General features: G+C 41.5%; 1 long non-coding RNA gene across 1 annotated transcript; it reads right to left on the bottom strand.

Moving 5' to 3' along the window:
* Window positions 1-25410: 25410 nt before the first annotated feature.
* LOC310635815 lies at window positions 25411-37172 on the bottom strand. The gene is made up of 3 exons (XR_014491530.1): window positions 37108-37172; window positions 34114-34183; window positions 25411-25519 (listed from the first exon to the last, which is right to left on the bottom strand). It is a non-coding gene; the product is annotated as an uncharacterized lncRNA (long non-coding RNA).
* Window positions 37173-72089: the final 34917 nt, after the last annotated feature.

Below are 72089 nucleotides of genomic sequence, written 5' to 3'. Positions count from 1 at the left end.
ACTCTCCAATTCTTTTTGAATTTTCCCCCATAGTTTTTCATAATTATTTTTATATAGCTTTGTATTAGAGGGCGACAAAATCACCCCCAAATATTTAACCCTTTTAACAATCTCAAATCCAGTTAATCCTTCTAAGAGGGCCTTTTGCGGTGTTGTCATATTTTTAGCCAAAATTTTTGTTTTTTGTACATTAACCTTAAATCCAGAAACCTTCCCATATTGTGTTATTATCTCCATCAGGTCCACAACAGAGTTCTCTGGCTGGGTCACTGTAACAACCAGATCGTCTGCGAATGCTCTCAATCTGTAGTCCTGATCTCCAATTTGAATCCCCTTAATTTTTTCCGAATTCCAAATTTTAACCAATAATATCTCTAATGTTAACACAAATAACAAGGGCGATAACGGACACCCTTGCCTTGTGCCCTTCTCAATATTACATGCTTCTGTCAAGCTATTATTAACTATAATTCGGGCAGTTTGTTTTTGATATAATGCCCTAATCGGTTGTAAAAATTTTTCCCCAAAATCCATTTTGTCTAAAACTTTCAACAAAAATTTCCAATTCAATTGATCAAAAGCTTTTTCAGCATCTAAAAAGATTAGCACCGCAGCAATCTGGTTGTTCCTTTCCAAAAACTCTAACACATCAACTATATGCCTCACATTATTTTTCATTTGCCTACCACTAATAAACCCCGTTTGATCCCCATGAATCACCTGTTGCAGAACCCTCATCAGTCTATTAGCCAAAACCTTAGCAAATATCTTGTAATCTGTGTTTAAAAGCGATATCGGTCTATAATTTTTAACTTGAGTAGCATCTTGGTCTTCCTTCGGAATCAAGGAAATAAAAGCTGTTCTCCAAGACGGTGGCACCTTTCCCCCCCTCTGGATTGTCTGGAACAGTTCCTTTAACGGTTTTATCATTTCTAATTGTAAATTTTTGTAATAGGCCGCAGTCAAGCCATCCGTACCTGGTGCTTTATCCACCTTCAATTCCTTAATTGCTGTAAAAATTTCTTCTTCTGTAATCAATTGATTAATCCCTTCTTTTTGTACTTGCGTAAGAACCGGGATGCTAGCATTTTCCAAATATATATCAATGTCTTTTTCATTAATTTTCTCCTTAGCATATAATTTAGAATAAAAATCCACAAAAGCGTCCTTGATAAGGTCCTGTTGAAACACAACCCTTCCTTTATGCTCAATCTTGTCTATATTAGAAGCCCTTTGTTTTTTCCTCAATCTATAAGCTAACCATCTACCTGGTTTATTAGCGTTGCAAAAAGTATTATGCCTGGCAAACCGCAGATTGGTTGCCACTTGGTCAGCCATTAATTTATCAAATTGTCCTCTTAACAATTTAATAGCCTCCTTAGTCTTCACATCCTCTGAGTTCAAAATCAAAGCCTTTTCTTTTTCCTTTATTTCGTTCTCCAGTTCTTTCCTCCTAGCTTCCACAACACGTCTATGTTTGTTATTCATATATATCAACACCCCTCTCATGTATGCCTTGCTAGCATCCCACACCATATCCATAGAGGTACCTTTGTTCATATTAGTTTCAAAAAAATCCTTCATCCGCTGTTTGCATTCTTCCACATTTCTCTGATTTCTAAACAAATTCTCATTTACGCGCCACGAGCACCTATCTCTTTTCTCCTTATCAATCTCTAACCAAACTGGACTATGATCAGAGATAGTTCTTGCACAAATCTTCACCTTTTTAGTCCTCAAAAAAAGTCATTAGTCACCAAAATAAAATCAATCCTCGAAAAAGATTGATGTCTATCAGAATAAAAAGTATAATCCTTTTCCTGCAAGTGTCTCTCACGCCAAATATCTCGCAGTTCCAAGTCATCCTTCATTTCAAAAAAAGATTTAGGCAGTCTAGCATGACTTGGAATGCGCTTAAAAGCTCCAGCCTTATCCATCTGTACATTCAAAACACCATTCCAGTCCCCCATAAAAATAAAAGATTTATAATCCAACTGGGTAAGCTTTGTATGAAGTAAACTAAAAAAGTCAGCCTGTTGTTGTTGTTGATTAGGGGCATACAGTCCAACTAAAAGCGTCTTTTTGCCTTCTAGCAACAAGTCTATCAATACGTATCTTCCATGCTTGTCTGCTTCAATTAAGTCCGCTGTTATGGCACTTTTAATATAAACAACCACTCCATTTTTCTTATTCATTGCAGAGGCAACAAAATGCGTGCCCAGTCTTGAGTTCAATAAAAACTTTTGGTCCATAGCCCTAATATGCGTTTCTTGCAAACATATAACATCTATCTTGAATTGTTTTAAATATTGAAAAACTTTCTTTCTCTTCTGTGGTGAATTTAGTCCATTAACGTTCCAAGTCAAAAATTTAGTTGCCATGCTTATCCTCCCAAAGCTATTGAAGCACTGCTTTGATAGGACTATCTTCTTTAGGCCGTGCTCCTCCCACTGCTTGGCTATGAGTACGTTGTGAAGATTCTGAAGACTTTTGCTGGTCTTGTTCTTTTATTTTCTTTGCTCTTTTTAAAGCAGCACGCGTTACCCTTTGCTCTCTAGGATCATCCAAAGAAGTTATAGCTTGATCTCCTCCAGCACCATTTTCCTCTGTTTCCTCCTCTTGATGTTCTCCTTCTCCTTCTCCAGATCCCTTTGCAGCTTCCAGAAGTGTTAATGGGGTTGCTTTTAAAACAGTATTGTAGAAATCACGCGCTTGCTTCACAGTAATCAACCGATACCTTTTGCCTTCATACATCACCATCAGCCCGTCTGGAATCTCCCATCTGAACCTTATGTCTCGTTGCTTGAGCTCTTGAACAAGAAATGTGAAGTCTTTCCTTCTCCTTAAAATCTTTGGAGGGATTTCTTTTAAAACCAAGACTTCTTGATCAGCAATCACAACTTTAGCATCATAGGCAGCTTGTATAACTTCATCTCTAATTTCTCTTTTTGCAAAGTAAACCACCACATCTCTAGGCAACTTTCTCTGTCTGGCAATCCATGAGTTAACACGGAACACTTTATCCATAGCTGCTCTTATTTCAGATGCTGGCTGGTTCAACACCACTTCGAAAGCCTCAGAAACCAGCTGCTTTAAATCTTCCTTAATGTTCTCTTTTAAACCTCTGATTCTAACAGCAAACTGCATCTGGTAATATTGAGCAAGGCTTAACTCCCTTTCCATTTTGTCTCTTAAATTTTCATTCTCCCGTACTTTAACTTCTAATATTGCATTCTTTTGAGTCAGATCATCCACTTTTTCCTCTAAATCTTCCACACATTCCGCCACTTTATGCACTGAAGACAAAATGTCTACCTTCATCACGCTAAACTTCTGTTCCATCCTCTCTTCCATTCTCTCCTCCAGTTTCTCCAATTTCTCCTCCATCTGTGCAAATTTATCACCCATTGATTGATTAATTGATTCCAAAAGTACCTGGGCATGTTTGTCCAAAGCATCTCGTAAGTCCTTCGATGTCAGTACATCAGGAGGGTGCAACGCCTGTAATGATGATTGTTGCACCGGAGAAGATCCACCACTCCGAAGAGTTTTAGGGGGAGGTTTAGCCGCCATCTTTTACTTTTCAATTGTGACGCACTTTCACTTAAAGTTTAAAAAGTCCATCAAGCTCGAGAGTATAATAAAATAATCCTCTTCACCTTTCCCTCTTGTACCGCTCTGCCTGCTCCTTTAATCCATAGTCCTTTCTTCAGGCAGGGGTGGTCGCAGACGCCTGGCTCTGCTCCAAGAAATCCGGAGCAGAGACGCTGGCCAGCTGGGAGCAACCCAGGCTTCGGGGGAGTTCAATCCTTCAGCCGCCCAAGCTCCAAGCTCAGGCGGCCCCGGAGAACTCGACCCCTACCTGGGGCCTCACCCCCTCCTCTTCTCCCGAGGAGGGGGCTTCAAATTCGCCCGAACAGCTGATCGGCGCTGTTTCGGGCGAAAAAACACACAGCTGAGCCGCGGGCAGCCCGGAAAGGCTGTCTCCGTCGCCGCGGAGCCACCGGAAGTCCATGAGTCACTTGTTAAAGTGCCATTGCAAACTTAAAAAGTCACTAAACTAATGGTGGGTGGTAAGTCAAGGATTGCCTGCAACAGAAGAAACAACAGAGAAGATAAGAAACAAAGAAAAAGGAACACTTGTTCAGTAAGAAATTGAACATTTGCACAACAAATGATCCATAGTTTCAACTTCTGTAACGGCTGCATAAAGCACACATTTTATCAGGTTGATCTCAGAGGGGTTTACAGCCTAACCCTTTTAATGGCATCATGAATACATGACAGATTTGAACATCACTCATAAGAATTTGCACAATATGTGGATTGTCTGGAATTTTTCCAGTCCTCATGAGAATTATGAATAATATTTTTCACATGTCAAGTTTTTTAATTGTTTATTTGAATGACTTCCTCTGAAGATCTTGCAAATTCTTTTTATGGCTTGGCAAACATAACCTTTAAGCTAAATGAGAAATCTACGTGTGATTTGCCTGTCTGGGATTCTTTGGGTTCCTCCATTTCCTTGGAAAGAATCCAGATGGATTTTACTAATGCTTGGTAATAATTATAAAAAGGTTATTTACAGTCATAAACAAAAAAAATGAAGACACAATGCCATCAGTATAAACATTCAGCTAACTCCAAGAGTGATTTGTTATTGGACTTAATGTTTACTTTTTTCTTATATTGTACACTTAATAAAATGCAAATAAAAATAGGCATTTAAACATTTGAAACAAAGGAAGAAATAGCAGTCGTGTTTTTAATTCAATAAATTTGAACTGCTACTCTGACAGATCTCAGTAGCTATTTAAACAACTGAAGCAGTATGTCTTGAAAAATCCAGTGTAGGATGCAATTAGGAAAACATGAAACTGGCAAAGGGATCAAAAACCCACTAAAGTTAATAAGTGCTGATGTTGTTTTACCTTGTGTATCATATATTTCAATCAAATTAATCCGACTTGCCCTTATAGAACCACCATCCCCCAAATGTCAAAAACAATAACAACACTTAATGGGATAAGCGCTAATACTGTACTGATAACAGATAAAATTAGAAGCAAGTTTTAACTAATGCTTTAATCGGTCTGTTATTTTACCTATTCAAAGGCATAATTCCAAATAATTAGCGGCTTATTTCAAGATAATATAGGATACAAAACATACTGTATATGCAATGCAGTGGTTTCCAGCACTGGCAGAGTGATGTGGCTTTAAAGGTTAAATTACGTATCAAATGCAAGCGAACAAAAATCCCCTAGAGACACAGACACAGATACAACCAGAAGGAAATCTGGAATATTTTGTTAACTTTATATTTATATATCATTTTTAAACATAGTGCTGTCACAGTGGTAAATAGAGAAAAAAATCCTTACAAAGCATAAAGACAAATCAAAACAACCAATAAATAAGATCTTTTTTTTAAATGTTCTTTAAAAATATTTATTTCGAAATGCTCAGGCATATTAAAAAATCTTTGCCCTTTGAGTAAGAGCATGATGCTAGACCAGAGGCCCCCAACTTTTTGGGCATCAGGGACTGGATCTATGGAGAAAGATTTTTCTGTGGACCACAGGGTACGTGGTTTTGTGTGCTGTATGCATCTCACGGATGAGGCTTCACTTGTTTGCACAGCCTGGTTGTTGGCATGCCATGGCCTAGTACCAGTCCACAGACCGAGGTTTGGGCACCCCTGTCCTAGACCATTCTAAATGGAATATGTTAGTATTTACCCTGAAGGCTATTCATATAGCTTGATGTCAGAGAGTTTTAGACATTGTAGGGTGGCTTTCCTTTCCCTAAAAAGAACTTTGTTGGGACTCCATATTTATATCAATCTTGAAATCACTAGGAAATAAAAAAATGGAATCATCCCCCAATACATTTTGATGTCTAGATGTTACATTACCTATAGAGAATTCCATTGGGCCAACCCAGCATTCCTCTGTTAATGACAACCCATGTATATGTCTTTCGGGAGGGTAGTCCGTAGATGCGTAGGAATTAATACTGAAAAACAATTTAGGAAAGCTACTTTCGAAACTATGGTAGGCTCTCTTTAAGTTTCACAGATAGCCCACCAAGAGAAGCAATGCAAAAATATTCTGGTACAATTCTAGCAACCCAGTTTTATTACAGTACATCATTGTTCTTAGACATGGCAGCTAAGGGAATACCATTGAAGGACACTAATTGAATTCTGCAATACCATTATTCCTGTGACTTCTCTTCCTATGACCAAGCAAGCAGTGTCTTCACAACTATATTCTATTAAACATAAAACACACTTATGCTCAGGCTGCATCTATAACCTTCACTGAAGGTATTACATAATAAATTGTTTCCATAAATGACAACCATAAATATGCTTAAGGCCACATTTTCTTTACATTTTATTGGCTCCGATCAGCAACCTTGTTTTTTTCCCCTTTAATTCTGCTTCTGTTGATCATTTCGAGCACTTTTTCTGATTTCTGATGCACATACTAATGACCCAATGTTGCCACAATTACTTAAAAATATTTGAACTCTGAATAAACCATATGCACAATTAATGTATTGTCAGAAAGGTCTTGAAGCAATCCTGGAAAACTCAAAGAAGACTCCTTTTGGATTCCTTGTGCCCTACTTATAATTTTTCCTTTTGTTGTACCCAGAATAACATTTTCAGACACAAACAGAGCTGAAATTGGAAGAAGACTTTGTAAGCATGGTTGTGAGAACATGTGCAGTGAGCCACTTTGACGGAATGTGCACAGTGGTGGGATTCAGCCATTTCGCATCACTTCGGCAGAACCGATAGCTAATTTTTTGTTGCCCAGGCCCAGAATGGACTTCCGGAAGCAGCATCCACACAGAGAACCGGTTGTTCACATATTTGAATCCCACCACTGAATGTGCACCTGCAGAAGGAGTGGGGGGAGGGGAATTCAGGGAAGAGGGAGTAAGTTCCAGAGATAAACCCAAACTAAGAGACTGCACAGTCCTGAGCTGGATGAAATGGGAGAGAGGAAGAAATTCAGGATAACCACATTCTAGAATCTTTCAGGATATATCCATTAGCTTAGAAGGTTGCAGCTTTAGTCTAGCAAGATTCTGTTTATTAGGTGTTAAGCAGATAAACAATTAGCTTTCACTGTGTCTCCTCTGGACATGGACCCGATAGCTACTCCATTCAGAAGGGTATAACTGGGACTTTCTTTGTATACCCCAGCAAGTATGTAAATTGAGATAGAACTTGCCACCGTGGTGGCTTCTTTCAAGACTGAGATACAGTTTCTCCATGATTTATATAATTCCAGATAGTCTTTGCGGTTAGGCAGAAGACAGTAAATTTCCAGTTGAGCCACCATGGAGAATTTGATAGAGCTCTAATTTTGCAGCTAAAACACTAGATTCCATTGATTGGAATTTTTGTCTTTTTCCATCTTCAGTCCCCTTGACTTTCCCACTCTTCCACTGGAATTAATGTGTAATGATGCCTCAGGTACCATTCTCATCTTTAAAAAAAGTGAGATGAGAGATACCTTTTCTCTCCTCTCCCCTCTGTTCCCTGCGTCTTTCTCTCTCTCCTCTCTCTCTCCGTCTACCTATGTATGGAACTATCTTAGAGAAAACATTGAGTGAAAGTCGAAGAAAAAAGTGACTGTAACTCTCTCTGGGGGCCAAATTCCTCACACATAGAAGAAGAGGAAAGCAGAGTTGATAGTATCAAGAGTCACTGGGAAACCAAGCAGTACAAGATAGATGCGCTCCATCACCTGTCATTGATAAGCTTGACCAAGGCTGCATCTATAATGATCCCAGCCTGAAATCCAAATGAAAATGATCCAAGATAATCCACTCTTTACAGAGTTCTCAGAAGCTGCAGTCTGACCACCTTCTCAAACACTTCCCTAAAAGGGGGAGATTAGTAAATGGGATAATAGTTACTCAAGATCACTGAGTTCAAGGATGGTGATTTACTAAAATGTGAATGCAGGGCCTGGTTGTAACTGTTTCAAATGACAATTACAAAAAGGGAGGGAAACCCTTCATAGAAAATTACTAGTAGCTACCAAAGCTTCATAATGGTCATCTTTTGTTCTAAAGTGTTCCCAGTTGCTACATGACTGCCAAGTCACTTGAATCGCTTTTAATGTAGTAAAATATTAAAATAAACTGAAAAGCAAAGGGACCTATGTCTGTATAATTAACAGTCTTTCTTCATATTGTTTTCCACACGACTTATGAATTTGTGTGCTGCAGATAAACTCAATTAACTCAACACTATCAGACCAAAATTGTCAACTAAAGTTATCAGAGGTGAGACCTCTGCATCTTTGTCAGCTAAGTAACAGGGTCAAACTGTTAAATGTTCTTTTATTTTGCGCTCGCTCTCTCTCTCTCTCTCTCTCTCTCCCTCCCTCCCTCCCTCCCTCCCTCCCTCTGTGTGGGTGTGGGTGTGAATATATATAAAAACAAAAGCAATCAGGACACAATACATATTATATATTATTATTTATTCAGTAAGCCAAGTCAGTATTTGGGTTTTGGATATTAGTACTTGTGAAGGTAAATCACATCTGGTACTTGTAAATGGGGACAATAATAACTTTGCAACCATTGTTATGAATATATTTCTTAAACACAATTCTTCCTCAGTTTGATATATGGCAAAGAATAAAGTATTGTCTCTGCTATGCTTCATTCTCTCCTCCTCCCTCCCTCCCTTCTTCCCTCCCTCCCCATCCCCCTTCACAAACATATCAGATTCATTTAAAAAAACCCTATAATCAGTTTTGAATGCCACATTTTAAGAAAGGTACAGAAAAATAAGATGTAGTAATGTAGATGTTACCCAAGAACCAGGGTGATTTGCACTGACGTCCAACTTCAGTCACGGAAGTTCAGAAATCCAACTTACTTCACAGGGGTCTTATTGTGCATAAAAAGGGGAGAACAGCATGTTATGTACTATGTAAATAAATAAGGAAAAGTTGGGGGATACCCAGACATAAACAAAAAAGATGAGGAGCTGGAAAGTATTCCTGTTAGGAACTGTTGAATGAGCTTTATGCATTTTAGTCAGGAGGAAAGAAAATGCCTAAATATGACTGATGTCTTAGTATTATTGGAGGGCCGCCATGAAAAAAAAAGATGAAGACCCAAAAGATAGCTATGTCTGACCAAATTCTTTCATTGACCTTGTCTTCTTTGTTGCCTTTGTTGTTGTTTTTGTCACTCCAGAGGAAAAAGAATGCACTCAAACATTAAAAGAAGCTTCCCATTTGTGATAAAAACTTGGAAGTGTTGACTGACGACTGTAATTGAGCTCAATTAATTGAGTGATATGATCACAGGGAGGTAGCCATCATACCTTCAAAAATCAGGTCACAAGTAGCTTCTGGGATGGTCTCTCGTAACTTCAAACAGTTGCTTAAATGTCTGGTTTTAAGTTGAGGACTACTTGTGAAAGAACTTAAGATTCTTTTCCAGTAGCCATGTTTGTCTCAAAAACATTTTTTTTCTGCAGCCCTGCAAAGAACAGACACAATCCTGCGATCCTTAGTGCCAAAAACGGTTAATGAAGCTTCTTTCACATGAAAACACATGAAAAGCACAAGTGTAAGCCTTAAAGAAGCACTACGAGTAGCTTGTAATGGATGGAAATTCGTCAGAGGAAGATTGGCCCTGGAAATAAGAGTGAATTTCCTGGTAGTAAGAACTATTAATCAATGGAACAGCTTGCCTCCTAGAGTTATGAGCATCCATCTCTAGAAGTTTTAAAGAAAAGATTGGACTATTTGTCCAGGATGGTATAAAGACTCCTGTTTGGACTAGAAAACTTTCCAAGGCCATTTCAAAGCTATGATTCTATGAGTCTCAGTGGCTATAGTGTAAAAACAATGAAAACTCCCCAAATGTTTCAATTTTTTTTTAAAAAAATCTGAAAATCTCTACCCTGCCCACATTTCTAACAACCTAGCTTACTTTGTGACTGTCCACTCAAGTTCTCCTCCTCCATTTTAAATGACCTCCCCAAAGGTTACATGTTATGTATTGAGCTTTTGGGAAGACCTTATCACGTGTACGCTGGAAAGCTAACGGAACTCCAGCAACACAGATGGGACTTTCCAGTCCAGGCTGCAGGCAACTTGCCAGGAATGATGGGTTGAATCTGATTGGTTGTTCAGAGTATGGGAAACTATATAAAGACTGCATGGATACCCCTAACCCTCAGTACAGTTAAAGTTATGAATAAAGCAACTATTCTTCTGTACTCATCTGCCTGGCGTCTTTCCTGCTCATTTGAACCCGAAACATAACATTACCCATCTCTGCTTTCAAATCAGCGACTGCTGCAATATTTTTAAATATTGAAATGGCTGCTGTTTTCTGCCCAAAGATGACAGCTCAGCATTAAGATATGTATTTGCTCTTTAAAATGTTGTAATCAGAGTTTCCTTGCTTATATAAATATTCTCCAGTACAGTACTTATGTCAGTTCCAAAGCAGTGAAACATGCCCCCCCGGTACTGAAGGTCCATTCTCGTAACTAGAGAACCCCCCCAAGAGAAATTTTTGATACAAACATTATACGTACAATGAAGAGGAAATACCCTATGCTGCAATTTTATACGGTCACAATCCAAAACCATTCATGAATATTTCTTATAAGCGGCTACCTCTTTGCTTCTCCAGATTGAAAACATCGGCATGCTCCATTCAATGATACGTCACCTAGGGAAAAATGATTGCTTTGGGGAAAATGACATGCAGCGGGGAAAAAGTTTCCCATATACCATGCTAGTCTTGCAATAGCAGGCCGCGTACAGGTAGACCTTACAACTGACATACAACAGGTCATTTAGTGACCGTTTGAAGTTGCAAAGGCCCTGGAAAAAGTGGCATAAGACCATTTTTACACTTCCAACCATTGCAGCATCTCCACGGTTATGTGATCAAAATTCAGATGTTTGGCAACTGACTCATATTTATGACAACTGTAGTGCCGTGGGGTCATGTGATCTTCTGAGAAGCAAAATCAATGGGGGAATCCAGATTCACCTAACAATCGTGTTACTAACTTAAGAACTGCATTGGTTCACTTAACAAGAATGGCAAGACAGGTTGCAAAATTCACTTAACATCTGTCTCTCTCTTAGCAACAGATAATAGTTTGGGCTCAATTGTGGTCATATGTCGAGGGCTACCTATACTAGAGAAGGCAAGGGGAGTTGTAGCTCTTTAGATCGTGGTGTATGATTTTAATCATCCCGTAATGCCATAAGGTCTCTTGTTTAACAGGTGCTCATCTGCACGTGTAAACATAATAAGGATCATGGCTAAAACCATGATTATGCTAATTTGCTCATACTTAGGCAGTTCCATTGTATGCCCTGCTATATATTTAGCTTCCCCTTCTCCCAAAATTAAAAAAGAGCCCTGTATTGAATAGCCAAACCAAATCTCCAATATTTAATAGCCAAACCATCTCATTGCTATGCATATAATATAAGCTTGTCCGTGTATGTTTTCCCATTCCAAATGAAAGGTTCATACATTTTTAAAAACCATTTCTGCATCTTCAATCCCTTTTGCCTCTGTGCTGTGTCCTACAATGTACTTATGACAACCTAACCCCTCTTCACCTATTGACTTGCTAGTTTTTTTTACAGGGATTTTTTTTAAAAAAAACATAGTTTTCACTTTGAGAAAGTGCTGATCTATTTCAGGGAATGCCTTGATAGGTTGGTGTACAGCATCCCACTTTTTCTTTTTTCTTTTTTAATCTTCACATTTTTTTTAGTACTTTCCTGTACTTAGTTTATCAAAGCAGGTGAAAGTTCAGCAGCTAACTGGAACCTTCTGAGTCTGTGAAATTTGGAGTTTGTGTGAAGGGATGCAGTGGCTCAGTGGGTTAGGACGCTGAGCTTGTCGATCAGAAGGTCGGCAGTTTGGCGGGTTGAATCCCGAGTGCCGTGTAACAGAGTGAGTGCCTGTTACTCATCCCAGCTTCTGCCAACCTAGCAGTTGGAAAGCACGTAAAAATGCAAGTAGAAAAATAGGGACCACTACGGTGGGAAGGTAACAGCGTTCCGTGCGCCTTTGGCGTTTAGTCATGCTGGCCATATGAGCACGGAGATGTCCTCAGACAAGCGCTGGCTCTTTGGCTTTGAAACAGAGATGAGCACCGGCCCCTAGAGTTGGAAAACGACTAGCACGCATGTGCGGGGGAACCTTTACCTTTACCTTTTTCCTTGCCACAGCTGCCATGGCTATTCAAGCAAGAGTTGTGAATCCAGGAAGATCCCAAATTATGTACCACAGAACCTAACACTTTCTCTTATTCTGCTCAGCATCTATAGTACATGAGGGCACTGGTTGAGGTAATCCATCAGAGAGTAACCCTGGTTTGCCAAGGTACGCCATTAAATTCTTGTCCCAGGGACAAGAGGCTGTGACGTCTGGATGAAGAGGAACAGGCTTAGCTTAACCTGTGAGCAAGTTGCTCCCAGATACCATCCTCTACCTGTCACAAACAGATGTCAGCATCTGCCTTAACTCCCCTAGCTTTCATGTCTGTGGAGATTCTCAGTCCTGCCGGAACTGATGAAGCTTCTTGCATGAGAAGCAAAATGTTTTCTTCTTCTTCCTCAGGAAAAAAAACAACAACAGTCCAGTTGCCATTTGAAAAAGCACCTTTGAGTCCCCTGCCTTTCATTCCCCCCCTTTAAAAAAATAAAAGCTCTTAGAGTTATCATTGTCATCAGCATCATAGCTACACTAATGAATATCATAGAATTTCTTAATATTGCTTCTCTGTGTGTGTGTGTGTTCAAATTCATTTACAGGTAAAACATTTTTCCACCTGACACTGCATGCCTATTGCACTATTGCACTGCATGCCTATTGCACTCTGGTGGAAAGTCTTTGGTTCCATATCTTACAATTCCCCAGCACGAAACCTCAACCACCAGTAGTGAATTGTCTATTGCGCAATTTTCCTAAAGCCTACCTTTCATTATACCTGTGGCTGGTACCTGACTCAAGAGTTATTGATTCCTTCCATAGATTTTTGGACACCTGTCAAGTTAGTGGTGCCCTCCCCCAGGCTGCCTGAGTCCAATGAAAGCTGTGTCCTTCAAACCAAGCAACATAGTAACTGGGCTATCAGGAACCCACAACTCCAATGTCTGAAAAAATTAGTCTATCTGATGCAACCCTAGCCACCGGCTATGAAGGTGTAATTCAATAAAGTCCCATTTTTCAATGCTACAGGTGCAAGGATAAGCTCCAATCTCACATGATTTGCATTCTGCACACAAAGAACTAGAAACAGGGTGAAATCTTGGAGCAAATGCAAACCATTCGGATGGAATGAGATTTGCAAAGCAATCAATCAGTCTCAGGAATCTCTAAAGTACAGCCTGTAAATTCCTCTCTTGTTCTGGTCTTGCAAGTAGCAGGCAGGAGGCAGGCAAAGTTTTCAGAGTGTCTGTGTAGGGAGGAGATGGAGGAAGTTTAAGCTCAGCTGAAGTAGCAGCAGCCAATGCGGCAAGGGCAAGAAACAAGGAGAATAGACAGATACCCTTCCACCATTCTGCACATTTTCAGGGGGGGGGGATAGAAATAGGGTAAAAGGTAAAGGTTCCCCCACACATGTGTGCTAGTTGTTTCTGACTCCAGGGGCCAGTGCTCATCTCCGTTTCAAAGCCGAAGAGCCAGCGCTTGTCCGAGGATGTCTCCGTGGTCATGTGGCCGGCATGACTAGATGCCAAAGGCGCACGGAACGCTGTTACCTTCCCACCGTAGTGGTCCCTATTTTTCTACTTGCATTTTTACGTGCTTTCGAACTGCTAGGTTGGCAGAAGCTGGGATGAGTAACAGGCGCTCACTCTGTTACGCGGCGCTCGGGATTCGACCCGCCAAACCGCCAACCTTCTGATCGACAATCTCAGCGTCCTAACCCACTGAGCCACCGCATCCCTAGAAATAGGGTATCTGGTGGTAAAAGGTACCCCCTCCACTCACGTGAGCTGCATTCACTACCAAACCTATGAGATTCCCTCACTCCCATATACATGAAGTGCTTAAGGTACCCTTGTAAGAAATCATTCATGGTAAGCTGAATTGACCCTGAGGTGGGATGAATCAGACAGGAGCCAGTGGCCAGGAAAACAAATTGTTTTTATTCTCTGGCCATCCTCAAGGATAGTATAGCTACCATATTAACCCAGTACAAAGAGATAAATAATAATAAGGTTATCCAGAAATACTTATCTAACAAATTCCAAGGTCATGGTGTAATTTGCACTGTGTCTTCCTTTTTCTTTGGCTTGCCTCTGAAATATAGTAGGAAAAAGATATATACTGCGTTTCACCAAAAATAAGATCCAACCAGAAAATAAACCTTAGTATGTTTTTTCAGGATGCTTGTCATATAAGCCCTACCCCAAATATAAGTTAAGAACATCAGTCAGACGGAAGCATTTAGTATGTCCATTGCAACACAGCAGGTGGTGAGTGTGTGGGGGCTGACAGTGTCCAGCAGCAGCTGCAGCCCACTGGTCCTTTGGTCTGTGCACTTAGGGTTGTGTAGCCCACACAGCGCAGGTTGGGTCTGAGCACTAGAACTGCCAGGCTGGCCCTCCAAGCAGCAGGCAGAGGCAGAGGTAGAGGTCTGGGGGGAGGCACACAATCTACCCTGCCGTGCAGCTGCCTGCCCACTCTGTCCCACCATCTATCTTTGTTTGCCCATGGCAGTGGTGGGGAAAGTGAGCATGAGCCAGATTGCATGCCTCCCTGCCGTGCCTCTGTCTACCGCCTGCTGCTGGTGCCACCACTGCAAGGCGAGGCAGAGCGATGGTGACACCATGCCATGGACCATGTGTGCTTGGCCCAACCTTGTCTTCCAGCTCCACTGCATACACGGGATGAGCCTCCCATCCACTGCCCCACCTACGATGGCTCTGGATCATCCCACATCTGCGGCAGAACTAGAGGATGGGGTTGAATGGCAAGGACCAAGGTGTGGCGCCACCTGCCTCACCTCGTGGTGGTGGCACCAGCAGTAGGTGGAGGTAGAGGCACAGGGGCAAACCACATGATCCAGTCCACTGGACACACTGCACAGCTGCCTGTTTCACCACAGCCGCAGGCAAATAAAGAAAGATGGTGGGACAGAGTGGGTAAACGACCATGCAGCGCATCTGGTGGGCTGGATCACATGCCTCTCCCCCATACCTCTGCCTCCACCTGCTGCTTGGAGGGCCGGCCTCCCCACTTTACATCGGGGGCGGCTGTGTGGAGAGAGTTTCCTCCTTTAAATTCCTGGGAGTCTACCTCTGTGAAGATCTTACCTGGAAAGTCAGTACAACCCAGGTGGCCAGAAAGGCCCAACAGAGACTCTACTTCCTCAGGGTCTTGCGGAAGAACAGGGTAGAACAACGGCTAATGACCCTCTTTTACCGGTCTACTATAGAGAGCGTCCTCTCTCACTATATTGTGGTTTGGTATGCTGGCCGGACAGCCGCGGATAGGAAAGTATTACAGAGGGTGGTGAGCACAGCACAAGATATTGTAGGCTGTCCCCTGACACCACTGGATGACATTGCCAGGGCCCGCTGCTTTGGAAGAGTGAGGAAAATTCTCAGAGACGACTCACACCCTGGTCAGTATCTCTTTACTCTCCTACCATCGGGTAGGAGATACAGGAGTATAGCCAGCCATACCAAAAGGCTAAAGAAGAGCTTCCATCCATGGGCTGTTAGGCTCTTGAACGGGAAATAATTTTATAATTTTATGTATGATTGACTTGCGAGGCTGGTGTGTTGTCCAATTAGATCACATGGTGTAAACAAGATGATGGGTTTGTTGTCACTGTGAGTTGTGGTGGTGGTGAGGGGGCATGAAGGGAGGCTCAGCCAATCTCAATGTATACATGGTTGTACTTTGACAATAAAGGTTCATTCATTCATTCAGAGCTTGGACTCACATATGCTATGTGGGTTGTGCAGCCCCAGAATGTGCTGGCCAAGGGGCCAGTGGGCTGTGTTTCTTGCTGGACACCATTGGTCCCTGTGCACTTGCCACCTCCAATGCGCATGCTGGGGGGATCCCCGGTAGGTCTGGGCCAGTCCCTCCCCAGCTCTGGGGAGCCCATCGCAGGCCTCACCCAGCCCGTGGGCTTTGTGATGAAAAAATATTACCTGAAAATAAGCCCTAATGGGTCTTTGGGAGCAAATATTAATATAAGACCCAGACTTATTTTCAGGGAAACGCAGCAGACTGTAATTCAGCCTTTGCTCAGGGCTACCCAGCAAACTGGAAATCCTTTGCTGGGTGTCTGGTGTATCCTGTTGTTGTTTGCATGCTTCAAAGTGAGTTGGTTGCTTTTAGGGGAGCCAGGATTTGTCCACAGAGCCTCCCCTCAACACTTCATACCAGGCTTTATTTAATTCAGTTCTCTCCCTGCGTACAGCCTGCAAGTGACTGAGTTAACATTGGGCTTCACCTGGATCACCATTCACCAAATATTTTCTTTCCCTATGTCAGCCACTGTGTCCACGTATTTAGAATTTCTTTGGTTGTGTTCTTGAATTGCTGTTACTGTTGCAAGTGTGGGCAGGCTGCTAATGCAGTTGTGTTTGTGTGTGCGTGCGCGTGTGTTTTAACATACAGCTTCATCTACTTGTTGTCTGGCTGCTGCCAACCCCATCTTCATAATATTTTGCTTCAAGGCTGTATATTACCCGAAATACAGCTGTACAATGAAAGACCACTTGCTTACACAATCCTTTGCCTTGTTTTTAAATAATTTGCAAGCACAGAAGCTGAACCACAGCCCACTCCCGTGACCATTTTCTCCTTGGGGATGGGAATATAATTTATTTTCTTTACTGTTCTTTACTGTTACGAAAAGTCTGGAGAAAAGTTAAGCTTCTGGTTCCAAACCTGGAAGAAGGAAAACCCACCTCTGCCTGAAAAATCCCCGACAGGGTTGGGGACAGGGTGTGTTGAGGATTTCATAAGCAAGTGTGACTTTAATGCTTGGAAATAACATGATTCTAATGCTGTGCACAGGAGTATCACATAACTGCACACACATATCAAAAGATTCAGCAAATTGCCAATGAAAGTTTTTTTTTCTTTCTTTTTTCTTTTTTTTCAAACAAACAAACAAACAACAGCCCTCAAAGACTTTTCTTGCAGGGGGCTTCCAGAAACCTTTCCAGGCATTTGACAGGCTCTTTACCCTCTCTGACCTTTTACATGAAAAACACTGGTTTTGTGTTTTGTTTTGAAGTATGTTTGGAGAGAGGGGGCGGAGGGATGTTAGCAGGTTATAAAACGAAACGCCAAGCTTTCGCATCCTCTTGATTTCTCAGAATGCCTCTGGGCTCCAGATGGCTACCCACGTTTCTTTGAAAATGTAAAAACGATGGCTGGCAGCTAGCCGGTGCTTTCTTTCAAAAAATCTCGTCTTTGGGCTGGGAGAAATGAGGGATGGCAGGTCACATTCTGGTTAATCAATGTTTTGTCACTGATTATGAACTTCATGGTTACAGCAGGTAGTCTCTTGAGCTGACCTTGTTTGCTGATCTTGGGAGGGAAAAAAAAGTTAAGTCCTCAGAAGGGACACCACCTGGAGGAAAAAGGATGGATGCCAGGAAACTTGGAGAGCATGAGAAGGAAAAGAATTAATTGTTGGGCTGGAACCAAGCCCCAGTTGACTAAAATATACTAGGCTAATTGCCATGCAGCTTGCTTTGATTTCTAGCAATTTTGATTGCATTTTATGTGAACCAGCTCACTATACTTATTTTTTAAATAATGTTTTATGAAAAGTTTTACAATGAACATAAAAACCTAACACACACTTATAAAAAAGAAAAAAAGCAGAAAAGAAAAAAGAAAAAAGAAAGAAAGAAACAAATGCAGAAAGTAAGAAGAAGAAAAAAAACCCAGAAAGAAGAAACTTCCAATTTCCTCATCTGGAAATATAAATAAAACAGTTACAAAATTATCTCTTAAGCTACGGTTATGATTATGATTATCCGATTTTCCCCCCCTAATCATTAAAGCCACCAATCGTAAGTTTATTTTTTCCCCCATTTTATGCAAAAAGTCCGTAAGGTGTTTCCAGACAGCCCTAAATGTAGATATTGTTTTGTCTTTAAGCAGAGAATTGAGCTGATTTTACTGAATAAGAGTGAGGCTTATTTATTTATTAAATTTATACGCTGTCCATCTCATTATCAAGTGAGTACGGATATTTGCTTTCTCCCAACCCCTTTCAGTGTTAACAAGGTCTTCTCTTTCCGTTCGTTCGAGAATTTTTTTTAAAAAATTGAACTTTGCTAGAATTAAGGTTTGCCACTGAGAGCATTTCCTGAGAAAATGTTCTTTTAGCCTTAAGAGTATAAAATCAAGGTGCTTGAGAAGACGTTCAGTAAAGGCAGGCTTGGCAGTGGCGTAGCGTGGGTTGTCAGCACCCGGGGCAAGGCAACCGGAAGCAGAAATAGAGGGGCGGGCGGGCGGTGATGTCACGGCACTGCTGAAAAGACGCGCCCCGCAGCGGCGTAGACTTTCCAAGAAGAGTCGCGCGCATGTGGGATGCTTCCGGGTCCCTCTCGAGGGCGGCTGGGCGGGGCTCCGACCTGCAAGAGCCGCTGCATTCAAGCTCGCACGTGAGCCCCGCTAAATAAAGCCACGCATGCGCACGAAGCTAGGCTGGCCGGCCAGCGGGTCCGTCTTCGCTCGGCCAAACCTGCCAGGGCGCCTGCGGGGCGCTTGCGGTTGGCCTGAGCCTGGGCGGAGAGTTGGCCGCTTCTATTTATTTTATTCAGTTTATGTGGCCGCCCATCTCACCTGCCGGACTCATTTCGCTTTGCAAGAAAGAGCAGCTCGAGAGCGGAGCCAAGCCAACTCTGTGCAGCCCTTGGGGCTCCCTGAGCAGCTCAGTGCGAGCGCGCCCCCCCAGATGTTGCGCCCGGTGCGGCCGGCCCCCCCTGCACCCCCCACGCTACGCCACTGAGGCTTGGTCACCTGAACTAAAGACATTCACCTATTGGAGCTGTCCCACCATGAGCAGACACATCACTGGCGACTATCCTGGTACAGGAACTCTCACAATAGCTAGCAGATACATATATTTGTCCTACATATATATTTTTTCATTTCTTTCTATGAGTCTGTCAATAATGTTTACTTCCCACATCGTGCGGGTCTCTCCAGTCTCAGAATCTAAACTGTAACTGTAGGATTGGACTGGGAAAATAGAAAAAAAATTATTGGAAGAAGGCAGTAGCAAAACCACATCTGTTTTGTTGCCAAGAAAACAACATGATCTGTCCATGTAGCCGGCTACAGTTGAATTCAGTTCAAGAGAAATATTAATTTTATGTTGCCCACAGTATTTTATTCTTTAGGTAGAGCCCAGCAGTTCTCAATACTGTAGTTCAGATGTGCCCACCTGCCCAAAAAGATCAGGAACCTTTTCATGGAAGCCATATTTGGGTATTTGATGACTCGTTCAACAGGAAAAATTGAGCAACATCTGATCTTTAGCAGAAGTGTTTGTAAGATTCAATTTATGATTAATTTCTTCTCAAATACAAGCCCTATTCAGGTATTCATGTAAACACATTGATTGATGATTATGTGCCATCACGTTGCTGTTGACTCTTAGTGACCACTTTCCCTAATCTGGTCTTTCATGTCTTCTAATACAGTAGTGCATCCATTACCACTGTAACTAAGTCCCTCCATCTTGTGGCCATCTTGCCCTCTTTTCTTTGCTTCCCAATTTGCCAACATCATAGACTTCTCCAGAGAGCTATGCCTTTACATAAAATGTCTAAAAGTGTAATAATTTGAGCACATCTTTTGTGTTTCAGACTCTGGGTTGATCTGTTCAATTATCCATTTGTTTGCTTTAGTGACTGTCCATACTCAGAAACCACCTGCAATGCTGTGTCCTAATCAAAAAGAATTCTCATTGGCTGGCTTGTTGCTATGGCTATTCCAGTTCATAAATTCTTACACACTGACAACCTTTTCCAATCTATTGGCCTCTGGGTCCAGAAAACTATTGTGATGCATTTTTTTTCTTTTGTAAGAGATGCAAAAAAATTGTGTGTAAAAATGGCTATATATATTTGTCAATGGTTTGGGAGCCTTTGCATAGTTATAACAATCAATCTCATCCAATATTTTAAAATAATAATAATAATGATGGTGATGATGATGATGATAATAATAATAATATGTAATATTGCATGCAATTTTATTAAAAACAAAAGGGAAAAAGAAACAACTAACTAATGCCTGCTAATTCAGAGACTCCTGAAGCTATTGTTTAAAATCTGTCCACCTTCACCCATTTGATAGAGCAATTCCTCTGCATTTCATTTACCCTCCAAATTCTACCTGGTGAATTAACATTATTTTTCAGCCACTCAACTGGGTGTTAGTTGTCCTTAAATTTATTTCCCCTTTTTATTATAATGAGTAGCATGGATTTTTTTTTCAAGCTAATCGTTTAAATGTTTGTGGTTTGGTGATTTCATAAATTTGTGCTCTGGAAGTAACATTCCAGAATGGATGTTGAAATGAATTTCCATTATGCATTCAGTTCTCACATCCAACAATGGGTAGAGTCAATGCTCATCTTGGGATGAATGCCTAAGCGGGGAGTGGCATTGGGTTCCTTCTCCCATGTTTAAATCTCAACTAACCTCTCAGGATTATTGCGAGAATCTAAGAATAATAAGCTTGCCAACTATATTGTATGAAGCTCTAAATGACATGACATGATCAATGCAATGATAAAAAGAGACAGGCATTTTTCTATGAAAGTGATGGTTTTTAATGGGAGCAACCCATGACGCACTGGGTCATCCTTTCAGATCTATTCCCTTAGCCGAGGAATGTGCAACTTTCTCTGCAAGGTTCCCCACTGAGTCTCTCCCTGCAAGCTTCCCAGGAAGGAAGTTGCAAGTCCAAACCCACCCTGCACACTCTTGCTGTCATCCATGGTCACATGATCCCCACTGACTTTCTTCACTGACTTGTTGGAAGGTGTCAGGGAATGTAATAACTGAGGATCATGCAAATGCAGCAATACAGCGGCAGCCATGAACAGCAGCAACACAGCAGCACTGAAATGGCAAGAACTGTAATGTATGGGGCCTTTTACTTGAACTGTTTTCACGTGTCTTTGAATGCTGCTTCGAGATTGCTTAATTAGGGTGTCTGTGTAACGGTCACTGGCTGCCCAGACATGCAGTCTCCAGGACGATCATTGGTTGGCTCTGGGGCAGGAATAGGTTCCTTTAAACCTATTGGCTGCCGCCTAGTGGCCAACCATATAAGTAGCTGTGTAGAAGCCTCTGTTCTCAGTTCTGTTCCTGTTACTTCAATAAAGCAATGTTCCTGTTTGAACCCTCTTGTCTCGCCTCCTGCTTCCAAAGAACCCACTACACAACAAGAACTTTCCAAAATTTCATTCCCGTGGGATAATGGATCCTGGCAGCCTGTAAGTTAACTCACTCAAGGGACCATGGTTGAAATCATTTTGCCTTATGATGTATCTGTTTTTGCCTAGTTTTATTTATTTATTTGTACCTTGCCTTTATTATTTTTACAAATATGTCAACGTTTCAGACATTTATCATCGGTCTATGGGTGTCCCTGCTTGTCAAGCATCCAGAGAATCAAAATGGAACCGACAACATTTTCTCCATTTTCCTGGGCCATTTGTAAGGCAAATATAATGATAAATCTGAGGGGGAAGAAAAGAGGTATTTTTAGTTTTTCTTAGAGTAAGAATCTGAAATACTACACTGTGACCCCCTTTTGTTAATATTCTGTGTGTTCCTCTTTGAGCCAGCAAGCAAACAAGTTATTCTGCTGTCTTGCAAATTAGCTTGGATACTTGAACAAACTGTGAACGACACTGGTTATTAAATCTATATCTGTCACTCAGCAGAATGGCAACTCCATCTTTTCTGACTTGGATTCTGTCCTACAACTTTTGTTCAAAAGAAACACAGAAGAATCAGACAGAAGAATCAGAAACAGGTTACCAGGATGCATTTTTAGAATATCAAAACAAGTATGTTCCAGTACTGATGTGGTTATTTGATGGTTCCATCATAAGACTAGCCCATTAATGTACAAGTGCCACACACAGTATTATAATGCATGACATTATCTCAGTTATTTATAGGTGAATGGGTGGACTGCCTGCCTGTTAGGTTGAGCTGATGGATAAATTCATCTTGGGTTGATAAATATGTGTTTATACAAATCACTATTACTTGCTACTGTCCAATTACTGAGTAGAACTGTGAAGTCATTCTTACGAAAGCTTATATAGCTCCTTTATCAAGAGAACCTGAATCACAGAATGTTCTAGTTTTGCTTCGGGCTTTCATGTCTTACCAAAAGTAACATTAAAAATCTGGGAAACTACAGCAGCATCTATTCCAATTAACAGCTGTAGCTCACAAAAGTGTAGGCATCTGAATAAAATTTGTTAGGCAGAAAAGGCACTACCAGACCTTTTCTAATATCTTGCTCTCATAGCTGTCTTCCTGCAGCGTCTGCAATGTAATATATTTATTGAGCATCCAGAGATATAATTAACCTTGCCTCATGACTCAGCTGCTGTATGTTTTCTCATATCACATCTCATGGCTTCTGATACAGGTGCCTCTAAGGAGGTCAGATTAGGCAACACTTCAATATTCATTGAATATTGCTTCATCCTTGGTCTAGAGTCCCATGTCTGAGATCACATTTAGTGGAGTCTTTGGTGATCTCTCAGCTTGGTTGTTTGATAATCAGTTTACCCTGACTTGGGCTACTAAGATTTTTGGTTTACCAAAATTGTTTTTACAAGGCTTTAGTGGTTTGTGTGCTAGGGTGATGCTACACGTCTATACTAATTAGTTGGTTTTTTCTGAGATCTTTTTTTAGTATGATAGTGTTACCCTTTTTATGGGTTGTGTTGGTTGTACTATAATGGGTTGAGTAGTCTGGCACTTTTTGATAAAGTTGAGTGGATATTCATTTTATTGGTAGATGTTATATGGGTGGTCTGTTTGTTTTTATGGCGTTCCAGGTTGTTGCTTAAATTTCTTAATTTCACAACCAATCAGAAGACAACCACGCATCCACCCAATCAGAAGACAGCCACGCCTCCACTCAATCAGAAGACAACCACGCCTCCACCCAGTCGGAGGACACCCCCACCCAATCAGAAAGCAGCCACGCCTCCACCCAGTCAGAACGCAGCCCCACCGGCAGTTGGAAGGAAAGAAACAGCCAGACCACGCATTGCTCCTGGAAGCAGCAGGAGGAACACTCCGGCCTGATGATGACGGATGGGATTTCGTCGAAACGTCGCCACAACTTTCTAAAGATGAAAGGAACGCGGGAAGAAACCCGAGACTCTATATCTATATCTATATCTATCTATCTATCTATCTATCTATCTATCTATCTATCTATCTATCTATCTATCTATATCTATATCTATATCTATATCTATATCTATATCTATATCTATATCTATATCTATATCTATCTATCTATCTATCTATCTATCTATCTATCTATCTATCTATCTACAGTATACACACACACACATACAGAGAACAAACCCCACACTTCCTAGCACTAATGATACTACCTCGTCAAGTAATAAACAATCTGCTGTTAACAACCATGCTCAGAGAACACCAAAGATTCCACAGCTCAACCCTGAGCTGCACATATTCTCTTCTACTGGACCACTTTTAGTACCTGCTTTAGTACTTGTTGTATACAGCTAATGATCTATTTGAACATATGGATATTTGCCCAGAAACACAACAAAGGCAGGTCGTTTGATGTGAATGGGCATAAAGCTATATGAATAGCCGTACAATAGATTTGGATCAGAATTATTGCTTTTACTGTCTATGAAACCAATTCCTCTGTTTAAAAAGAAATAAAATCCCCAACTGTTCTACAAATTTTCTAATTATTTTTCTATTTGGTCTGAGTATTGTACGCTTTGGAAACATGGCCAAAATGAATTTTATTATCCAAAATAACATTTTTCCATAATAGAATAGCTTAAGGCACTGATTGCTCTTGGAGCCAAGTTGCAGGTCATTGTAAGATTCCAATTTTAAATATCCAATATTCTTTTTTTTTACATGACCTCTGTTTAACATGCTATAATTGCAAATTCTATAGTAGAACTCTTTGGGTGACTGCACTTTTAATGGTAGCATGAATAAAGGCACTTCCAATAGATTCAAATAGTAATAAGGTTTTTACCTTGGACAAAAGACGGCACTAAAAAAAAATCTGCTAGAAAAAGCTGAATTACATACGTGGATTTAATGGATATGACTAAATGTGACACTGTTTCCCCTCATCTTCCTTCCACAATTCAATAGAGATTTTAGTGTTGTCTTCTTTTACTTGAAATAGACAGTTGCTTTTCCAGGTTTCTGGATTTCAATTATCTACGAACCTTTAACATCAACAATAACTATCATAAAGTTAAAATGAAATTACAGCCTCTACGAAATGTATTTATTTCAATTTGGACGCTAACTCCAACCAACTCCAGGCAATTTACAAACAATATTAAAAAAATACAGGAAGTGATCCAGATACCTTATACAGTGAGAAAACAAAAATAGCAAACATATCCATTCATCTCACCCCAAACTGGGAGAATAAAAATTCTTTACTTCAAATTAATTTGATTCAGATCTTCAGATTAGGTAAAGGTAAAGGTTCCCCCGCACATGCGTGCTAGTTGTTTCCAACTCTAGGGGCCGGTGCTCATCTCCGTTTCAAAGCCAAAGAGCCAGCGCTTGTCCGAGGACGTCTCCGTGGTCATGTGGCTGGCATGACTAGACGCCAAAGGCGCACAGAACGCTGTTACCTTCCCACCATAGTGGTCCCTATTTTTCTACTTGCATTTTTATGTGCTTTCAAACTGCTAGGTTGGCAGGAGCTGGGATGAGTAACAGGTGCTCACTCTGTTACGCGGCACTCGGGATTCGACCCGCCAAACTGTTGACCTTCTGATCGACAGGCTCAGCATCCTAACCCACTGAGCCACCGCGTCCCTTTTATCTTCAGATTAGTGAAAGCCTTTTCTACCAGGACGTATACTGTAGTTGTAGTTCAGTAATTCAGTTAAAACTTGTCTAAGAACAGTATTGTCTTGATATGAAAGTTTATTGTCTGTCTTTGCAAGTGTCTTTCTGTCCTGCTTCCTGCTGATTGTCAATTGACGTATGTTATCTGAGCAAAATGCATTAGTAAGTGGTAAATATACAAGCCAGCATGTTTTAAAAAGCAATAAAAGACACTTACATATTTTAGACATAGCACACTCTCAACATCTTCTCTTAGTCACATAAAGAATTGGTTCTCACGCTTAGTTTGGCCATTCTGAGGTTTCCCCATTTTCAGCAAATTACTTCATCTAATTCAGCAATTCCTGTTTGTCCTGTCAAAAAAACAAAACAAAACCATGGGTGATTCACCTGTACGGATGGCATTTAGGTCTCAAATCCTTCATAGGGTTTTATTAGAAGACCTATCTTGGCCCAGCCTGAATTTGAGAAGCACAAAATAGTTTGGGAAAGTAATATATTTGCATTGCATAAATAAGGATGCAAACATGCTTAATCATGCTATATTTTATCTTTGCTTGGAATAGCTATTCCTGCATGTGGTTCCCATTTAAAGCTGATGCCTGGTTTAAAAGGACCCTGGGACAGTCTTCCTTGGTGCCTCTCATCTTTCTGCCTCTCCAGGTGGCTGGAGTCCAAGTGGGAATTATTAGCTTGGTGAGGACATGATTTTAATAGCTTTGGAACAATATTTTGCATGAAAGGGATTAGGAGGAATTAAAATAAGGCGCCAGGGAAAAGGAGATATTGTGAGTCATGTCTGTTTGTTTGTTTGTTTGTTTTACACGACACCCATCTCATCAATAAGGCAACTCTGTTGACACCATGCTTAAGGACAAATAAAGAGAAGGAAAAGCCTCTTGAACGTAACCACGCTGATATGCAATGGGGAACTAAGCTAGTTTTAACAGAAAATTATCAAGATATACAGTTGATATACTGTATCAACAGTAGGGACCTTCACGTTTCTAGGTTCCATTAACTCCAAGGACTTGAAATGGACAGCTAACATTAGAAACCTTCATTACGAAGCCACAACAAAGAATGATCTTCCTGCGTCAACTCCGAAAGCTCAGATTGCCCAAGGATCTGAAGATACAGTTCTAGAGAGGAATCACTGAGTCTGCCATTTGTTATTGAGATAACTGTCTGGTTTGGCATTGTAACCAAACAGGACACATACAGACTTCAACGGATACTAAGGACTGCAGAAAAAACAGTTGCAACCAGCCTGCCTTCCACTGAAAATCTATATGTTATATGAACTAGAAAGAGGGCTGAGAAAATATCTACAGATCCCTCACATCCTGGACACAAACTGTTTCAACTTCTCCCCTCTGAATGCTGCTATAGGGCATTGCATGCTAAAACAACTAGACACAAAGATAGTTTTCTCCTCTGGTGCCATCACTCTAATTCACACAGCCCTGTCTCATTTCTCATCCTTTCTCATCTTTCCTACTATTTTCTCCTATTGATTTTTTATGAACTATCAATTGTTGTTTATTATGATCTATGACCTATTACTTGCTATTTGTATGTACACTGTGAGCTTATGCACCAGAGACAAATTCCTTATAGGTCCAATCACATTTGGCCAATAAAGAATTCTATGATTCTAAATTAAGACTCAGCCAGCAATCTATTTGCATCTTAATTTTGAATTTAGTCTAGAACAGACATGTCAAACACAAGGCCCAGGGGCCGGATCCAGCCCATGAAATGGTTTCATGTGGCCTGCAAAGCCATCCTGGAAACAGTGATGGAACAGCCCCCGCTGCCTTGGCCCCAGCCCAGGCCGGCCAGGAGCCAATGTACAATTTTGTGGTGGTCATCTATGCTGAAATACATTCAGTCTTAGCTCCACAAGCCCATCTGGAAACAGTGAGGAACCGGCCCCTGCCGTGTCGGCACTTCCCCCTGGGTGCACGCTGGGAGGTATCACCCTTTGTGAGGAATGAAGAAATGCACCATTGCCTGGAAGTGGCCAGCACATGACCCTGCCTACTTTGGGCAGGCTAGGGGCTGGACAGCATTGCACTTCTCTTCAAATTTGTGCCACCCAGCTCAGCCTCTTGGCACTGTGAGGAGAGCGCCCCACTGCCTGCTGAAACTGGGCAGGCTGGGGGCTGGGCGGCATTGTGCTTCTCTTCAGATTTGCGCCATCTGTCTCAGCCTCTTGGCATTTTGAGGAGAGTGCCTCGCTGCCTGCCAAAACCGGGCAGGCTGGGGGCTAGGCAGCATTGCACAGGTAATGTTGACTCTCACACTGTATTAGAAGGAAGGAAGGAAGGAAGGAAGGAAGGAAGGAAGGAAGGAAGGAAGGAAGGAAGGAAGGAAGGAAGGAAGGAAGGAAGAAGAGGGAAGGTCTGAGGGAAGTCCTGCCTTAGTCCTGCCCTGCTGCCCTTTCACCATCCCCTTACCCCCTCCTCCTGGCCTATTCTGAGGGTGTGTCTCGCATCCTATTGCTAAGGAAGCTTTGGATATAAAGCTAGGTCTCTTCATATGGAGAGAGAATGGGCCTCCCTCTTGACTTTGCCCTCATACCCATCATGAGCAACCTAGCTAAGGAGAGCAAGCATAGCAGCTGGGTGCACCCTTGACGTGAACAATGTAGAGCTGGCCATGCCCACCCAGTAGGCCACATTCACTCCAGCCACACCCAACCAGTAGGCCATGCCCACCCTGGCCGCACCCACCTGGCCCCCCAAGGGCAACCACAATTCTGATGCAGCCCTCAATGAAATTGAGTTTGACACCCCGGTCTAGAACTATAAGAGCAATCTAAGAACTCAGTGAACATGCTCACCATTCTTGTCAGTTCCGAGATTTTACTAGTGAGTCTTACACAAGCAAATCAGTAGTAACTTCCATTGTGTATGTGTGTTGTGTGTGTGTGTTTGGGATACAAGGGCTGAGAAGGAGGATATAAAAAATGATGAACTTGCCACAAAAAGTCTGAAATTACCCGATACTATATTAGTATGTCCAGAGAAATTGGAATTTCAGCATCTACTTCAGTATACTTGCGAAGCATAATGTACAGTAGCAGTATGTGTGAAGCTCTATCTTCGTGACACTGAAATCAGTGTATACAATGGTGTTAGAAATATCAGTACATTCATGGCCCCTTTTGTTCATGGCATTAACTGAACTGAAACTTCACACCTAAGTCTCATCTGGTCTTATCAGGGCTTTTCTGTGAATGAATTCAAAGTATCCTTTCTCCACTGAGCATTGAAGTCATATGTTAATCAGAATATAGGAAAATGTCAGATAGCAGTGAGAACGCTGCTGAAATCAAATCTCTTCACTGGGGGTTTCCTCTGACATTTTTGCTCATGGCGGTCACAGAGGTCTTTATGGCCTTTTTATTGTTTGCATTTTGTTTTACGATAACAGATATGGCTTTAAACGTTTATCAAAGGGCAGTGTATAAATGTAAGAGCCCATCATTAACATCATCGTCTACCATGATAACATTTACAGTGGTTGAAAGAAGTCCTCCCGTGTTTTAGAAAACCCGATATTCAAAGGATTGAATAAAATGTGCTTTCCTAGTGAACTGGAACCAGTATGTATAAATGATGGACACTGCCCCTGTGGCTGGTGTTTGTATTGCCACTAAAATATGTTTTTAAACAACTGGCCAATACCAAATGGAACAATTCACATGGTGAACTTTACAGACTTTCCTTCCTTCCTTCCTTCCTTCCTTCCTTCCTTCCTTCCTTCCTTCCTTCCTTCCTTCCTTCCCTCCTCCCTCCCTCCCTCCCTCCCTCCCTCCCTCCCTCCCTCCTTCCTTCCTTCCTTCCTTCCTTCCTTCCTTCCTTCCTTCCTTCCTTCCTTCCTTTTATAACATTTGGGATCCTGTTTTTACCTTCTATTTTAATTCCTATTGTCATTTTCAGCTTATTAGCTTTACAAAGGGACTTTCTGTTTGTTTGTTTGATTTATTAAAGGATGAAGAAATAAGAAAGGAATGCTTTAGCTTTAGTATCTTTCTTTTTTAATTGTCAGGATTGAAGGAATATGTTGAGGGAAGACATGATCTGTATCATGTAGTGTGCAACCTATACGAAGAATGAGTTGTTTAGTGCATAGTAGATAATTAAACAAATTATTGAAATTTCATGGAGGCACAAACTAGCACAAAAGTTATCAAGCCAGAGTTTCTTTATACAAAATATAATTAAATTAGAGTGGAAAATAAGTTGGATAGGCTTTTTGTTGTTGTTAAAGCAGAAGACAAAATGAGCAAAAGCATTGACCTATGTGTGGGATTCATCCTGCTGTTTGGTAGTCCAAAGCTGTTTTAAATCGATCAGCTGATATTAAATAGAACAAATATCATTATACACTGTCCTTTCTACTACTTGAAGTAGAATTGTGGTCCTAGCAGTGGAGATGATAGGTTTTAGGGATAAAGTGAAAGCTTCAGGTGACAATTATCTAAATGTCACTAATACAATTTCCCTTTTTACCTATTTTCCAAACAGTGGCAAAGGATAGATGAGGAATAACAAGATTTATTGAAAATGAAGATAAAGTAGTTCACTTTGAAACAGAAAAATCTTAGCTTTATAAATTTTAAGTTCTGAGTGGCCAGAGAAGGAACAAATCCATATTATGAAATCAGTTAAGAGGAAAACGAGCAACTTCCCTATGAGCCCCAATGTTTAGGGCTTTATAGCTTAAAATAAAGTGTAGAGAATTAAGGAAAATGACCGCGACAGATACAGGCCAGCTCTGTTACCAAAGTGACAAGTAGAGAAACATGGCTGAAATCCCAAGCAAGCAGAATGTATGCAAAAGCGACCATATACTTTCCTAATTCACATGAGCATAAGAAAGGGAGGAGGAAGAGGAGGAGGAGGCACAGCACAAACCGACTTTCAAGGTTTTGTTATTGTAACCATTCTCCATAAAAATAGAACAGCCTTCCAGTAGAGTTGATACTTGGTCTAGCCAGTGCTTTTTTTGTAAAAGAAAAAGGTGCCGGAACTCACACATGTCATACAACCCACCTTGCCTACCCCACAAGGTTCCATCCAAAAAAGGTGCCGGAACTCCGTTCTGAGCGTTCTATGAGAAAAAAAGCCCTGGGTCTAGCCTACATGGTGGAACTGCCAGGAAGGGAGTATAATTACAGAAATATAACTCTTCTTAAGTAACATGGCAAATGTTCTATCACAAGAGACAATGATGACTGCCAGCTTCAATGAAGATTGGACAAATCATGAATGATGTTTATGGATATTATAATGGCTACATATTATTTCCAACAGTTGCAGAAATAATTTTCTCTATGCTAGTTACCCTACCATATTTGTGGGCTTCTCTAAGGCATCTGGTCAAAAAACTGTGAGATCATGGACTCAATAAATGTCTGATCCAGCTTGCGTCTTTTTATATTATTCAATAAAGTAAGATCCTTGGCCTTTTGCAACACATTGGGATGACATAAGGAGAGAAGTAAAGCAAAGCCATAAATCAGTGAGATTAAAAATGGCAATCTGGAGAAGAAAATTACATGAGAAGAGGAAATGGAAACTGAAGGTTTAGGAGCCTGGAAAAGTACTTGCAGATACCCCTGCAAATAAGAAAAGGCAAAAAAACCAAAACTCATTTAGTCATTGCAATTTCATACAAACTACGGTACACAACATGCAAATGCAGTTTAGCATCTCAAGCATAGGTGTCTGTGGCGGTATCAAAGAGTTGCTAGTGGTATCACATGTCATGATACAATCACACAAAATAGGCAAATTACATAATTGTGATGATTTATTTATTTATTTTATTTATTATATTTTTTACCGCCCTTCTCCCTAAGGACTCAGGGCGGTGTACAGGGCAATAAATATAAAAAACAGAATACAAAAGTTAAAAAACCATTAAATATAATGCCCAAATTTAAAATTTAAAACAATAATTAAAAACATATTAAAATCCCAACCCTAACCCATCAGACCAGGTCAGATTGCTCAAATAAATACGTTTTTAGATTGCGCCGGAAGGAGCGGAGGTTGGGGGCCATCCGGAGCTCAACCGGCAAGCGGTTCCACAGGTCTGGCGTGCCCACAGAGAACGCCCTCCCCCTGGGGGCCACCAATCGGCATTCTTTGATCGGAGGCACCCTGAGGAGGCCCTCTCTGTGGGAGCGCACTGGACGGAGGGAAGTTGACACCAGCCACAGGTGTTGTCTTGATTTACATTACAACCTAAGTCTTTTTACAGATGCCAGTGACATGGTCTGGCCCCAGGTACTGATAGTCTCCTGCAGCATTACAACTTCAGCATAACAAGAGGCTACTGTGGTAACGGGTACAACGATAGGAAAATAATAGTTGTACAATGATGTAGTAATGCAAATGGCACAATTATGTGGTGATATTGTGACTCGTTCCTATAGGTCATCCTTGACTTAGGACCATGTTGAGTATTTTGATGCACCCTTCTCCCCACGCCCACCCACGCAAATACTACTGGACTAGATAGAGTAGGCAGAATTTTCTCAATTCTGCCTGGTTGTCTGTCACGAGTGGCTAAAGTTACAACATGTAAGCATTCTGAGTAACGGGAGTGCTCAGAAACGGGATTGTTATTTCATTCAAACTGACAGCAAACCAACCATTTCCTGAGCAAGTGTTTGTGTGATTCAGAGGTTCAGGTCAGCTGTTCAAGTTGAAGATACAGACCCTCCATTTCACAGCTGAGATACTTGCTTTTCAGTAGAAAGTACAATGGCATCTTTTCTGCTGAGGTGCTGTATAACAATGGCTACTGGTTTTTCAATCAAGATTTAGCCTTGTTCAGCTTATTGGTAAGTTAGCATTCGAAACCTAGTGTGCTGACTCTGATCAGGCCAAATCATTCTTCAGATAACATGCCAGAGATACGGACCTACCAAATATTTTCAGCCAAGCTTATGTCGCCCTACTGAGACCAGATAAAAGTGTTGCTCCTGCCCCAAAGCTTTTTTGACACGAAATCCAAAAACACCAGAAGAGCTCTTATATTGGCTCACTGTAACGCCCTTCCATCTGCTCTTTTGGAGAGAATGGTTTGCAATTTTTCTAAAAAAAAAGCAACATCCCTGCTCATGTGGCGGGGAGGAAATCAAAACTAGGGCCAATGGATTGCTGTACTGCCTTTCTTACAGAGACACTCTGGATTCCTTCCTTCCTTCCTAGATTTTAATACAGCATCCATCTCAACCTTGTGATTCTGAAATAATAAAACATTACCCCAAAACCCAAACATGACGCCTACCCCAAATGGCGGATTACTTCCTCAATCTTCTACTAGCCGAACAAGAGTGAAAAATTCAGATAGCAGAGACACATTTTGTACACTGACCATGATGGAATGCAAATGACTATTTCAAGTAGGATGAACCTAATTATTTTATTCATGTTAAAATTATGTATATTTCGGTGTGCTATTTTAGCTAGATCCTGCTTGATTCCTGATATATCATTATTCTGGCCTGTGACTAATAATTCAAACTAAATCAAAGTACAGTAAACTAAGCATCAAAAGCTTTAGAAAGTAGTTTTATGAATTATTTTGTTATTTTCCAGCTACAGAAAAAAAATCTATTTAAAAAGTAAATGTGTGTTTGCCCAAGATTAGTTAAACTATTCAGCTAGAATATAATAGAATAGAATAGAATAGAATAGAATAGAATAGAATAGAATAGAATAGAATAGAATAGAATAGAATAGAATAGAATAGAATAGAATAGAATAGAATAGAATAGGAATAGGAATAGGAATAGGAATAGGAATAGGAATAGGAATAGGAATAGAGATGGAAGGGACCTTGGAGGTCTTCTAGTCCAGCCCCCTGCTCAAGCAGGAGGACCATTTCAGACAAGTGACTAGCCAGTGATGGAGATTCCACAATTTCTGGAGGCAAGCTGTTCCACTGGTTAATTGTCCTCACTGTCAGGAAGTTTCTCCTTAATTCCAGGTTGCTTCTCTCTTTGATCAGTTTCCAACCATTGTTTCTTGTCCTGCCTTCTGGTGCTTTGGAGAATAACGTGGCCCCCTCTTCTTTGTGGCAGCCCCTCAAATACTGGAATACTGCTATCATGTCTCCCCTATTTCTTCTTTTCTTTAGACTAGCCAAATCTAAGTCCTGCAGCCATTCTTCGTATGTTTTAGTCTCCAGGCCTTGGATCATCTTAGTTGCTCTTCCCTGAATTTTTTCCAAAGTTTCAACATCTTTTTTGTGATAGGATGCAATACTTCAGGTGTGGTATTAAGAGTAGTTAATTTTTTTCTAAAATTATATTTTCATACAGAAATCATTTATAGCATGCAAAATTCTTTTCAGGAAGATCTGCTACAAATATTTCCAAATATTTGCAAGGTTTTAGCAGCAGAGAAAGGATCGGACTAATGCATAATTAGCAAATGATGATCAAAGCTTTGGAATGAAAATAATTATTTCAGATAATCATCATTTTCTGCAAGCCAACCATCTCATTCATAAAAATCAACTTTACTTGGACTGAAAGTTGCATATACGTTCAGTAGATCTTAGCCAAGGCATACATTCTCTGTGCAATGCTCACTGGTTTTAGGAGCTTCTTTGGTTAAAGCCAAGTTATTTATTTTTATCTTGATACTGTAAAAATATGAAAACAATTTTGTACCAGCTTTATCAAGCATAAGTAATCAAAATGGAATGGTTTTCCTCTGGCTTTTTCATGGCCTTAATTTCTGGAAGATTGGCTCCAGGTTGGTTGCAAAGCATGATAACTCCATCTATCTGATGTTGTGCTTGAGACAAAGATTATTAAATCACGGACCTGTCTGCCTGCTCAGAGGGAACAATCTGTAGCTCTACAGCAGGCACAATATTTAACAGCACAATTGGGAAGGCTACATTTACCTACCTTTTTCCAACTGTCAGGTTTATAAGCTTCGTTTTTCTTTTCTTTTTGTCCGAGGAGGTGCTCTGAGCTGCTAACGGAAGGCAGAACAAAAATTAGCCAGATGCTCCTGTCATTCTGAAAATGTTCAATATAATATTTAGTTGGGACAGGTTTCGCATCATCTATCATGAAATGACTGATGTGTAGATTCTGACCGGCATCAGTACACTGGTTTTCTTGTGGTTTCTGTTGCTATTAGTCATGTACAGTGGTGACACTGACTTGGAAAAGAATGATAAACTTTGATCAAATGCAAGTATTTTAATATAAATATTTATTTTGCAATTCAAGTGCTGGTTATTATCTTTGAAGTGCTTTGTGGCATGGGTTCAGGATATCTGCAGAACTGTCTTTCTGCAATGGGATTTGTAATGTATTGGATCTTTTACCTGAATTGTTTTCACGTGTCTTTGAATGCTGCTTGAGATTGCTTAATTAGGGTGTCTGTGTAACGGTTGCTGGCTGCCCAGACATGCAGTCTCCAGGACGATCATTGGTTGGCTCTGGGGTGGGAATAGGTTCCTTTAAACCTATTGGCCGCCGCCTAGTGGCCAGCCATATAAGTAGCTGCGTACAAGTCTCTGTTCTCAGTTCTGTTCCTATTACTACAATAAGCAATGTTCCTGTTTGAACCCTCTCATCTCACCTCCTGCTTCCCAAGAATCCACTACACAACAGGATTGGCCCTTCCTGCTTGTGCTGGGGGGATTCAGAAGAAGAACCTCTTCTGTCATCGCTCCTGCCCTTTGGAACGTGTTGGCCATAGGAGGTAAGGAGAAGTTGTTGGCCGGAGGTAGTTAGTGCTTTAACAGAAAAGGCACCGCAACTTCTCCCTCCAAATCCTTGTTCTTTAGTTTGTTTTAATTTTGTAATTTTAATGTTTTTGTATTTATAATTGTCAGACGTTTGTGTATTTTATCCTGCTGTAAGCCGCTTAGAGTCATCTTAAACACGGTGGCAAATAAATTTAATAAACAAGCAAACATTTTGGCATGATTAGCTAACTGACACTAACACTTAGACTTATATACCGCTTCACAGTGCTTTACAGCCCTCTCTAAGCAACTTACAGAATTGACATATTGCCCCCAACAATCTGGGTCCTCATTTTGCCAACCTCGGAAGGATGGAAGGCTGAGTCAACCTTGAGCCAGTCAGAATTGAACTCCTGGCAGTCAGCAGAGTTAGCCTGCAATGCTGCATTCTAACCACTGTGCCACCACAGCAATTGCAACAGTTGTTCATTCGTTTTCATTCGTGATTAATATACAGACACTTGGCATATATTTATGAAGGCTGCTGTGTCCCAGGGCCATGTGATCATCTTTCATGATCTTCTGGCAAGCAAAGTCAATGGGGAAGCCAAATTCACTGAACAATTGTGCTACTAACTTAATAACTGCGGTGATTCATTTGACAACTCTGGCAAGAAAGATTAGCAATGGAATTTTGTTTATATAACACCCTTTTCATTAGTTTATAATATAAAATACAAAAATGCAAAAGCAAATAATAGGAAAAATAGGGTAGAGAAAAGGGAAAGGAAAAGTGTAGAAAAGAAGGAACAAAGAAAGACAAGGCGCTGACTTCCAATGTCCTTTGATGCAGTAGAATAAGATAATAACATCAAACCTCACCTTTTTACTTTTACGTGACAGTATAAATTAGCCATATCTATAGCAACAAATCTATCTAACCGGTAAAACTCAAAATCAAAGTTTCATTTTTTTTCCACCTCAATCACAAAGTCCAGAAGAGGTTTCCAAGTAGAAACAAAAGTAATTGTTTTTTTTTTCTTTTATCAAAGCAGTCAATTTAACCGTCTCTGCTAAATCCATCAACTTTTGCAGCCATTCATCCATTGTGGGAGCTGAAATATCCTTCCATTTTTGTGCATAAAATAACCTTGCTGCTGTCAACATACATAACATCAAACTTCCATTTTTTCCCCAAATCTTTTTCCATTAAACCCAAAAGAAAAGTTTCTGGTTTTATCTTCATATTCACTTTAAGAATCTTCTGTATTAGAATATGAATCCTACTCCAGTATTTCTTTGCTTTGTCACATGTCCAGCATAAATGATTAAAAAGTCCCTTCTTTACATTTGCATTTCAAATATTCGTTTGAAATACTTTTATACATTGTTGATAACTTGTCTGGTGTTACATGGCAACCATATATCAGCTTATAAAAATTTTCTTTTAAATTGTAATTTAGTGTAAATTTTAAACCTTTCTCCCATTGTTACATTATATCTAAACTTCCTTGCCCATTGAATCATACAATGCTTTACAGGTTCACTTTCTAAATTCAATTTCAATAACGTTTTATAGATCTTAGCAATAATATGTTCATCGCTGCCACACGGTAGGATTTCCAATTCATTTTTAACAAAGTCAAACCCGTAAGTCTTTTTGTCTAATTTAAATCTTCCTTTCAATGGTAAATATGCAAACCAATGGCAGACATGTCCTGCTTAGCAATGGAATTTTGGAGCTCAGTTGTGCTTGTAAGTTGATCACTAGCTGTATAAATAAACTGAGATTTAGCAAAAGAAGCCATAATTAGCTGGTACAAACTAACTTCTGAATATGCCTCCTGAAAAGGAGGGAGAAGTATTGTGTAGAATGCTTTCATAAAATCACATATTCGATCCAAGTCATCTCCAGTTATCAAGAGGAAGGACTATACTATCGCCTTCTAGTGGACCACCTCATATTAACTATTAGGTAGAATAGAAGCATGACATGTTTACTGCAGTGGGCTAATTGTTTTTGTCTTAAATTTGTGGGGGGGTTTTGGTGGATATTACATTCACAAATGTCTACATGTGTATTTGTAGGTGGTAGGTAGAGACATAGGAAGGAAGGAAGGAAGGAAGGATTCTATTGAGGATGGATATTTTTCTAAAGGTATTTTAATTCAGTTGCGTGATAATATAAAAACAGACTTACTGGATCACACCAAAGGACTGTCTAGTGCTGGATACTCTGTCACACAGAAGTGAACCAACTGCATACTGGAAATTAACAAAGAATAATATTGTGAGAAAGGCTGAAAATTTTTTCTTCATATTTATTTCATCATCTATCATGTTCCCTCTTGTCCATCTTCATCTACCCTATTTCTTAGGCTCTTTAGTTACTGTGTTATTGCTAAAGAACAAGTTTTAACATCTTATTTATATACAGTATGTATGTATGTATGTATGTACTGTGTTTCCCCGGTTTGTTTGTTTGTTTGTTTGTTTATTGCTTCCAAAAGAGGCACCAGGTCTTATTTTGGGGGATGTTTTTTCCATGGTCTCATCTCATGGCGGTGTCACCAACAGCCCCAGCCAGCCGGCTCACTTCTTCTGCGGCCGCTTGCTACCACTCGTCCGTGTCACCTCCAGCCTCCTTTTTGCCATTAGAGGCCTTCAGAAAGTGCCTCTGCAGCTTAGAATGGAGCTTCTGGAAAGGTCTCTGCAGCCAAGAATCGAGCTACGGATTCAATCTGTAGCTCTGTTCTCGTGCATGTCGCCCCAGCCAAAATGGCAAAATGGTGGCTGGGGCGAAGTGCACGAGCAGTGGCGAGCAGCCACAGAAGAAGTAGGCCGGTGAGGCGAGGCAGGTTTCGATTCATGGGAGACCTGGCTGCAACAGTAAGTGGGTGCAGGACACATGGGGCAGCTCTATCCCTCCAACCCCACCTTAACTTGATTTTTAGGCATGTGCCTCACCCCAAAACTAGGTTTTATTTTTGGGGTAGGGCTTACTTTCGGGGAAACACTGTGTGTGTGTGTGTGTGTGTGTGTGTGTGTGTGTGTGTATTTACAAAGATATCAAGGTAACTCTGGGTGGCTTTCATTCATGAAAATCGATCCATATACCTCAAAACATAAATGAGTTAAAACCAATCATTAAAATCTAATTATGCATGGGGAGGGTGTGTTGGAGTGGGTGGAGGTGGGATCTCAATCAACCACCTCCACTGGGCTATTCCCCTGTTGGAGCCCCAAGCCAACTGGCAGAGACAGGTCTTCAGGCCCTTATGAAAGAAAGGTTGGGGCCAACCTCACATCAAGGGGGCAAGATGTTCCAGAGGGCAAGTGCCAATTATAGGTGCTAATTGGCATCTAGTTTTACAATATCTGTTTTCCCCCTGGTTTTACAATATCCTTTTGAAGCAGATTGTTCAGCAAAGAGTTCACTGTCAGAGTACTGATAAACATTGATAACTATGAGAATGATCAAAGATTAATTAAAATGGATTAAAATAAAAAAGAAGAAGATGGGTTTGAGAACTGATATAGGTTCAGCCTACACATTAAAAGAACTGTCAAAGCAATGTTGCAGTGTATAGAAGGCATTTCTGTGACAAATTCACTCTGAACTATTTATAGTTCAATCTATGTGTGAATCTGCCTATGTAAGTTGTTTGCTTTGTTCCAGAATTATTTTTTAAAAAGTCTTCATTCAATATAATTTGGATTTAATTACTACCCTCCCACCTTGTCAATTATGATGATTAAAATTGGACTGATTAGCCAGACAGCTCAATTTATTTATTTATTTAGTCATAAGCTTTCACATTCCAAATTAGATAGGTAGGTAGATAGATAGATAGATAGATAGATAGATAGATAGATAGATAGATAGATAGATAGATAGGTAGGTAGGTAGGTAGGTAGGTAGGTAGATAGATAGATAGATAGATAGATAGATAGATAGATAGATAGATAGATAGATAGATAGATAGATAGATAGATAGAAATGACAGAAGTTATACACTCTCTTTTTATGTATTCAGGCTATATGGTGAATATATTGTGAGAGATGCTGGATTGGAAAAAGTTGAGTGTGGTTTTAAAACTGGAGACAAAAACATCAATAGCTTGTTCTATGGTGTTCGTACCGCTGAAAATGCAAATAAGAGCCAGTTTGGTCTAAGATTAAGGCGTCAGGCTAAAAACCAAAAGACCATGAGTTCTAGTTCTGCCTTAGGCATGAAAACCAAATAGGTGACTTTGGACCTCTTTGGACCTCATAGGGTTGTTGTGAGGAAGATAGGAGGAGAAAATAGTATTAGGTATGTTTGCCACTTTGATTTATTTGAAAAAATAATAGAGGCATAATATGAATAAGTCAATGAATGAATGAATAATGAAAGAATGAATATGTATGCTCTAGTAGTAAAAGTCAAGGAGCAGAGTGAAAAAATAGGATTAGAAGTAAATTTAAAGAAGACCAAATTAAAAAAAAATATTAGTACAAAACCCATCCTTAGAACTTAGAACTGAAAATGAAGAAATTGAAGTGATGCATAACATTTGCCTTTTAGGATTGATTATCAACAATAAAGCAACTAGAGGTCAAGTAACCTGCTACAGATAAGGTAAGAAAACAACAAAAGCAGAGGAGAGTTGTTTTAGATTTTGTGACATATCTATCTTTACAAAGATTAGAAGCCTGAAGGCGTGGTTTTGGTTGTGACTTCGTATGGAAGTGAAAGTTGGACATTGAAGATGTACAGTAGAAAGAGTGTTGATGCTTTTGAACACTGTTGTTGGAAAAGACTCTTGAGAATATCATGAACATCCAAGAAACAAACAGATGGAACATAGAACAAATCAATCCAAAGCTCTTACTCAAAGCACAAATTACCAGTATCACATTATTTATTTATTTATTATTTATTTTTATAACATTTATATCCCGCCCTTCTCCGAAGACTCAGGGCGGCTTACAAGCTTAGCAGTAGCCTTCATTCTATGTATATGCCTGCTTGTTAGGGCTTTCACACACGCTCCAAGCGGCATTATTACAAAGTCAGCTTAATTGCCCCCAACAATCTGGGTCCTTAAATAGAGATCCAGCTCCCCTGAGGAATCTATAAAGCTGGGAAAGGTGAAAAGAAACAGATGATGATGACAAGTCATCAGAAGCAACTTGGATGGATGCCATTTCCATGGTAATGGGCGTACAGCGGGAAGAAGACCTGAAGGCACATGCTGGGGATAGATCATCCTGGAGAAATTCTATGTGGTGCTAAGAGTTGGCAATGACTTTGATGACACATAATCAATCAATTGATGTATAATCGTAAACTTCCAAGTACGAGGTTTCACTTTATGGTTCAAAAAATTAAACCTGGTCTTCCGTGTTCATTCCCCCAGTGAAACATTTCATGAGCTTTGTAGATGTAATGGTAAAGATAAAGCATTCCCCTGTCTAGTCATATCTGACTCAAGGGGGTGATGCTCACCTCCGATTCTTATTTAATTTAGTTTTAAACTGACGTTCTATACTCAAATCAGCACTGCCTTTTAAAAAAGAGGAACTGCTATGCATTTAAAAAAGTTGAATGGCTACTAAAGCATCCTATTTTCAGTCATAACTATTGCTTAACATATTTTGAATGTAACAAGCCATTTTATTCTAAACTGGAATAGTCGATAGGTATATTGAGAATGCAAAGGTACCCAACTAACATGAAAAGTTGTCTTTTCTTGATTACATACATGGTTAAGTAAAATAGACTTAAAGAAAGAAAACAATGGCTCAACAACATTTTGTCATCCCTCATCTAACAAATTTCTAGGTAGAAATCTGGGTTACTAAAACTGTCTGTATAGACTGCTTCTGGACTGCAGCTGTCCAAGCTGGTGGGCTGGTATTTTCTTCATACAGAAACTAGGGAGAGAAGATTTCCATCATACAGGTGAAACTCAAAAAATTAGAATATTGTGCAAAAGTTCATTTATTTCAGTAATGCAACTTAAAAGGGGAAACTAATATATGAGATAGATTCATTACATGCAAAGCAAGATAGTTCAAGCTGTGATTTGTCATAATTGTGATGGTTATGGCTTACAGCTCATGAAAACCCCAAATCCACAATCTCAGAAAATTAGAATATTGTGAAAAGGTGCAATATTCTAGGCTCAAAGTGTCCCACTCTAATCAGCTAATTAAGCCAATACACCTGCAAAGGGTTCCTGAGCCTTTAAATGGTCTCTCAGTCTGGTTCAGTAGGAATCACAATCATGGGGAAGACTGCTGACCTGACAGTTGTGCAGAAAACCATCACTGACACCCTCCATAAGGAGGGAAAGCCTCAAAAGGTAATTGCAAAAGAAGTTGGATGTTCCCAAAGTGCTGTATCAAAGCACATTAATAGAAAGTTATGTGGAAGGGAAAAGTGTGGAAGAAAAAGGTGCACAAGCAGCAGGGATGACCGCAGCCTGGAGAGGATTGGCAGGAAAAGGCCATTCAAAAGTGTTGGGGACTTTCACAAGGAGTGGACTGAGGCTGGAGTCAGTGCATCAAGAGCCACCACACACAGACGGATCCTGGACATGGGCTTCAAATGTCGTATTCCTCTTGTCAAGCCGCTCCTGAACAACAAACAACGTCAGAAGCGTCTTACCTGGGCTAAAGAAAAACAGACCTGGTCTGTTCTTCAGTGGTCCAAAGTCCTCTTTTCTGATGAGAGCAACTTTTGCATCTCATTTGGAAACCAAGGACCCAGAGTCTGGAGGAAGAATGGAGAGGGACACACTGCAAGATGCTTGAAGTCCAGTGTGAAGTTTCCACAGTCTTTGTTGATTTGGGGAGCCATGTCATCTGCTGGTGTTGGTCCACTGTGCTTCATTAAGTCCAGGGTCAACGCAGCCGTCTGCCAGGAGATTTTGGAGCACTTCATGCTTCCTTCCGCAGACGAGCTTTATGGGGATGCTGACTTCATTTTCCAGCAGCACTTGGCACCTGCCCACACTGCCAAAAGCACCAAAACCTGGTTCAATGACTGTGGGATTACTGTGCTTGATTGGCCAGCAAACTTGCCTGACCTGAACCCCATAGAGAATCTATGGGGCATTGCCAAGAGAAAGATGAGAGAAATGAGACCGAACAATGCAGGAGCTGAAGGCCGCTATTGAAGCATCCTGGTCTTCTATAACACCTCAGCAGTGCCACAGGCTGATAGCTTCCATGCCACACCGCATTGAGGCAGTAATTGCTGCAAAAGGGGCCCAAACCAATATGCATGCTTATACGTTTCAGAGGTCTGATATTGTTCTATGTACACTCGTTTTATTGATTGCATGTAATATTCTAATTTTCTGAGATTGTGGATTTGGGGTTTTCATGAGCTGTAAGCCATAATCATCACAATTATGACAAATCACGGCTTGAACTATCTTGCTTTGCATGTAATGAGTCTATCTCATACATTAGTTTCCTCTTTTAAGTTGCATTACTGAAATAAATGAACTTTTGCACAATATTCTAATTTTTTGAGTTTCACCTGTACTGTAGATATCAAAGCTACATTGTCTGCAGAAGGGCATGTCTAAAATGCTCCAATTCCTGAAGCAAAGAAGGAAAAGATACTCCTAACCTCAGGTAGTGCAGTTTAAAATATGCAGTTGCTAAATAAACCCTGCACAGTATTAAGAAGATAAAAGCCAAACAACTTCACCCATACACATTTTACGGGATGCACAGCACGAATGTGTGTGTGTCTTTGTTTGTGTGTGTCTTTATGTATGTGAAATATTTCTCTCTATAAACATGAAAAGTATGCAACCAAGAAGAGTATAACTTTCTTGTTTGTTACAGCAAAAAACTTGGTTAGATTTGCTAAGGTCATTTTCAAAGCTAATGAAAGCTGTTAGACTGGGTGCATTAGAGTAGTTTCAGAGAACCAGATTAACAAGAGTAGAGCCCCCAGGTTATTTTTTTAAAATATATGTTAATGAAATAAATAAATAAATAAATAAATAAATAAAATAAATAAATAAAGTAACTAAGTAAGTACTTGACTTAGAATAATAAAGTCATATTTTCTTGAAAAGCACGTGGAAGTGAAGTTGAAAGCTCAAAGAAGGCATAACTTTTGCCTGGTCCAATATAATATAGAGCAATGAAATGAAATAAAGTATCCTGAAAATGTGAGACATAATCACTACAAATTCCAAATAATAACAACATTGAAAAAATCACTATCAGTCCATTGCAAAAGCCAGCTAAACTTGCAATAGCTTATATCCTGTAACAATGCCTCTAACATCATCAGAGAACAACATCTGCCTATCCCAGGTCCTTGGGAAGGCCTTGATAGGTGAATAAAAATGACAAATCTAATCTAAACATCTGGCTGACTGTGCAACTAATCCTAATAATATAATTTATTAAGCTTGTATGCTGCCCAACTCTCAATGGTTCTGGGTGGATAACAATCAAAGAAATTGCAATCAAATCAATAATGATAAAAGACACAAATAAAAAAAATAAAACATAACACCTAAAAATAGATTTAAAACAGAAAAGATAAACACGGGATCCTGTATCTTCTCATCCTGGCTGGGGAATTTTGAGAGTTGAAACCCACAAAATTGCCAAAGTTGGACACTCCTGCTTTAGATACTTTGTTTTCAGTATTGTTCACCAACTAAAGATGTCTAGAGTTGAGCTAAAAAATTAAAAGCAAATCTGGAACATGAATCACTGTAGAAAGAAAGCTCAATGGCTGATGAAGTCTCTACTTAGAGGCACTGGAATTTATTGAGGTGAATCTGAAGGCATATAGATGGACATCACTTTTGGCTGGCCTTACACAAACCAAAGACGGGAAATCTATCAACTGATACATCTGGAATAAGACCTCACCTCAAATACTGCATCCAGTTTTGGGAACCACAGTATAAAAAAGATGTTGAAACTCTGGAAAGAGTGAAGAGGACAATAAAGATATTAGGAGCCTGGATGCTAAACATATGAAGAACAAGAATTGGGTATGTCTAGTCTAGTGATAAGAAAGAAAAACTGATAGCAGTTTTCAAATATCTGAGGGGCTGCCACAAAGAAGAGGGAGTCAACCTATTCTCCAAAGCACCTGAAAACAGGACAAGAAGCAATAGATGGAAACTAAACAAGGAGAGAAGCAACCTAGAGCTAAAGGAGAAATTTACTAACAGTGAGAATGATTAACCAGTGGAATAGTTTGTCTTCAGAAGTTACGAATGCCTCCTTAAGTAACACCAGCTGCCTGCAATTAGTTCGCATCCCACCAGGCTCAAGGTTGACTCAGCCTTCCATCCTTCCGAGGTGGGTAAAATGAGGACCCAGATTGTTGGGGGCAATTAAGCTGACTTTGTAATAATGCCGCTTGGGGTGTGTGTGAAAGACCTAATAAGCAGGCATATACATAGAATGAAGGCTACTGCTAAGCTTGTAAGCCGCCCTGAGTCTTCGGAGAAGGGCGGGATATAAATGGAATTTTTAAAAAAAAGAATGCTCCAACACTGGAGGTTTTTAAAAAGAGATTGGACAACCATTTGTCTGAAATGGCATAGGCCAGGGTTTCCTTCTTGAGCAGGAGGTTAGACTAGACCAGGGGTCAGCAACCTGAAACAGTGAAAGAGCCACTCGGAACCGGTTCCCTCACAAAAGGAAAATCTGGGAGCCGCAAAAATGTGTGCACATGCGTGTACATGTGCGCATGTGCAGAACAGGGTTTGACTGAAGAGTGGAGCCAAGGCGAGATATGCACCTACCCTGCATATTTGAATTGATTGGTTGAACTTTTTTAGTCCCACTTTTTTTTTGGACTGCATGTCAGAGGACTGGGAGCCGCAGGAGACGGCTGAAAGAGCCACATGCGGCTCTGGAGCCACGGGTTGCAGACCTGTGCACTAGAAGAACTCCAGGGTCCCTTCCAACTCTGTTGATGATGACGATGTGGTTTAGCATGTGCCTCTGAGAGGCTGAGGCTGGATACAGACCAACTGACCATGAATAAACTGCACTGACAGGGTTTGCTTGGTGCACCATTGGCGCACTTGCACACTCTTGCTGATGGCTGGCTAGCCTGAGACTGGGACGAGGTTGGCGCTGCCCTCCCGTTGCTCCAGAAAGACAAATTGGGTGGTAAAGATGGAGAGGCAGCAATGGCGGGAAGGGAACGTGGTGGACAGGGTTCACTAGCAGGCTGCCACCACCACCCACTTCCACCTCAGCAGAGGCAGGGTGCTCGCCATGGTGGCGTGGGTGAGGCTTATCTCCAGGATTCCTGCGTGGTGGTCGGTGGGATGGAAACCAGCTGTCAGATGCCCGGGCCAGCCTCCTCTACAGTTCGGGCTGTTTCCTCTCTCCTCTTCTCACCCCTTCGCAGCTAGTGCCTGATGCTGTCACCAGGCCGGGCCGCCTTTACCTCAAGATGCTTCCTCATTCCTCAAACTGTTTGCATACTTGTCTCAAAGGTGCTTTTTCAAAAGGCAATTGGACTTTCTTTGTTTTCCCTTTGTTTCGCTTCTCATCCAAAAAGCTTCATCGTTTCTGGCAGAATGGTGGGGAGGAAAAAACAAAGAAAGGACAAGGTTAAAAACAAAGGTTTAAAAAAGCACCTTTGGGACAACCATGATCTGGATGACTGAGAATCTCCATAGACAGTTGTGTGCTTTTTGATAGCCTGGCTTTCAGACACTCCATTGGCCTCTTCCAAAAAGAATGGATGTCCTTTTCCAATGCTGCGGCCACTTTTCTTTCTTACAGGACAGGATTTTGATGCCTGGAAACTTTAAATATTAATGTAATTAGTATCTTTTGAACTAAGCCAAGAGGATATTTTCCCTCCCCCCAATTCCATAAGTGGCGCCTGAACACTTTCCCTCCAACTGTCTTGTCAAATTTTGATTACCCTCCACTTTGAGGTTGTGAACATGCAGAAATTGCAATCTAATCCTAACTACAGGGAATTTTATTACAGGAATATGAGACTCTAAATGTTCAGGATTGCGCTGCTAAGCTACGAGGCAAAAAGCAAAATGGAGAAAGCATTTCAATAGTGTGTGTCATATTTATATGCACTTCTGCACTTGCAATCCAGTACGTGTGCAGCTGCTCTTAAAGGAAAATTTAATATTGGTTGCAAATGTTGGCAGGTGGCTTTCTGGAGGAGAGGCTGTCTGCAAGAGCAATTTTAGTATTCTGAGTATTTTTCAGCAAGACATTGTGGGAAGTCAGCCCCCAGAGAAGGAAATATTAAAAGGGCAGAAAAATATATTTCCTCAAAGGGTCTTGAAAAGGCAGGAAAGCATGCCCAGTTTTCTTAATAGCCCCAGATGTCCCTCCCCCAAGCAGGGACCAGCTCTACAGAAATGCAGATGTAAACCATTGAGGAAGGTTGGAGGCCCCAGCCAGAAGATTGAGAAGACAAAGACACCTAAAATCTACATACCTATCTATTTGAGCAATCTGGCCTGGTCTGATGGGTTTGGGGTTGGATTTAAATAAGTTTTAACACATTTTTAGTATTGTATTTTTGGGCATAATTATTTAATTCTTTTTAATCGCTTTTTTAACTTTTGTATTTACATTTTTATATTTATTGCCCTGTACACCGCCCTGAGTCCTTCGGGAGAAGGGCGGTATAAAAATTTAATAAATAATAATAATAATAATAATAATAATAATAATAATAATAATAATAATAATAATAATAATAATACCCCACCCAAACTCCAAGACAGGACATAATAGGATTAAACCACAGATGCCAAATGGCAAACCCAGACTCAGCTCAGAATACGTGACACAGGAAATAGCCTCAAGCAGGAACAGGAAATCACTCCAAACAAAAGGCTCCAGAGGGTATAAAAACCCACTCCCTACATGTGTTCACTCTCTTTTCTGCCAGCCATCTTCCTGTCTGGTTCTGCTTTGCAATAAACTACAACCTTCTTCCTAAAGCAGTCGCCATGTTTGTTCCCCAGCTTGGACTGAACCACGATGAAGACTCTTCTTCCAACAGCATGAAAGAACACTCTTCATACTTTCACATGTTTTCATTTGCCATGGTGGAATGTCTGCTTGGAACAATGCTGCTTCTGCAATTGCATTATGGCAGAACAAAAGCCATTAAGAAATGTCATTGCCACTTTTCTCTTTTCTTCCAAAAGCTCCCTTTGAATCGCGGGGCCAACCTAACCTAACCATTCCAAGAACCCATGGTTGAACTTCCTCGTTCTTTTTCTGGATTGCCCTAAAAATAAAATAATAATAATAAAAAAAGACAAAAGAAGAATGATCCAAAAACAAAGATTCCCTGGAGAATGAAGAAAAAATTAAAGATGGGGGCAGGTTCATATTTTTCTGAGTTCTTTCCATATTTTTCATTTTATTTTATTTTTTAAACTTCAAGAGAAGTTTTGTGTTCTTGGCCTGTACTGCTACAGCTGTTCACCAACCCTTACAGCACACTCCTTTAGTTAGGAGGTTGGAGCAAAGCATGCATTTTTCTTTTCCTCTTTCTCTACTATCCTAACACACTGTGCTGGAGTGACTCCATGCTTTTCTAATGTCTGAATAGTACATGATCTCCCACTGGCAGATTTTACATCTTAAGAAGCAGCAGCCCTGCTTTCAAAGAAGGAAAAAAAAATCAACTGAAACAGTTCCTGATGGGGCAGCAAAGAGAACTGAAGTAAGATAAGAATTTGCAGAACACCATAGTAGTTCATTTAAAATATCCCATTTAACACAGATCTCTTCAAAAAATGTTCCAGTTTTTCCTTTAACTTGCATGCACATTTCCCTCTCTCTTCTCTCTCTCTCTCTTCTTGTCTTATCAGCTAGCTTCAGTAATATTATTTCCCTCTTGAACTCAAAGCGGCAACATGTGCCCCGTTATGTCAGAAAATAAAAGGAATATCCTTGAACTTAACAAGACTGATACACATACTGAGAGGGGAAGTAAAGCAATAAAGATAAAAATAGAGGGAGCTTTCAGAGTTCATTTATACTCCTGCTTAGAATACATGCATTTAATATAAGGAGAAGGGGTGGGGAAAAAATCCCTGCTACATAGGATTACTTGACTCAGAGTTGAGAGGCAGTTAACCATGACAGACAGATTTCAGGTAATCCAAGATGTATGCCAGTTCTAATTGAGGAATGTTGTGTTTTGCTTTCTGGCAAAGTTCCAAAGGAAGAGTTGGGAAATGCAAAGTGGTTAAAAGATTACATGATGCTGTGAACTCCCTATGAAGGCATTTTTAATTTTTAATTATAGAGGAATCATAGGGAACTCATAGGCATCTGTAGCAGGGGATATGATATCATGCCACATCACTTAGATATCATTGTGACTTTTCCTGGATGCCTATGATAGGGATATGCAGGTCAGCAATTTCCAGCCTTTCTTGAATATGGCTAGATTAATCCACATGAAATGGATTTCTGAATTTGTATGTGGCTTCTGATTCCACAGAGTCCCCTATGTGCAAACATTTCTAGTGGCAAAAATCAAACTTCTCGAATAGGGCCCAGTTTTCTTTTTCTTACTTGATCTAAGCGTAAATAACTAACCCTAGTGTCAGTGATGATTTGGAATCTCAGTCAAGGTGAAATTGATCAGAACCAGAATCTGGGGAAGCAGATTTCCAGCAGAATATAAATTTCAGTTCCCCTTTGGGGATGCATAATCAAATCCATGATGAAAGGAAACAATTATGTGCTGCCTGGTTAACCAGGCAAGTGAGAAATTCCAGCTGTTCTGCGCTTGCTCAGTTCAAAGCTTCGCACCAAATGCCAATTGCATTTTGAATCTGCTCTCAGCCATAAGATCACAAAATTGCTATTGTGAAGATAAAGTGTAAGAGAGATCCCCATGTAAGCCATTTGAATATCTCCATTTTAGTCCATTTTCAGTTAAAAGAAACATTATGTAAGAGGCTGAGCCCAAGGGAGGGGGTCAAACACATCATGAGTCCCTTCCCGCCCACAACAGATCTATGTCCAGCCCACTTCAATTCCTTTCTATTCTTAACTCCCACACATTTCCTTTAATGGTCAATAGGCCAGGTTCTTGTAGAGAACTAAGCTTGAAATAAATCTTTATATTAATCTGAATTGCCTGAATCTCCTGATTTCCCTGGCCCTTGACACATAGGAAACTTGAGCGTGCATGGTTCAAGCTAGTTCACCAAAGTAAGTTCAAATATGAATCTAGACCCAATCCCTATCTGCCCTGCATATATTCAGTGATCAGCTTGTTCCCTTGAAGTTCTGAAGCATCCTGTGCATTTTTAGAAATGCCCAGAAATACTTATTTATTCTTTGCATACCTTGTATGCAACCAAAAACACACTTTTTTTTAAATCCAACTTTTCAAAGGCTGAAATATTTTTGTGGCCAGTTTTTGAACAAGAGCCAGTTTGTAATGGATGTTAGTCAATTGCATATGAATTTCATGCCTGGTCCAACTCTTTTGAAATAGACAAAGGAGTTGAATAAAAAAATACGTATGGAGATGGATAGTAGTGAACTCAGTGAATGGATTATGGATGGTGCTGGTAGATCACTTTATTTTGCTTTAAAGAAATAGTTATGAATTACTCTGACATCCTTGATTCACTGCAATCTTGGCATCACTCGCATATGAGAAATGATCTGTAATGTCAGATGTTCCCTATTCAAAGTGAGACAACTGACCTGTTATCTTGAATACTTGATTGAATAGAAAGGCAGGGTAGAAATAAATAGGCTTTCCTGAAATTCACAGCAGCCAAAATCATTGGATTAAGGAGGATGTTTTATGCCCCATACAGTCTTAAAAACTAGTTCAAAAACTTTCTTCAATTTCTTTTACTGATACACTACTTTTTATTGCCATTGATTGCTATTGTTACTGTTTGGCTGAGGGAAATTCTGTTTTAAGTCAGGATCATTACTGCTTATAAAGTTGCTTGCTTTTTTTTTTCCTGAGCGCAGTCAATCCTCCATTCAAAGTAGCATGGGAATACCCGGCAATTTATTTAGATACTTGCAGATCCAACTGCCATTGTCTGTACTGAGGGCCCTCGGTGACCATTTCCCACTTATATTTCAAGACTCAGTGTGTTTGTCATGTTAGAGGCTCAGCTCAAGTGAAAAATAAATTTGGAATCAACTCTTGCTATAATATATTTTCAAATCAGGCAGTTGAGAAGCTATTAAATTAATGCTTCTGAGGCTGTAATACAAACTAATTCAAGGAAAACCTTGAATGTTTGAAAGCATCTAACAGCAATTATACAAAACAATGCTCATTCTATCAGGCTAAGCTATCTATGGCTTAGATATAATCACTTCATCAAAGCACTAGCTTATGTCTAGGGTGATTAATAAAGTATTAGGAGGACTTTGCAGACAACTTTTTTGGATCTTTAAGGATTATTTGAAGCACACCCACATATGTTTTAAGTCTCGCTATGCAGCATTGCAGATGCAAAGGCAAATAACAGGGATGGAGAAAAGCAGGCTTCAGCTCAACTTTAGCGAGACTGAGTGACTCTTGGTTTTGGGACTACCTGGTTCTGGCGACTTACCGTCTGATATTCTGGATGGAGTTGCACTACTCCCACAGAATTTGTGTGAAATTTGGGAAGGAACAGGTAGCAAACATGACCAAGACAGTCTTTGTTCACATTTGTTTTGTGCACCAGCCATGCCCATTCTTATAGGGGGAGGTTCTTCTCATTGTCACTCAAGCCTTGGTCATCTCCTGAATGGACTACTGCCAAGTGCTTTATGCAGAGCTACCCTTGGAACAATGTTTGAAAGCTACAATCAGTGCAGAATTCAGCTGCATGGGCAATTATGGACACTCCCTTGAGGGAGCACACTATACCTCTGCTCCATGAGTTGTGTTGATTGTCAGTGCGCTGCTGTACTCAATTCAAGGTGCCAGTGATGAGCTATAAAGCCATCCATGACATGGGACCAAATTATTTCAAGGACCAGATCCCTGGTAATATCTATTTGTATCATTAGATTCTGTAGCTTCTAGCATGCTTCTGGTTCTGTCTGCTAGGAAATATCATATGTTGGGGCCTAGGAAAAAATATTTTCTGTGGTGATGTCCATCCTGTGGAACATCATCCATGCAGAGATTGAGTTGACCCCAACCCTACTGGCCCCTTTTAAGGCCTTAAAGAAATGACTTTAAGAAAAGGAGTTGCAGACGTTTTGTAACCTCTTCCATCTAGCTTTCCAACCCATCAGCTAAGGTTTCAATGGGATCCTAAGACATTATCCAGAATGCACATTACTATGCAGCATGTAAAGCAGAATTTAGTATCTGGCAATGGGCAGATAATACAAACAATTTCATAAGAAAATAAACTTGGTGGGAATCCAAGTAGGTGTTCTGGGAAATAGGAACCAGAAGTGGATTTCCAAGATTTCACATAGTAGCTTTTTTTCAGGATGCTGGAATACCTGTAAAACTTGTGCTTTTCCCCCACTAAGATACAGCTGTTTCTCATATAAGTAACCATGTTAGAAAATGGCAACTGAATCAGAAAAGATACACATAATAATTTTATATCCCCAAGATAATTAAAATTTCGCCACAGTAGAAAGGAACCATCTTTAATTCCTTTAGAGCAGAGGTCCCCAACCTTTTGAGCACCAGGAACCGGTTCCGTGGAGAGAGGTTTTTCTGTGGACCGGAGGGGGTGTGCCTTCATGTCCTGCCTGCATCCCGTGGATGGGGCTTTGCTGATTTATTTATTTATTTATTTTTCACTAAAATCAAAGAACCTGTTCCCTAATTTCATATTGGTAATCCTAGCCGAGGTGAAATAATAATGCTTTTCCAGAAGCTTCAGTTGATCGTTCAACATGGCAGAATTTATGGGAGGGCCTCTTGAACCCTACAACATTTTCTGTTCAGTGCTGCTAATTCTTTCCTTGTGCCTAATTGCAGAGCGGTGTGAAACAGCAGAGGTTGCTGACTGGATTGTATAAATGGTTGGGATTTAGATGCCACGCTATGCAAGCCATTTCACTTCCTGAAAGCTGTGAACAAGGATTAGAGAATTTCAAGCACCTTCTTCTTGTGAGTATAAACGTGATTAATCTTTCTGGAGTACAAATTTCCTTTGCAATCACTGTCAGATTAATACAATGGCTAGTTTTCCATCCCTTTCCTTTCCTTTTTCTGTGTAGTTTTCGTTTTATTTTATAGACAATCTACATGATTTGGATCCCACGGAGTGAACAATTTAGCTAGAAAAATCTTAGGGCTGCTGTAAGTAATTCCCCCTACGTTTAATTGAAAGCGCTGCCTTTTACAGACAATTTGCCATCGAGACTGTTATTGCAGAAGCTCCATTCATTTCTGTTCCATGGCCCTGCTGCATTGAAATTGCACAGTAATAGGCCACTGTTCAAATCCTACAGATCACATGTCACAGTTTTCTTGGGCAAAGATTACCTATTTTATCCGAAAATCTGAGTTACCTTCTATCACTCTTTTGGAAACCAGTTCAGACAGTCTCGTGTAGTCTTCCTCCAAAACATGCTCAAGACATGGGGACAAATGTATTTCATTTGCCCAATGTTATTGTTGTTATTCATTCACTAAGTCATGTCCAACTCTTCACAACGCCAGGGACCATAGCACATCAGGTTCCCCTATCCTCCAAGGTCTCCGAGAGTTTGCCCAAATCCATGTTTATTGCATCAATGGCACTATCTAACCATCTCATCCTCTGCCATCCCCTTCTCCTTTTGCCTTCCATTTTTCCCAACGTCGTGGTCTTTTCCAATGAATCCTCTCTTCTCATTAAGCGGTCAAAGTATTTGAGCTTCAGTATCTCTCCTGCTAAAGAGCAGTCAGGATTGATTTCCTTTAGGATTGACTGATTCGATCTCCTTGCAGTCCATGGGACTCTCAAGAATCCAGCACCACAATTCAAAAGCATCAATTCTTCACTGCCCAGTTTTCCTTATAGTTCAATTCTCATTCTCCCAATTGCTTTGTGGAATAATTTAGGCTAAGTCAGCAAGGCAGATTTGCTGAAAATCATCTCACCATTATGTCTGAGCAGGAATTTGAATCAAGCTCTCTTTGACATTTGGATTAACTGCCAGCATCATTTTTGTAAGTGGCGTAGGGCAACGGCTGCTCTAATTTCCCCGAGAGGCAGATCAGAGGAAATCAAAATGGGCAAGTAGGAGGGTGTGACATCCTAATACCAGCCCATCCCTTTGGTGCATGCACAGGTACAAAAGAGGAGAGGGGCTGATAATGCAACATCACATCCACCATTTAAAACATTCCTCCCTACACCTTGAGGTTAATTCACGATGTCTCTGAAAAAGGGTGCTGGGCTGGTGTCACACATAAAGATTCTTCCATCTGAGCCATCCTCCTTCCAGAATATGAAAAAATGTCTGCCCTGCTTAGCATTTTCTTGTCATGTAAGAAGTTGAAATGCTTCAGTTCTAATGTTTGTTTACTTGTGGAATTTATAGGACTGCCCAGCTCAAACCTTCAATGGTTTACCAAAAAAAGGAAGGACCAACAATTCCATTAAAATAAAGACAAAAGCTTTATTTTACTCGTTACTCTCCTCCAGATGGTAACTCCCATCATCCCAGTTCCAACCCTGAGAAAGAACACATAAAACCTATTAGGCCAAGCAAACCTATTAGGAAGTCGTAATGAATTGTCAAGGAAGTCTGCTTCTGCGTGGACTAGAAACCCAGCACAGAGATTGGGTTCACAGTTAATACTTCGTCATATCATGCTATATTAAATAAGGCAGACTTGACTTATTTAACATAACACAATAAACCAAAGCCATAGTTTACTAAATGCTACTAAAATGTTCTCTTTATACAGTCCAAAACTAAATGAAACATATTATAGTTTAGTGCAAGTAGATCAAGGATACTATAATTTCCAACCTATAAAGTAGTTTCAGAGTTTTTGCTGACCTTTGCTTTAAAACACACCTTAGTGTTCACTGCAGCACTCAGCACTCTGTGCAAAGTTTCAATAAACCTGAATCGTAATTATGACAAGTTTATATTAGCACATAGGTTTTGTCAAAGCTTTAATACTTTGACGGTGGCAACTATATCATGATTCTTCTTTAGTACGTGAATTATTTCATCTTCAGTTTAACGATGCATAAAACTGACTTGCAGCCATTTTGAAGCTGTACTTTATAACGTAGCTCCCACACATGCTTTTTATCACAGCAAGTCAAGATTCATTATCTTTCAGTGAGATCTTGAGATGTTTGGAGAGAGAAAAAAAATAAAATATGTTGGTGCTCATAATTGCTTTCTTGGATATTTATATTAAACAGTAATGGTTCTGATGCGTTAAACTAAGAGAGGCTTGTGTATATTTGAGTTAGCATAATACATTCATTTCATCCTGTAAAGACATCGAGACAGCTATTCCTCCTTTGGTATGCTTTTTATTTACCTTATGAAAGTAAAAAGATTTCGATTAATTGAACTCTATCACAATACCTAAAGAGAGAAGGTAGGCAAAGCTATCATTTCAGGAACCCAGCATTGTTAGCGTGTCTGTCTTATCTGAATATCTTATTTTACAAGGCACTGTAATGGAGCCATTGTAGGACATGACCAGGCTGAGCCCAAGGGACTGGTCTTCAGTCAGGAATCCCTTCACGCCCACAGGAGCACTAAGTCCAGTCCACCTTGAATTCCTTTCTATTCTTAACTCCCGCTAATTTCACGTATCCATTGGTAGTTCAGATTCTTGTAAACCAATTAAGCTTACAATTTTTATTCATCTTTGAACTGCCTGGATCTCCTGATTTTCCTGGTGCTGGACAGCCATCTTAGGGTTTCACTGACTCTCAGGCTGGATGGCATAGCCAGATCTCGCGGGATCTCTGAAAAATTAACCGTGATGGAGCTGACCTCATTTCAAGGAGAATAATGTTCCATAAGGCGGGCAGCGTGGCAGTGAAGGGCTATCTCCTGGGACTTGTAAGGTTAATTCTGTAGCAAGTTAAGACCCTTAGCATGTCTCTTCTGCTGGACCTGATAGGATGGAAAGTATATAATCAGGGACAGATTGTGAGATAATCCAACTCCTGCCATTGAAAGGCTTCTTTAAAAGTTAAAACCAGGACCTTGAATTTGATTCAGAATCAAACTCACAGCCAATGTAGCTTGTGGAGCAGAGAAATAATACATGCTCTTCTAGAAACAGACATTAACTGCGTGTACTGCTGCATTCTGCACCAGCTTAAGCAGTCCCATGAAGAATGCATTACTGTAGTCTAATCGGAATGTGGCTAGGACTTGAATGACTCTGAGCATAACCCCCCAATCTAGGAATGGGTGCAAATGGTGCACAGCATGAAAATGTGCAAAGGCTCCCCTAGCTATGACTACCACCTGCTCTTTGAGCACGAGTTATGAGTCTAGGAGGAACCCCAAATTATATATTGGGTCTGTCTGGGGCAGTGCAACCCCATCCAGCACCAAAGATGGTACAGTCCTAGAACCAGCAGGGCCTAAAACGCAAAGCCACTCAGTCTTGCCAGATTTCAGCTGAAGCCTACTGTTGTTGTGTGCAAGTTGAGCCTGTTTCTATTACGCAGAAATGTGGGAGTGAAAATGCCCCAATAGGTGTACTTCTTTAAATATACAGAAAAATATAGAAAATAATTATCACTTGTTTCCTTTTTGTTGTTCTAGTGAGCCCTTACCTCTCACTTTTTGTTCCAATTTAGCAACTTACCACAGTAGCTATTCCACCTAACACTTTCAGAACAACAGCTGTTTAATGGGGCAGATCAGCTCTCAAGAGTATCTATGGGTACATTGAAATAAAGATATGCTGCCAGGTTGTGAGAAAGTTTAACAAAACTTTCAGGAAAATATTATATCTAGCACTAAGTATAAAGAGTTTTCCATAAATGCTGTGCTATTTTTAACTAGGCAGGTTAACAGCACATTGCTGACCTCAGCGTGGCAGACTTATGCATTAAAATTATCACAGAATCTTATCTTGATCTATGTAGTGGAGCTTATTGTCATGTCAATGGAAATAGAGGCTGTGTAATCCTAAATAGGCATGCAGCTGTAATCTGTCATGGATATCTGCGGGAAAGAATTTGTAATATTCATTGCAATGGATCTGCCGTGGCACTGATAATATTACTACTGAGTAGAATTCAACAATATCCTTTTTTTGGTCAAAGGTTAGCCCATCCACAAAAAATGAATCCAGAGAAGAATGTTAAAATTGCATGAAAAGGATGGAGATTGTATTTAGGTATATTGAAAAAGATTACCAGCGGAAACTGACTTTTAAGAGTCCCTGTCAGAAAAATCTACATAGTAAGGAGTGGCCATAAAAACATTTACATTAAAATATGTTAACTATATTCGTCAAGGGAAACTGCAACAAGACCTGTAGAATTGAATGTTTTTGTCACAATGGTGCTGGGCAGGATTCTAGCAGCACAATGCAAGCTCCACTTCTTTGGATTGTGCACACTTTAAACTGCTTCCCTTCCTTCCCTCCCCACCTGCTGTGTGCCTCTGACATGTATATCCATGAGAGAGGCTAGAGGCAAATGACAGCACGCTCACGATAAGGTCATCGTGCAAATAACAGAATAACAGGTCATCTAGTCCAACCCACGGCTTCAGCAGGAGATTCTATACCATTTCAAACAAATGGTTGTCTAGTCTGTTTTTGAAAACCTCCAGTGTTAAAGCACCCACAACTTCTTCTTTTTTAAAATATTTTTTTGTTTTATTCAGAACGAAGTTAAAATACAAAATACAAAACTAAATAAAAATGCAAGAAGACATAAAAGAAAAAAAACACAAAGCAATCAAAACATTAAAAAGGTGCATCAAAAAACAACAACACATTGTACCCATATTATCCCCTCTAGTTGAATACTGATTAATATATTACTACATTAGTTCACAGCCCTTGCAAAAAAGGCCCTCCCAACATTTTTAAACTACTCAATCTATTAACAATTTGTTGACCTGTATTCTATATGTTATATTAGTGACAATGTAATTAACAGGAAAAACAACAATAATAAAACAGAACAAAGTTAAAGTTTCAAAACTCTGTTAATGAACTGTTATTGTAATCTACTCACAGAAAATATACTGTGGCATCTTAACTATCCCAGATCATCTTGAAAGTTATAAATAGATAGTCCTGGGTCAAAATTCCATTTTTTTTCTTTATATCCTCTCTTGTCAATTGTTGTTTAATTAAATGTAGTGTTGTGATTCAGTGTCAGCCTGTGGTGTCAGCAGCTGAGTCTGATGAATCTGAGAAGGAGGAGGAGGGGTTTGGAGAGCCTTTAGTGTCAGAGGGAGGCTCTGATTCACTGCAGGACTCTCAGCCTGGCCCCTCCAGTCATGTTCCTCATGAGACTCAGCTGTGTGAGCACGAGGTGTCAGTCTTAGAAGAATCACAGCTGAATCTGTTCAGAGACTCTAGAAGCAGAAGGCAATCCAGCAGAGCAGAGCAGAGCAAATCAATGAGGCAACTCAGTGAGAGGAGGAGAAGGCAGTGAGAAGCCACGCCTTGGGACTGATAATATAAGGGGAAGGTGTGGGCGGGGCTGGTTGCTGAAGGCAACTGTTTGAAGACATTCTGAAAGAGTCCTGATCTCTTCTTGATACTTCTGTTTAACTCTTGTCTGTTGACTCTTGTTTGATATTTTGATTTATTTATTGAAGGAAATATTCTGTTGCTTTTTTGTTTGAACTGTAAATAAATTTGGTTGGGTTTTTCCAGCCTGTTGACTGTAAAAAGGAAAAAGGGTTGTCCTTGATACAGAAACAGGGCCAGTCATAGGCTGGAACAGAACATGTAGTAAGTTCAGTCTCCAGAAAAGATCTATCTTCAAGTCAGAGTGTAAGCAGAAGTAGTTACCAGTTAACTGTAATAAATCCATCCAGTCTCACTCTGTCTCTGTCTTTGTAGAGGAATGGAATTTGTCTCCCTGCCTTCTAGCTGAGGCTATAATGTTTGAAAAGTGTACACACTTAAAATTCGGAACAACAAATGAAATCCACTTTGCTGGTTCTTCAGCTGTGAGACTGAAGATCTCTTTGATCTGGAACTGGATCAAACTTCTTTTGTGTATCTTTATCCAAAGGTAAAGCTTCAGATTCTACCATTCTTTGAATAAATCCTAAAGTTTGATCCAATTTTTGTAAGAGAAATTCAGCTAAAAGCTGCCCCACCCTTCTTTCTTAGATTTCAGACACTCTTCAGCCATTTTAATCTGTGAAACTTAATTAGAGAACAAAAAACAGTCTTTCTCTCTCTTTGTATGTGCGTGTGTATACACAATATATATAGTATATTTTCCTCTGAATTTCAATCCAAAATTATAAAACTCTAGATATTTTGCAAGTTCGAAAATGCAAATCCAGTGGTGAGAGTCTAATTGCACCCCCCCCAACATTGCCATGCTTTCCAAATAGAAGAGACAAAGATTATCCAGAACAACATATATGAAAAGAAAAAAAAACAACAATTAGAGTCCAGCAAGGGGTTGAAATGTCAGTATTCAACCATTGATCAACTTTCAAGGCAAAAAGCAAAATAAAACAATAAAGTCAAACTTAAAATTCTGGCATGCTTAGAAAATGAAACTGCTTGACAGACAGGTCAATATGCCCAATGACTTTTCAATGGCTTCCAGAGGGAATTGGAATCTTCAAGACTCTCTTTCCTCGCTGGGTCATGATTGTCCAAAAGTCGCCTTGGGTCACACCTAAGTGCTCCCATTCAAAACCAGGGAGCAGCAGCACTGCCGAAGAACCAGCTTTGGCAGTGAAATCAGCAGATTGTTGGTAAGAGAAAAAAGAAACTCTCATCGTGCAGCAAACATCTTGAAAGGGGAGGGCGTGAGCACCCACAACTTCTGAAGGCAAGCCATTCCATTGGTTCATTGCTTTCACTGTTAGGAAATTTCTCCTTAGTTCTAGATTGCTTCTCTCCTTGGTTAGATCCCAGCCATTCTTTCTTGCCTTGCTTTCAGGTGCTTTGGAAAATAGTTTGATCCCTTCGTCCTTCTAGGAGGTCCTCAAATATTGGAACACTGCTATCATATCTCCCCTAGTCCTTATTTTCACTAGACTAGGCATACCAAATTCCTGCAAATGTTCTTTTTATGTTTTAGCCTCCAGCCCTCTAATCATCCTTGCTGCTCTAGTTTGCACTTTTTTCAGAGTTTTAACATCTTTTTTATATTGTGGGGACCTGAACTGGCTGCAATATTCCAAGTGTGGTCTTTCTAAGGCTTTGCAAAGTGGTACTAGAACTTCACATGATCTTGATTCTATCCCTCTATCCCTCTATTCTATCCCAGCATTTGGCTGCTGCCACATATTGTTGGCTCATATTTAAATGATTGTCCAGTAGGACTCTTAAGATCCCTCTCACAGTTACTGGCCAAGTTTTAAATGGCATGTCTTTATTTGTGATAGACATCTGTAAGTAGGGATATAATGATGGTGCTTGCACCAAAGACATCACCATTCATGTGGTATTGTTTAGGATTGCTACCTAGGCTTAGGATTGACTGCCAGCAACTAGTACTGACTTCAATGAAGGATTGTGCCAATGAGAGCACCCAGATGCTGCTCACACCTGATGAGTTAAAGAATTCATAATAATAAGGTTCCTTGCAGATGCACAAGGCAACACAATGGTAGCATTTGCAGTTCACCAGCCCCAGTAATTCAGGCAGCAATTACTGTGCTACCCAAATGCTTCACTGAAAGTGGAAAGATATATACTCAACCCTTGTATCACCATGGTTCCCAAAAGATATCCAAGGTACACCCAAGGAGGGAAATACTTTTTTGAAATCAGTGTACATGCAGCCAGTTTAGGAGTATTTGAGAAAGCAAGTTCTCCTGAGCATTTCCTAGCAACAATGAATACCACATGTGGAAAGCCCTATGTTTATTTCTCAGCATCTGTGATGGAAGAAATTCTGGAAGGAAAACACACATTGATGATCTTTGTAACTATTTTATTTTAGCATTGCTTCTGTGCTTCAGATGTTAGCTTGGGAGGAAAACAGGGCAACAGGTACAGTGTTTATTTTAAGCTTAGTAATATTTTTACCTGTTGGGTAATTGTGAGAGAATATTCATGGGTTAGGACGCTGAGCTTGTCGATCAAAAGATCGGCATTTTGGCGGGTTGAATCCTGAGTGCTGCGTAGCAAAGTGAGCGCCTGTTACTCGTCCCAGCTTCTGCCGACCTAGCAATTCGAAAGCACATAAAAATGCAAGTAGAAAAATAGGGACCACTACGGTGGGAAGGTAACAGCATTCCGTGCACCTTTGGCATCTAGTCATGCCGGCCACATGACCACGGAGACGTCCTCAGACAAGCGCTAGCTCTTTGGCTTTGAAACGGAGATGAGCACCGGCCCCTAGAGTCAGAAACGACTTGCACGTATGTGTGGGGGAAACTTTACCTTTACCTTTTACTTCATGGGTGAAGGGATGAATAAATATTGATAAATACTGACAAATATATTAACAAGTCTCTCCAATTGCAGCGTTCACAAATGGTGGCTTGGATTTTTAGTCATGATTGCAGAAGATTGCCTTGTGGGAGCTAGTGGGAACACTCAAGTCACTACTACTGGTTATGGGACAGCTGTCCACGGTCAGGGATGAGCTGTTGAAAAAATACTTTGGAAGAAGTCCTTCTTGCCAAAGTTACATTTTTATGTGACATGCGAGGAGAAAAAAGAATGTAAGTTACCATTATTAAGGGTCGAACCGTACAATATTCTTGGTTCTTTTATGCTAGCAGACTTCAATTTTGTGTTGTTAGGAAATTGTAAAGTATATTATTTAAAGGTATTTAATAATGTGGATAGGATTATTACACATACACGTACCCACACAGTCAGAATACAGTATTAATTTTTCATTACAAGCTAGATGGCTGCTTCTATTAACTAGGCTTTGATCTCTGTAATTGTGTTTACGTTTCTATGAAGTAAAACTATATAATTTCATATGTGCTGATTAAAAAAAATCATAAGGTGTTTGATGACGCAAATAAGACTCTAGGAAAGATGTATGTTTTATTTTTGGGGCGAGGAGGGGAGTTGGTTATGTTTGCCAATGCCTTTCTGCATTGTATACCACTTTTTCAGGTATCTTTTCTAATATTTTTTTTCTCTTTATTTCTTATGATGTGGGACTTTCAAATCTTGACATGCCTTAGAATTCCAGGGTATCTTAAACTGGCCCTGAGGCACAGACTTCCTACTATCTGGTAACTTTTTGCAGACATCACTAGAAGCAGGACTTTCAGATTGCCTGATCGCTACTGAAACATTACAAATTTTATCTTATACACCTTTGCAAGTTAGTGTGGAAGTAAAGGTGGCAGATCTAGCAAACAGAGCACGTGTGAACTGGAGTCTTAACTCTGTTTGGTGGCCGTGGCCGCCTCTGCCCTTGGTTTTCCCAGGTGTAGCTGAATAGAAGGAAATTATAAATAAGGATGGGAAAAAAGATGAAAGGACAAACTTCAGACAGATGCAAGGATGACAATTTATTCTAGCACGGAGGAAGCCTTCTGTCAACCTTCTTTCCTCCTTTCCCTTCTCGTTTGTTTTTCTGTACGATTCACTGACTTCTGGTTCACTTAGCTCTGACATATGACTGAACAAGACTGCCAAGGGCACATAGCTGATGGATGACACAAATGATGACAGACTTATTTTCATTTCCATTCTAAACTCTTATAAATAGGACATTTTTCTTCTTAACTTTCTGGCTCTCAATGGCATTCACTTAAAGGAGGAAAGAGTTAATTTTCTGTCACCAAGACAGGAAGTTTGGGACTCTTTGTTTTGCATTTATTCCAAATTTAATTTGAATGTAGCAAAAATGCAAAAAGTTACGCAAACTCTGATTCTAAACATGTTTGTTTGTTTAATTGATAGGTTGTTTGACTCTCTTACAAATACGAGCATCTTACACTAGATTTATAGCTCTGGTTTAAATAGCCAGCCTCCCTTCTGCATGTAATTTTGACCTTACAGGATAGTTCTACTCTGAAGTAACTCCTTCTCAATCCGTTCATTAACCAGCCTAAGTTTCCAGGTAAATGCCTACCCAATTGCATTTTTATTTTTTACATCAATTCTCATTCCCCGCATTTCAAGAAAATAATAATTAAAGGTGAGATATATAGAAAAGTACATGGGTTGGGGAAGAAAAGTTAAAACTAATAGTATTTATTTAGTTATATTTATATACCGCCCTATTCCCTGAGGACTCAGGGCGGTTTACAGGAAATTAAAAAATCCAAAATACAAAAATTAAGAACCAAATTAAAAAATATTAAATTAACCCTGTAGTCAATTAAAAAGAACCCCAAATTAAAAATTCCTCCTCAGTCTGGGCCCGAGAGCTCGAAGAGCCAGGTCTTCAGGCCCCGGCGGAATGATCGAAGGTCGGGGGCAGTTCTCAGCTCCACCGGCAGCTGGTTCCAGAGGGCAGGCGCTCCCACCGAGAAGGCCCTATCCCTGGGTGTCACCCGCCGGCAGTCTCTTACCGGCGGGACCCTGAGCAGACCCTCCCTGTGGGAGCGCACTGGGCGAAGGGCATTTGATGCCGGCAGCAGGTGTTCCCTCAGATATCCCGGACCCAGGCCATGTAGGGCTTTATAGGTGATAACCAGCACCTTGAATTTCACCCGGAGGGCAACCGGAAGCCAATGCAGCTCGCGGAGTAGAGGTGTTACATGGGAGTATCGGGAAACCCCCATTACAACTCGCGCGGCCGCATTCTGCACCAGTTGAAGCCTCCGAGTGGTCTTCAAGGGCAGCCCCATGTAGAGAGCGTTACAGTAGTCCAAACGGGAGGTCACAAGCGCATGAGTAACTGTGCGTAGGGCGTCTCGGTCCAGATAGGGACGCAACTGGCGCACCAGGCGAACCTGGGCAAAAGCCCCCCTGGTCACGGCTCCTATATGGTCTTCAAAATTGAGCCGTGAATCCAGGAGGACGCCCAAGTTGCGAGCCCTATCGACGGGGGGTAACACCTCACCCCCCATCATTAAGGATGGAATAACTTGGTTAACCCGAGATGCCGATATGCACAGCCACTCAGTCTTGGCGGGATTGAGACGAAGCCTGTTTCTCCCCATCCAGACCTGAACCGCCTCCAGGCACCGGGACATCACGGAGAGGGCATCACTGGGTTGGTTCGGGGTGGAAAGAAAAAGTTGGGTATCATCAGCGTACTGATGATACCCCACCCCAAAACCACGAATGATCTCGCCCAGCGGCTTCATATAGATGTTGAACAGGAGAGGCGAGAGAACCGACCCCTGAGGGACTCCACAAATGAGAGACCTCGGGGCGGATCTCTGCCCTCCTGTCAACACCGACTGCGAGCGGCCCTGGAGGTAGGAGGAGAACCACCGTAAAACAGTGCCTCCCACTCCCAGCCCCCTGAGACGCCGCAGTAAGATACCATGGTCGATGGTATCGAACGCCGCTGAGAGATCTAATAGGACCAGGACAGAGGAGCAACCCCTGTCCCTAGCCCTCCAGAGATCATTCACCAGCGCGACCAATGCCGTCTCCGTGCTGTGTCCGGGCCTGAAGCCCGATTGGTACGGGTCCAGATAATCAGTTTCCTCCAGGAACAGAGGGAGCTGATGCGCCACCACACTCTCAACAACCTTCGCCAGAAAGCGAAGGTTGGAGACTGGACGGTAGTTGTTTAAAACAGCCGGGTCCAAAGCAGGCTTCTTGAGAAGGGGTCTCACCACCGCTTCCTTCAAGGCGGCAGGAAAGACACCCTCCTTCAAGGAAGCAGTTATTACTGCATGGAACCAGCCTCGTGTTCCTTCCCGAGCCGCATAAGCTAGCCAGGAGGGGCACGGATCCAACAAACAGGTGGTGGTGCTCAGTCTCCCCATGATCCTGTTCACATCATCAGGGGAAACAGGGTCGAACTCAGTCCAGATAACGTGCTCAAGACCGCCTGATTCCTCCACATTAGACTCTGCCCAGTCAGAGTCCAAGCCGGTCCGGATCCGAGCGATTTTGTCCGCCAGATGATGACTAAACTCCTCGGCTCGTCCCTGCAAGGGATCCTCTCTCACCTCCTGATTAAGGAGGGAGCGAGTCACCCTAAACAGGGCGGCCGGGCGATTATCTGCGGACGCGATAAGGGCGGCAAAGTAGTTAGACTTCGCCGTCCTTATCGCCGCAAGATAAGACCTTATAAAGGTTCTTAACTGCAATCGGTCGGATTCGGACCGGCTGGATCTCCAACCACTCTCTAGACCTCGTCTCCGCCGCTTCATCTCCCGGAGCTCCACAGAGAACCATGGGGCCCAACGGGATCTGCGTCGGGTCAGAGGTCGCATGGGTACAACGCAGTCGAGTGCCCTGGTGGCTGCCGTTTCCCAGGCCTCCACCAGGGCATCGACTGGGCTGTGGGTAAGGGTGATAGGTATAGGCCCAAGCGCCCTCTGGAACCGATCTGGGTCCATTAGGCGCCTGGGGCGGAACCACCTGGTCGGCTCCGCCGCCCAGCGGCGGGGGATGGCATGACGGAAAACTAGCCTCAGGAGGTAATGGTCTGACCATGACAGAGGGGTGATGGACGGAGAACCCCCTCCCAGATCATCCAACCACTGTCCAGACAGAAACACCAGGTCAAGAGTGTGACCCCCCTCATGAGTCGGGCCCTCAATAACCTGGGTCAGGCCCATGGCTGTCATGGAAGCCATGAACTCCCGAGCTAACTCCGACGACCCTCCCAGTGATGGCAGGTTGAAGTCACCCAGGACTACGAGCCTGGGGAACTCCACCGCCAACCCTGAGAGGGTGTCGAGCAGCTCGGGCAGGGCTGTTGCCACACAGCTGGGCGCCAGGTATGTAAGCAACAAGCCCAACTGAACCCGAGGACCACACCTCAAGAGGAGGGTCTCACTCCCGGCCATCTGGACAATGGTGGCCTCCCGGGGACACAATGTCTCCCGAATAACCACTGCCACCCCACCACCCCTGCCCTGAGCCCGTGGCTGGTGCAGCACCCGGAAACCCGGCGGGCATAACTCGGTGAGAGGCACCCCTCCCTCCGAGCCCAGCCAAGTTTCCGTGATGCACGCTAGATCCGCACATTCCTCCTCAATCCGATCACGGATGAGGGGAGCTTTATTAACTACGGATCTAGCGTTAAAATAGACCAGCCTGAGCTCAGGGGCCTGATCACCCTCATCCCCGGGTAAGAGGGTGCTAACCGGAGGGTCGGAGCGCGCCACCGCTCGAAGATAGCGGGGGCGCGATCCCAGATGTTGATATGACCCTCCTCGCAAACACCTGCTGCCATACCCTATCGCCGTGGGGATTCGATACCCCACCCCCACATTCCCAGCGCCAGCAGCCACCTCCCCCAACCCCGTCCCACCAGGACCTCTAACAGGACCAGACTGAGTGCCGGTTACAAGTTCCCTCCCCATCCCCCCCTCCCTCCCCCTCCCTAACCTCCTAAAATAACCGGCTAAAAATCTGATCAGGGGCCTCTTAGCGCGTCTTAACTCGAGGCCCCTATCCAAGCCCAACCAAGATCATCTAAAGCTATAAAGCTAAAGCAGTAAATAGTTACATAAAATAACTATAAAAATAAGAAAAAAGAAGCAAAGTTTGACACGGGTATGTTGAGCTCCCGCCCATGAATTTATTTACATGCACATGTGCGAGTTATAAAGAATGTTTGTTTCTATAAAGTTTTAACTTAGTAATAGTCAAACAACAGAATTTTGAAGCGCTTTCTCTGCTGTGTCCCATATTGTAGAATGACCTCGCCTTAAATGGTACCAATGATTGACTGATTGACTGCAAGGGTGCGGTGGCCTAGTGGTTAAGACTCTAGAAGTCTTTGTCGATCAGAAGGTTTGGCAGTTTGAAACCCAAGCACCATGTGATGGGGTGAGCTCTCGTTACTCTTCCAAGTTTCTGCCCACCTAGCAGTTCGAAAGCCTGCAAATGCAAGTAGAGAAATAGGTACCACTTTGGTGGGATGGTAACAGCATTCCGTGCACATGACCATAGGAGTGACTTCAGACAACAGTGGTTCTCTCAGCTAGGAAACAGAGATGAGTCCTGCCCCTAGAGTTGGACATGACTGGGCTGGAGAAATCTTTACTTTACCTGATTGCAAGAAGATACAAAACTTTTTAACCCTTTAACCAAGCATTTGGCCATATTTTTGCAGTCCAGATATATCAAGCTGATATACCGTAGTTGTCTTGTTTATAGGGGGGAAAAAGAGAGTTGGATCATATTTGTATTAGGACAAATCAAACTGGCCCAAAGTTTTGTGAATTCTACCGTGCTTCATTAGAGATTCTTCAGCAGATTCTCCTCTGGAGCTTAAAGTGTGCAGTATCCAAACATCTGTCATACCAGAACCTGAACATTATTTCTGCCACAAGGAAGATATTCCATGCTGAACTTCTGCTAACCCACCATTCCGGAACACCATGCAGAAACTGAGCTATCTGTTTCTAAGCTGGCACAATTCTTTCAGTTCATTGTTCTTCATAACGCACAGAGGTGAAGAAGAAAGAGAGTAAATAGAGTCCTCAAAAGATTTTGGTATGAGTAGGGGGCAAAAATAGACGTGTCGAGAATTTGACACATTTCATCAGCTTTTGGGCCACCTCTTCAAACTTCTCACGGTTGACTTGGGCCTGTAAAAAATAATTTAAAAAATCATATCAATGTTTACAAGGAATTAAAATATAACCCGGAGAATTTCATTCCATCTTTACTTCTGATCCTGGCCCACTGCCAAGAGATGTGACACTTTAAAGTAGAGGATGGCTCGAAAGAACCCATCATCAGGCAAAATAATTAGCTCAAGTCTTGGCAAATAATAATACATTATATGCCCCAGATGTCTATTTTCCCATAACTGAGTGTCCTATAAAGGAGCAGAGTCAAGAGGACACATGGACTCTCAACACTTTCCTCCAATATATTCTGCTGTGCTGTCAAACTCAAAGGAAAAAGAAATAGAGGACAAAGGGACAAAAACATGGTCAGATTGCTACCCACAGCTCTGTCCCCAGCTTCTGGGCTATGTCTCAAAAGCATAATGTAATTAGTGAATGCTAGAAAATGTCTAATTAATTGCAGGGTTTGGTAACAGTGTACAATATACAAATAGACTTCATATCTAGCCCTCCACAAAATGCACTGTCTTCATACTTAATGCAAATTAAAAGAAAGTCTAGTTTATTTGAAACCAATGTGATGCTTTATCAGTAGCCATAAATGCTCAATATGTAGAGAGTAACAAAGATGACCTGAAGAAAGACGAAAGCAACACAACTAATTTATTTTTATTAAATTTATATGTCACTCATCTCACTGTTGAAGTGATTCTGGGCAGCTTAAAGCTGCCAACTTGTGATGTTTGAAAAAAAGAAAAAGCCCTAAATCAAACATTGCATCTTTTTGATTTAATCAATCTGTGTCTGGATTCTTGCTTCTGATGGCTAGAGTTTGTGGCAGATACCAAGTTTACTGTTATCCTTCCATAAGGCTCTGCTACAGAGCTTCTTTAAAGGTAAAGGTAAGGTAAAGGTTCCCCCGCACATGCGTGCTAGTCGTTTCCGACTCTAGGGGGCGGTGCTCATCTCCGTTTCAAAGCCGAAGAGCCAGCGCTTGTCCGAGGACGTCTCCGTGGTCATGTGGCTGGCATGACTAGATGCCAAAGGCACATGGAATGCTGTTACCTTCCCACCGTAGTGGTCCCTATTTTTCTAATTGCATTTTTACGTGCTTTCGAACTGCTAGGTTGGCAGAAGCTGGGACAAGTAACAGGCGCTCACTCTGCTACGCGGCACTTGGGATTCGACCCGCCAAACTGCCGACCTTCCGATTGACAAGTTCAGCGTCCTAAACCACTGAGCCACCGCGTCCCTTCACAGAGCTTCTTTACCTTTTAATAAATATATTGAAGAACAGCAACAGTAATACAAAAACCCTTTGACCTCTGTGCTCATATCTTTCTAGATGTGTTTACCAGGTAGTTAAGAGAACTGCAAGAAAAATCAAACCATTCACCTAACAACTACATTGCTCTAAACTAATACTTAGGGAGTAATAAAAATCATGCAACAAAAGCAGGTTGTCACCAGAATTAAACAAATGAATAAATTAAAAGATCTTTGCTAGTGTAGACTGTATTCTGTTCATCTTTAGCAACATAAGAACAACTTTGTTCATAAACATAACTAAATCATTTGAGGGTTGGCCTTTTTTTCATTCTCTCAAGTAGACAAAGGAAAGCAAAATATCCAGATTAGTTTATCCAATAAGAGAATGTTTGAGAGCTTAAGCCTTAAAAAAAATCTTGGTTTGAATCTTTATAATTCAGTCATATTTCTAATTTAGGATTGCTTTTTCTAAAAGAACAGAAGTCCATGTCAGGAGGTTGACGCCATCTTGTCTCTGTCTGTATGAAATGACTGTCAGAGGTCTGGAACTTTGAACACTGAAAGTGGGACATCTAACTCTTTCGCTTCTCACCATACAGTTTCTAGGAAACAATCAGTACCCTTGAATGTTGCCTGAATTTGATAATGAGCTAAATGAGGGAAAACAAGATGAAATTAATCCCAACAACACAAACATGCTGTTGCTAAGGAGAAAAAAATGCATTTGAGAATTGAGGTGGAAAATGTTTTGCATAGGTCTGCAATCCCACTGAAGGAAAATGTTTATATTCTGAAAGTACTCCTTGATCCTCAACTATCACCTAATTTGCAGGGCAAACTGGGGAGACATTCCTTCTCATAGTTATGTTACCGGCTTCATCCCTTTCTTAGCAAGTTGGATTTGATAGCTACCCATGCTTTGTGTGCATCCTCTCTTGATAAAGAGAGCCTTGGTGGAGCAGTGGGCTAATGCCTCCTTAAGTAACACCAGCTGCCTGCAATTAGTGCAGGTTCGCATCCCACCAGGCTCAAGTTTGACTCAGCCTTCCATCCTTCCGAGGTAGGTAAAATGAGGACCCAGATTGTTGGGGGCAATTAAGCTGACTTTGTAATAATGCCGCTTGGGGTGTGTGTGAAAGCCCTAATAAGCAGGCATATACATAGAACGAAGGCTACTGCTAAGCTTGTAAGCCGCCCTGAGTCTTCGGAGAAGGGCAGGATATAAATGGAATTAAAATAAAAATAAATAAATAAATGCAGTTGGCTCTGTATGAGACCATACTTGAAAAATTCCAGAAGTTGCAGTTGGGGCAAAATGCAAAAGGTAGGCAGCTAAGTGGTTTAACAACAGGAGTTATGTGATACTTGTGCTTATTAGGAATTGAAGGATCCTTTGGTGCTGCCTGAGCTTGGTGGTTTTCTTGCAGACGTTTCATTACCCAAACTAGGTAACATCATCAGTGCTACATCATTTGGTTTGGTTAATGAAACGTCTGCAAGAAAACAATCAGCCTCAAGAGAGCATGAAGAACCCCTCATTTCAACTCTGACCTACAAATATTTTCTTTTATTGAAGATGTTGATTTTGATATTTCTAAAAACCGTATGACCTGAGTATCCTAAGTATTCCCATTCATAAATCTGGAATGTGCTAAAGTGATTTCTTCTGCATTGCTCACAGACTGTGAAATGCATTCCCTTAGGACAGGGGTCTTCAAAATTGGCCCTTTTATGACTGGTGGACTTCAAATCTCCAAGTTCCTCAGCCAGAGGAACCAAGTTTGGAGGGCCAAGTTTGAAGACCCCTGCCTTCGGAATTGCATTTAGCCCCTCTCTCTCTCAAGAATTAGGACATCTATAAAGCTTTCTCTCCTCTCGTAGGCTTTTAATTATTGGCTATTTTATATATTTTTTCACTGTTTATTTTAACCTGTATTGTAAATTTATCACATTTTCTTTTGGTTTACATGTTTTAACCTGTTTTAAGTGCTAATTGGAGCAGAAAGGCAGGCCATGTCTCAAATACTCAGATACAAGCATGCATGCATGCGATTTTTACTGACAGACTCTTAGAGAATTTCATTATATGAACAGAGGCGCATAGACACACTGTTGTGACTCAGGGTCAGCCTGTGGGTCCGACAGCCGGCTCCGATGTATCGGAGGACTCAGATGTGGGGGAGGAGGGAAACGAACCGGCTGATGATGATTTGGAGACTTTGCAGAGTCCTCAGCCGGGAACCTCTGCTCAGCTGTGTGAGCCCGAGAGTGCGGAGGATGATGACCCACAGCTGGCCCTGTTCAAGGACGCCCGACGCAGGAGGCAGTCAAGCAGGGACAAACAAAGAAAGGCTATGGGACTCCTCGGGAGGAGGCACAGGGAGACCACGCCCTGAGCTCTCTATAAAAGGAGTGTTTGGGGAGGGGCTGGTTGCTGAAAGCAACTCTTTTGCTTGAGAAGATAAGCTCTTGTGTGTTTACTATTAAATCTTGGCAGAAGCCTTTTAGCCTTGGACGCTTTCCAGTCTCTTCTTTTGATTAGGGGTGCGAGAAGAGGGCTGGTTCAGAACAGTTTGCTTTCAGCCACCCACCCCTTAATACTACGATGGAGCAGCTTCTTGCCGAGAATGCCCAGCTCAACCAGCAACTCACCTTGCTGGCCACTCAGGTGGCACAACTGCAGGCTCAAGTACATGCTGCCCCCCCACCCAGGAGGAAATGTCAGATAGCTATGCCGGATAAATTTGCTGCTAAACCAGAACTGTTTCCTGCCTTCCTGGGACAATGCCAGCTTTATATCAGCGTGAGAGCAGCTGATTTCCCCACTGACCGAGATAAGGTGGGATTCGTGTTGAGCCTTCTGTCGGGAGATGCAGCTCGTTGGGGCACGCCTCTGTTGGCACAGCCTAGCCCTTTGTTGGATAACTTTGGGGGGTTTTGTGACCATATGCGCCTCATGTACGAGGACCCGATTAAGGCGCAGACTGCCACCCGACGCCTGAAAGCTTTGAGGCAGGGTCAGCGCCCTCTACAGGCCTATATCAGCGATTTCCGGCTGCTTAGCCAGGATTCCGCCTGGAATGAGGCTGCGCTCGTGGATGCCTTTCAGGATGGCTTGTCAGAGGAGATGTTGGATGAGCTGGCCCGCGTGGACATTCCCTCAGACCTGAATGGGCTGATCCATCTTTGTCTGCGGATCGATGCCCGGCTGCAGCAGCGTAAGAGTCGCCGTGCCACCCCACAGACCCCTGCCGCCCCTGTTGTGCGTGAGCCCCCAGTCCAGAGGGAGGAGCCAATGGAGCTGGGTGCCGCCAGGTCCCGTCTATCGGTGACGGAAATGGACAGACGACGATCGGAGGGGTTGTGTTTTTACTGTGGGGACCCTGGACATTTGGCTGCTTCTTGCCCGAAGAAGCATCAGCGGGCGTCAGTGACCAAGCCTGCCCCGAGAAAGTCCCCTGCTTTGCTATCGGGAAACGGCCCGAGCCCGATCTAGACGGTGTGAAAGATCGGGCGACCCACAACGATCACGCCGAGCGACGCCGTTCCGACGGTGCCTGTGAACCTCCACGGCATTTGATTTTGGAGGCACAACTGATCCTCCCTGGCAAGCCAGAGGGGATTCCGGTCCATGCCTTAATTGACTCTGGGGCTACCACTAACTTTATGGATTCGGCCTTTGTGGCCAAATGGGCTGTTCCCCAGTGTCCAGTGGATCCGCCCATGCTTGTGGAGACCATCGATGGTCGAGTGCTCCTGTCCGGGCCTATCACGGCCGCCACGCAACCCGTGTGTATGGCCATCAGTACCCATGTGGAGGCCATTCAGTTCTACGTCACTTCGGATCTGCACTTCCCCGTGGTCTTGGGACTGGCGTGGCTCCGGGCGCATGATCCACAGATCTATTGGTCTCAGAACTTGGTCACCTTCCCAAGTTTGCAGTGCGTGGACCACACCCGCCATATCTGTGCCGGCCAGGTGGAGGGTTCCCCAGGGGTTTCCTTGCCTCCCGAACTGTCCGACTTTGCTGACGTGTTCAGCGAGTCAGAGGCGGACCAATTACCCCCGCACAGGCCCTACGACTGCTCCATTGACCTAGTCCCTGATGCGCCTCTCCCAGTGGGGCGTTTGTA

Source organism: Vipera ursinii (assembly GCF_947247035.1).
Source record: "Vipera ursinii genome assembly, chromosome: 2".
Lineage (NCBI taxonomy): Eukaryota > Metazoa > Chordata > Lepidosauria > Squamata > Viperidae > Vipera > Vipera ursinii.
The sequence above is the reverse complement of the archived record's forward strand: the minus strand, read 5'-3'. Positions and strand labels throughout refer to the sequence as shown.